This window comes from Oryx dammah, unplaced genomic scaffold (genome assembly GCF_014754425.2).
Source record: "Oryx dammah isolate SB20612 unplaced genomic scaffold, SCBI_Odam_1.1 HiC_scaffold_28, whole genome shotgun sequence".
NCBI lineage: Eukaryota > Metazoa > Chordata > Mammalia > Artiodactyla > Bovidae > Oryx > Oryx dammah.
In genome coordinates, this window is record NW_024070212.1 from 25889218 (window position 1) to 25961306 (window position 72089).

At 43.4% G+C, this 72089-nt stretch overlaps 1 protein-coding gene and 1 non-coding gene across 2 annotated transcripts; one reads left to right on the plus strand and one right to left on the minus strand.

Moving 5' to 3' along the window:
• Positions 1-22969: 22969 nt before the first annotated feature.
• On the minus strand, positions 22970-51880 carry MAB21L3 (mab-21 like 3). The gene is made up of 7 exons (XM_040230959.1): positions 51778-51880; positions 50927-51168; positions 41284-41424; positions 36731-37022; positions 31275-31453; positions 30611-30805; positions 22970-26158 (listed from the first exon to the last, which is right to left on the minus strand). The coding sequence occupies exons 2-7, from the start codon at positions 50960-50962 to the stop codon at positions 25925-25927; spliced, it is 1077 nt and encodes a 358-aa protein (XP_040086893.1). The 5' UTR covers positions 50963-51168; positions 51778-51880; the 3' UTR covers positions 22970-25924.
• On the plus strand, positions 37635-37707 carry TRNAG-CCC. The gene has a single exon. It is a non-coding gene; the product is annotated as a tRNA-Gly (tRNA).
• Positions 51881-72089: the final 20209 nt, after the last annotated feature.

The window sequence follows — 72089 nt, forward strand, 5'->3', positions numbered from 1 at the left end:
GGACTATTTTTCTACTGCAACCCGCTCCCCCCAATTTCTCCTGGCTATTACCTTCCTCTCTTTCCAGATTCATTTTACCTGCTGCTGCCTCCTCTTGCAAGGCTCCCCTATCCATCAGCCCACAGTCCCCAAGGCTGAGCTGGGTGACTCTTGCTTTGTTTCCCTAGCATCAGGTAGATGACTCCATTGCACTTGCTGTGAAGGCACATTTATTTTCTCCCACACAGTTCAACAATGATATCCTACCTATTACTGTATCACCACCGCCTGGCAATATGCTGGGTACTTGGTCATTGCTTGTTGAGTTGTAAACATTACCTATAAAGGATCAGAGAGTAAATTAGACTTTGCAGACTAAGTGCAGACTCTATTGCTGCCTCTCCTCTTCCTCCTCCCAGTTCTTGAAAAATATGAAAACCATTCTTATCTTGAGGGCCACACAAAAACAGGCCATGGGGTCAGTTGTACCAATGGTTCATAGCTGGCCAACTCCCCTATCATTGGGGAAGATATTTCTAAACAAACAAACACAAATTACTTGTCAAACTAATTCAATGATTCTTCACGTGAGGGCCATATGGGTATATCAAAATGGCAGGCAGAGGTTGGATGGATGTCTTTGGTTGTCACGATGACTGGGGAGAGGGGCTAGCCACAGTTGGTGCCCAGGCCCCCAGGATGCTAAGCATCCGGAAATGCTCAGGCAGTCCTGGACAACATGTCAGTGACTCACTGAGGCACACAGGCTGGTTGTTTGATGCTTCGTTCTCACTGCTTTCAGTAACGTGCAATCACGTTGGGAATTCACTGAAATAAAAGGCATTTGAGAGCCACCAGTTTCTTCTCAGATCCAATTATTTAGGTGGTATGAATAGGAGAAATGAGACTGTATGCCTTGAGGCAAGGAAGGGCCCTCTTGGGCTTTTCTTGGGATCCCTGGCACAATCTTAAGACCTGCTGTAGCTTCTTGTGCCTTCTAAGGTCTGCCCCAGAGCAGGGTTGGCCCTAGAAGATCACCTGGGGAGTATGAATGGAAGCAGAGACTCATCAAACTGTGTCATAATCTGTCCTGAGCAGGCCAGATCCATCCTTGAGACCTGTCCCTTGTTGAATTGGGGGAGACACAAAGCTGTGTGTGGATGGCTTCATTGAAAGTGGACAACCAAGCAACAGGAAACATGGAGTAGAGAGGCTTGGTTAGTGGTTGATCCAGGAAGCCCAGAGCAGCCTGCAGAACAGCCGCCTGACCCCTCTTTATCCCCCACTTCATCCCATCATGGCCTCCCTGGTGGCTCAGATGGTAAGGAATCAGCCTGCAACGCAGGAAACCTGAGTTTGATTCCTGGGTCAGGAAGATCTGGAGAAGGGAATGGCAACCCACTCCAGTATTCTTGCCTGGACAATCCCAGGGACAGAGGAGCCTGGCAGACTACAGTCCACGGGGTCAAAAAGAGTTGGACATGACTGAGCGACTAACACTTTCACTTCCATCACATTATGCTTCTGGAGTTTGAGCACATGTTGCGATTTAAGTAACACAGGTAAAACCTCTCATGCTGTCGTCCTGAAAACTAATCAAATATTAGTCTAAACTTGTACTTAGATGCTAGCAGGCACTTTAGAAAAATGTACCAATAAGTGCAAAAGGGTCCAATCTTCTTTTGAAGAGCTTTAACAGTAGTTCTCTAGACCATAGAGACTTATAATTGGGCGTAACGGTCTAGGTGTGGAGACTACACCCATAGCTACTCTCGTCAGCTATGGGTGAGTTCTTTTCTCCTTACTTACTTATTTATTTGTGGCTGCTCTGGGTCTTCCTTGGTGTGCCTGGGCTTTCTCCTGTTGTGGCGAGCGAGGGCTACTCTTCCATGAAGTGCATAGGCTTCTCATTGCAGTGGCTTCTCTTGTGGTGAAGCATGGGCTCTGGTCGTGCAGTCTTCAGTGGGTGCAGCCCACAGGCTCAGTAGCTGTGGTGCACAGGCTTAGATTCATGGGGAATCTTTCCAGACCAGGGATGAACCCATGTCCCCTACAGTGGCAAGCAGATTCTTATCCACTCTACCACCAGGGAAGTCCAGCCATGGGTGAGTTCTCCACTCTCTCTTGGAGTCTTCATTTCCCCATTTGTAAAGCCAAAATGATTGACCCCTTCCCAGCCTGTTCTCCGGGGGTGATTTTGGTAATGCAAAAGAGATGAGGCATGTTAAAGCCTTTTATGAACTATAAAGCATCATAAAAAATAGAAAATCCCTCAGGGCATCTTGTTTTTACATAAATCAAAAACTAATTTTCTATAAAAATTCCTTTTGCCTTAGAATCATCTCTCTTTAGAACAAACTAGTTTGCTCAAGAAAACAGGTCATACTGACCTTTCATTTGGGGGCCAGACACTAAGGTATCAAGATTAGTTCCAATTTTATAGCATTATACGGAAATTCCAAGATAGGAATTCATAAAGCATTGGGGTGATTTACTCCATCACTGATTTATTAATGAAGTTCATATCCATACCTCGTTTCTACACTTGCTCAGCTGTGTAAGATGCTTTTTAGATTGCTGTCTTATTGACCCCGTGTCATGGCAACCCCATGAGGTAGGTTTTATTATTTCTGTTTTGTAGATAAGGAGATTGAGACTAACAGAGTTTAAGTAACTTGCCTACAGAAATTCAGCAAGAAATTAACTGTTTTCTTTAAAAACCATTTTTTATAAAATTAAATCTAGTTGTTGAGGGGGGGGGTGCTGTGCTGTGCAGCATGTGGGATCTTAGTTCCCCTGCTGCTGCTGCTGCTGCTGCTGCTGCTGCTAAGTCGCTTTAGTCGTGTCCAACTCTGTGCGACCCCATAGATGGCCAGGGATCAAATCTGTGCCCCTCTGCACTGGAAGCATGGAGTCTTAATCACTGAACTTCCAGGGAAGTCCATATCTAGTTATTTTAATCTGTGCTAGAAGATAGGAAACAAGTATCCCTTCTTTGTTAAATCATCAACACATGTATAATCATCTTCAGTAAAAAAAAAATATGCAAGTGAAAAATAAATAGATGGAAAATATACAAAGACCAAAATTTCATACATTCTGTTTTGGTTTTGTTTTTATGGGCTGAAAGCAGAAACTTCAAATCAGTTTTTGAAGGAAAAACAGGAAAGGAAGTGAAAATAAGCCTGGAAACTTCAGGAAGAATGAAAAAGACTGGTTTATGAGGACTTTAGGCTGTCAGCTCTCACTTTGGCCAGAAGTCTTTCTTGGTTGACCTGTCAGATGTCTTGAAGGAATAGGAGCTGTTTTCACCTTGCATTTCTCCCTCTGCTCCTTCAGACAATGAAATGAAGCCTTCAGGCCTGAAGCAAATGTTTTCTTCCCCATTCCTTGTCATTTTGCTCTTCTGTGGCTTCTGTGACCCCAGTATTTCCTGGCTTTTGTGGGCCAAGCTAATTTGACTCACAGTTAGAACGTGGCCGCATCGTTTTACTGTCTTCCTTCCCTTACCTCCACGTTCTTAGCTCAATTTCTGACAAAGCTCAAGGACCAGCTCTGCCTGTGAGGTTGCAGGGTGTGAGGGAAGTAGAATACTCTTTTCATCATCAGTTTATTTCTGTAATCCCACCTTCACCTCTGCTGGCCCAGATGCATCAATACTCATTTCTCTAAAAGCATTAGGAGCTGCCTCCAACCTTCAGAAGAGCCTTCGTCTCGTGAATCTGATGAGGCCACTCCCCACACATATGTGAATTGAGCAGGTCAGCTGTGAGAACCGGCAGCAGGCTTGTCTGAGCACAGGGAGGAGAGGTGTCCACAGGGAAGGAGCTACTGCCACTACCAAGCAAAGTTCTGCCCAGCTAGAAACGGCCTTCACTAAGACCATCATTGGAGAAGGAAATGGCAACCTGCTCCAGTACTCTTGCGTCTAAATCCCATGGACAGAGGAGCCTGGTGGGCTGCAGTCCATGGGGTCAAAAGAGTTGGACATGACTAAACCACCACCCACCAAAATCATCACTATAGAAATCCTACCCATTTTTAAAGTCCATCTCACACTCTTTATAGGCATGGCTTCTCTGAGTCTTCATTGCTGTGCACGGGTTTCCTCTAATTGTGAGGAGCAAGCTTCTCATTGAGGTGATGTCTCTTGTTGTGAAACATGGCCTCTAGGGTGCACAGGCTCAGTAGTTGTGGCACACAGGCTAAGCTGTCCCGACGCATGTGGAATCTTCCCAGACTAGGAATCGAACCTGTGTCCTCTGTATTGGCAGATTCTTAACCACTGGACCATCAGGGAAGTCCCTAACTCACAGTCTTGACCTTGACCATCTCAGCTGGAAGAGACGTCCACCGCAGCGCTGCTCTGTAAAACACAGAAGAAGCATGTATCACCGACCACCAGTGGTGTATCACTGGCCACCACTTATTTGTCAGAGTGATTTGGCTTCCCTCCTAGACAGTCAATTCTCTGAAGGCTAGAATTAAATCTCATGCAGCCTTGGACCCAAAACAGCACCCAGCCTAGTGCCTTGCACACAGGAGGTGCTCAGTAAGTTATTGAGTTTTAAAACTAATGGCTTTTTTAGATTTCTGCAGTATTCTAGGTGTAATGGTCATAAAAAGCATATGTGAGAAAATCTCTACACCCTTGGAAATTAAATGAAACACTTAAAAATAATTCATTATTCAGAGAGGATGTTTCTAGGAAAATCAGAAAATATTTTGAACCAAATGAAAATGAAAATCTAACATATCAGAATTTATGGAACTTATAACAGTGCTTAGAGGGAAACTTACAGGATTAAATACTTAGTGTAGAAAAGAAGAAAGGTATGAAATCAATTATCTAAGCTTATACCTTGGGAAACTAAAACAAGAAGAGCAAATCAACCTAAAGCAAGCAGAAGGAAGGAAATAACAAAACAAGAGTAGATATCAGCAAAGTTGAAAAAATAATAGAGAAAAGCAGTGAAACCAAATGATCATTCTTTGAAAAGATCAATAAAATTGATAAACATCTAACTTAAAAAGGAGAAAAGACACATAATTACAAGCATCAGCAATATAAGAGAGATATCACTACAGACCCTGTAGACATTAAGGAGATAATAAAGGAATTATTATGAACAATTCTACACACACAAATCTGACGATTTACATGAAATGGACCAGTTTCTCAGAAACCACAACTATCAATTCAGTCATGATAAAACAGATAATCTGAACAGTCATATAAGGATTAAAGACATTGAATTTATAGTTTTAAAACCATTTGAAAAAGAAATCTTGGGACTTCCCTGTCAGTCCAGTGGTTAGGACTCTGTGCTGCCATTGCAGAGGGCACTGTTCCATCCCTGGTTGGGGAGGAAGATCCCACATGCCGCATGGCAAGGCCAAAAAGAAAAAGAGAAAAGAAATTTCCAGACCCAAATGGCTTCCTGGCAAATTCTAAGGGCAAAAAGAAGAGGAAGAAACACTTCCCTGCTTAAATTTGATGAGGCCACCATTATTCTGATACTGAAACCAGACAAGGACATTACAAGAAAAGAAAACTTGAGATCCATATCCCTCATGAACACATATGTAAAATTCTCAACAAAATATTAGCAACTTGAATCCAGTGATACAATACAATAAGAGCATGACTAAATGTCCTTCAGTGAGTGGATGAGGCAATGAGAGTCTTCCATATTCTCACTGTGGTGATGGATGCACAAATCTATACATGTATTACAAGTCACAGAAATGTATACACACACTTACAAACTAGTCAATTTCACCATATGTTAATTTCTACAATAAAGTTTAAAAACTTGTGTGACATGTGTATGCTTTGTGATGCTAATAACTGGCATTTGTATCATACTTTAATTTTTTTATTGAACATTGTTGAAAATCAACAATGTTGATGGTTCTTTGAAAAGATTGATAAAATTGATAAATGTTGTGCCAATCTCTTCTGTACAGCAAAGTGGCTCAGTTATACACATACAGCCAATCTTTTTTTTTTAATATTCTTTTCCACTATCTTTTGACAAAAAGTGCTTTCAAACATGTTTCACAAAATCCCCTCAACTACAATCATATGAGGCATGAATTACTGATCTCATTTTTAGAGACAGGGAACCTAAGTCTTAGGTGAAATGTCCTCCTGTGTATTCATGAGGAGAGTCAAGCTACAGGTCCAGACCCTCAGTGGAGGGTCCCATCAACCCAGATTCCCACTAGCACCTCCTGGCTCTGTGCTTGTAGCCCTGGATGCGGATGGCGTGAATTCCTTGTCCTCTGGATAGCAAGTGAATCCAGGAGCAATGGCTGCACTCAAGGGCAGTGGCTCCAGGGGTTTCTCTGGAGAAGGAGTCGGGCGCTCACAGTGCAGGGAAGCTCTGGGCGTGCTCCTGGCTTCGGCAGGTAACTCCACACAACTGAGAGTTCAGTTCACTGTCAAGAGAGGCGCTTTCCACTCAATGCCTGCTCTCCGTCTAGTCTCTTTGCATCTCATGATTTTCTTTTCTACAGTGAGGGAAAGGTATTCTACCATGTCCCAAGGAAGTAGTGGGAGGTGCAAGTGGAGGAGTGAGAATGAAGATTGCCAGAGTATTCCATCCTATTTTTTGTAATCCCCTGCAACTTTGTTAAACTTCTCTGAGAGACCCTCTACTCTCCACCCCCACCCTCCTCCAAGAAGCACCTGAGTTAAAGGCAGAGGAGACAGCGGGACCTGGGGAAGCAAACCCACGGGTGTCCTGTTGATGGAGGTGGTCAAAAAGAGTGGGTGATGTGCCGGGAACACACCTATGAGAAATGTGCTAATGAGCAACTTTATATATATATATATATATATATATATATATATATATATATATATATGTATATATGTATATATGTGTATATATATATATCCCCTTGTTCAATTCAATTAGTGTATTAGTATGTATCAAATATGGGCTTCCCAGGTGGCTCAGTGGTAAAGAATCCTCCTGCCAAGTAGGAGACATGGGTTCAATCTCTGGGTCAGGAAGGTTCCTTAGAGAAGGAAATGGTAGCCCACTCCAGTATTCTTGCCTGGAGAATTTCATGGACAGAGGAGTCTAACAGGCTACAGTCCATGGGGTCTCAAAGAGTCAGACACAACTTAGCAAGTAGGCTCCTCCGGAGGATCTTCCCAAACTAGGGATCAAACCCGAATCTCCTGTGTCTCTTGCATTGCAGGCAGATTTTTTACCTGCTGAGCCATCTAGGGAAGCCCAAACAACAATAATTTATCAAATATCTAGAAAGATAGTTGATACCAAGCAATTGCTTATATTCCTTCTGCATCAGAGAAGTAGATCTTACTGGCCATTTTTAAAGGACTTAATTTTAAAATGGAATCACAGCTCAAGGTGCTGCAGGAACTCTTGCTAAAATGCTAGAACCCCTCAGGAAACTTTGGACAAGCAAGGGGCCAGTTTATTTCCCAGCGGTTACCCTATTGGAATTATATTTTGCTGGAGTGATATTGTGCTTCAGGCTTGATTCTGGCTGCAGCATCCCGAGGCTGACTCATTCCCTACCATTCCAACCTCACGGGAATAAGTCTGGCATCGGGGCTGCAGGGATGAGACAATTCTGCAAGGCACAGATGATGTAAAACTGAATCTGAGACCATGTTGGGAGGGAGCAGTGGGCTAAAGGAGAAGTTTGCAGGGTCTCCATATCCTGTGCTCGGTGAGCAGGGAGTATGGGCAAGCCAGCTTTCACATACCAGCACAAGCAAATCATAGCAAAGGGCAAAGGATGACTTCATTTTGTTTATTTCTGGGAGCGTGAGGCACAGGGACATGGTTTTTAGGGAAGCCAGTTTTGTGGCTCCTGTGCTTAAAACACAAATCCTAATGGTTGGAAGAGGCCCAACCCTAGGAGGACATATTTTAAGGACAAGTAAGAAAGAATGTAGGCTTCCCTGCTGGCTCAGTGGTAAAGAACTCACCTGCCAATGCAGGAAACACAGATGTGAGTTCAGTCCTGGGTTGGGAAGATTCCCTGGAGAAGGAAATGACAACACCCTCCAGTATTCTTGTGGGGAAAATTCCATGGACAGAGGAACCATGTAGCAGACTACAGTCCATGGGGGTCACAAGAGTCAGACATGACTCAGCAACTAAACAACAACAAGAACCCTAATTGCTCCCCAGGCAGCCCGAGGTTGTCCTGTGAACCCAGGACCCTTTCTTTCTCAAGAATCAAGAACAGCAGAATTGGAAATACTATTTTAAAAATCCCTATATCCAGAAGCTTTCTTCTTTTGGGGGCAGATAGCCTGCCTTAGTGTTCCCCAAACCAAGCCAGTACAAGGACCTAGAATAATTCTGAATTGATTTCAATATGGAGAGCTTTATTTTAGTTTAGGAAGCGATTTCTCACATACTGTCTTCCGAGTGAGAAGACATTATTTGGTTTTACAATTCTGTGAGGCAGGTTTTATGATCACCTTTTGAGGAAACCAAGACTCAGGGAGATTAAGGAACTTGCTCAAAATCTCTCAATAATCCCGTGGTGAGGCAGGGACAAAATCCTGGGTTTACTCAGCGCCTGGAGGAGGAAATGGCAGCCCGCTCCAGGATTCTTGCCTGGGTAAGTCCATGGACAGGGGAGCCTGGTGGGCTATAGTCCACGGGGTCGCAAAGTCATGTCACAAAGTCGGACATGACTGAGCAGATAAGCAGAGCACAGCATGGGAATCGTTCCTGTCCCAGACATCAGAAAGAGTGTGAGGCCAGAGAACAGCTGGTTGGGTAAGAGACGCTGAGTTCGGCTGAAGCACCGGGGGCATGTGGAGGGGGAAGTAGGTTGGGCCTGCATGAAGGGAGCTCAGATGGTAAAGGCCTGCCTGCAATGTAGGAGAGCCAGGGTCAGGGTCAGGAATCTTCGATCCCTGGGTCAGGAAGATCCCTGGAGAAGGGAAGAGCAGCCCACTCCAGTGTGCTCGCCTGGAGAATTCTATGGACAGAGGAACCTGGTGGACGACAGTCCATGGGGTCGCAAAGAGTCAGACACAACTGACAGACTGACACTCACCCTACGTGAAGGGAACCCCAGGTGGCAGTGTGTTCACCTGGCCACAGGAAGCCACTCAAGTGTCTGTAATGGGGAGAGGCTGTTCAGAGCCAGGGGCTTAGGGCAGTGACCCAATAGTGACACTTCCTATAGGTCGAGTGGAGAGTGACAGCAGAGGGGCTGTTGAGGGTGTGAGGGGAAGGGGTGAGAGCTCCTGTGACAGATGACAAGGGCCTGAACTGGGCAGAAGTCGTGAGACTGTGCAGAAACGGAGCCTGTTCAGGTCTCAGCAACCAAAGGAACACGGCGGCTGAAGGACAGCAAGCCTGCAAAGACGGTTTGAGGCCTCCAACTGCCAGGCCAGGAAGAGAAACGTCAGAGGAGTTGGGCTGTGAAGAAAGGTGGAGGGGAGGGGTGATGTGTCTGCCTGGGGTATCTGAAGGTTGAGAGCCCAATGGGATGTCTAGTGAAAATGTGCAGCTAACTGTCAGAATGTTAGAGATATGGGTGTGGCCGACAAGCCCTCTAATCGCTGAGCCAAAAATAGAGCTGGGACAGAACAGAGCTAGGGGAGCCTTTGACAGCAGCCTGCAGGATTACGGACTACAGAGTGCTGGCCTTGATGGGGATCTTGGAGCCTACTCTTCCTAGGTTCAGAAGGGGGATCTGAAGCCTAGAGGGGTTGGGTGACTTGCCTAAGATCACACCCCGTATTTGCCCGCCCTAATTCTTCCAGGAGGTCAACGAAATTTTAGGTGACTGAAGTGTTCAAATTCAACAGCCCCTAGCCTGCATCTCTTTTAAGTGTGAAGCTGATTAGGATACTGTGTCTCTGTACGTGCTTAGTTGCTCAGTGGTGTCCAACTCTGTGACCCCACGGACTGTGGCCCGCAAGGCTCCTCTGTCATGGAATTTTCCAGGCAAGAATACAGGAACAGATTGCCATTTCCTACTCCTGAGGGATCTTCTGGATCTAGGGATTGAACTGGGGGCTCCTGCACTGCAGGCAGATTCTTTACCATCTGAGCCACCAGGGAGGCCCACTTAGAGAATGGATTCTATTGGTAAACTTAGTTGCCACCCAGGTAAGAGCAAGCTCCTAAAAGAATCAAGTGCAGAATGGGTGGTGGCTTGGATTTTATTGGGCTTTTGTTTGTGGCATGCTTTGTCTCCTAAAGTCTCCTACAGCCAGCACCCCTTCCCCCCAGAGCACAGCTATAGATGATCCACTTAGTATTCTGAGTCCTGGATTCATAACCTCTCACTGAGCAAATGTTTCTGGGAGATGGAGGGCAAAGAAGAAAACCACGATTTGTCCTAGACCCCCAATTCCTTTCTCCTTTACAGAAAGGACATTGCTCCAATTACAAACTCCAGGACTTTCAAGAAAAGCAAACAAAAGCCCAAACCACATGGCAAAGGTCACCTGGCCTGTGGAGAGAGTGAATGATTAACCCCTGTGAAAGCGAGTTTTGAGGATTTTTTTTAAAATAGTGTTCAAAGGTGCCACTTAGAAAAATTTAGCCCAGGGCAAATTCTAAGTAGGCCTCCCTCTCACATCATGCCATGTACTCCACCCCCCACCCCCCCAGGACTTTGACCCTGGCCCGTGTGAGGAGTGTCCTATGTCCAGAGCAGAGGGTGTGGGTCCCTTCCTGCCAGGCTCCTTCCCCTTAGTTCCTGCAGGTTCACTCTGCTGCAGAGCCAGCAGGAGGGGTCAAGGTTTCCAGGAACCCAGGTCCTCGTGTGCTTTTCCCCACGTGTCTCTAGTGTCACCTGCACTGTGAGAATTCCTGTTCATCTCCAGTGGGGCGACCTTGGCGGAGTTCCTTTTTCTCTCCCAGCTCCCAAATGCTCATCAGCAAAGTGAGTTGATGATGCTTTCCCTGGTGGCTCAGACGGTAAAGCGTCTGCCTACAGTGCAGGAGACCCATGTTCGATCCCTGGGTCGGGAAGACCCATGGAGAAAGAAATGGCAACCCACTCCAGTATTCTTGCCTGGAAAATCCCATGGACAAATGAGCCTGGTTGGCTACCGTCCATGGGGTCGCAAAAAGTCGGACACAACTGAGCGACTTCACCTACTTCAAAGGGTTGTTTAGAGGATTAAGTGAGATAAAGCACTGTGTGTTGTGTTGTTGTGCTTGCTGCTAAGTCACTTCAGTCGTGTCCGACTCTGTGTGACCCCATAGATGGCAGCCCACCAGGCTCTCCCATCCCTGGGATTCTCCAGGCAAGAACACTGGAGTGGGTTGCCATTTCCTTCTCCAATGCATGAAAGTGAAAAGTGAAAGGGAAGTCGCTCAGTCGTGTCCGACCCTTAGCATGGACTTGCAGCCTACCAGGCTCCTCCATCCATTGGATTTTCCAGGCAAGAGTGCTGGAGTGGGGTGCCATCGCCTTCTCCTGTTTTTGTGCTTAGTCGTGTCCAACTCTTTGCGACCCCATGGACTTAGCCCGCCAGGCTCCTCTGTCCATGGGGATTCTCCAGGAAAGAATACTGGAGTGGGTTGCCATGCCCTCCTCCAGGGGATCTTCCTAACCCAGAGACTGAACCCAGGTCTCCCGCATTGCAGGCAGATTCTTTACCGTCTGAGTCACCAGGGAAGCCCGATAAAGCACAAAGCACCCCCCAAACACTGCCCCACACGAGGGAGGCTCAGCACATTTTGGCTTCCTTTCCGATCCTGGGACTTTCCCCCACCCTCTTCTCAACCCTCCTACCAGGACGCCTCCGGCTTCTACTTTTGCCCTCTCATTTTCTTTCAGGCATTATCTAAGGAAAAGGGCTCCAGGGAGCGCGGCAGCTGTCTTCCCTCTCCCGGGGCCCCTCCAACCTCGCGGGGAAGGCGGCTAAGCGCCCTGCAGCGGCACCCGATGGGCCTGCAGGAGCTGAGGTCTGTCCTGGGGTGACCATGCATCCTCTTGTGCAGTAAACACTCCCCACCGCAAAGAGCCCAGGGAGGACTGTCCGCCTTGAGGATAGGAAATCAGTGCCTTGCTGGGCACTGAGTGAGCTGTGGGTGCGGGGCCCGGGAGCGGCCGCTGGGAGCGGGTAGGTACTGCGCGCTCCCGACAGCTGGCGAGGGCGGAGCGGCGCCGAGGGCTGCAGTGTCCTGGCCTGGCCCCCGCGGCAGGCTGGCTCCACGCGGGCGGAATTTCCCCAGGGTCGGATCTGCTGCGGCCGCTCTGCGCGAGGAAGCCGCGGGCGCCCCCTGCTGCCCTAAACTGTGCAGCGCCACGGCCTCCGCACCGCAAATCCCTTCCTTTCCATCCCTCCCAGCCCAGCCTGCCTAGGACTCTACCAGGCCCGCCTTGCGCAGAGCCGGCTTCCGCCCTCTTTCTTGCTCTTTCTCACTCCTTCAAGAGACCAAGTCCTGGTTACCAAGGGCACCAGTCACTAACGGTAGCCCCTGGACACAGTCAAGAACAGGGAGAGGTCTTGATGCCCCTCGCATCTCACTCGGTAGGCAAAGAACATCCTGGAAGGAATAAGGAGCAGAGAAGAAAAAGCAAGAGAAGAGGGGCCCGCTGAGCGGCTGTGATGATGGTGAGAAGCATAGAGTTCAGCTCCCTTTGACCACCACCACCCACCCCTCCCCCACGGCCACCACCAGCGTCCCCAGCTGTGCCTTTTGCTCCCAGGCAGCCTGGCTTGCTTGGCTGGCTGGTCTCCCAGGCTTGAGAGGACAGGTTGGGGCACTCTCTAGTGAGGACGCACTGTATTGGGTGCTGGACCCAATACTCTTATATCCCTCTGTGCCCTGAAGAGAGAGGTGAAGTATCACATGACCATGAGGGTTCCGCACGAGGCTGTCCAGGCGTTTTTGTTCACAGGAGCCCTCTCACTGGTCTTTTGTACTCGTGTTCAAGGGTGGGTCCTGACAGGAGAGTCATAGATTACAAGGTCCAAGTGCAGAAGACAGAAGTTCACAAAAGAAAGTCGAACAGCCAAAAATAAGCTGGTTGAATGAGCGGAAATGAATGACCTAGACTCGGAGACTTTCTGCCAAGCCCACTACTGTTCGTCCCCACGCTTGGCAGGAAGGGAGGGTGAGGGCCTTTCTGACATGCTTTGTTTAAACGTAAAGTGTGTGTGTGTGTGTGTGTGTGTGTGTGGCTTACAGTTGACAAAATGCATGTGTTGAATGCCCACTGAGTAGTGGCGTCTGCAATGAATACACACCCAGATCCCCACTGGCGGTGGCGGGAGGCTGAGATGCCCTGAGGTGGGCCTGCCCCTCTGCAGCATGAGTGAGCATCCTGGCTTTGCTACACCACTGCTTTGCTCTGTAGCGAGAGAGGAGCCAGGCCCTTCCTGGGGGAAAAAAAAAAAAAAGGTTTTTGGAGCCAGAGGTAATTTCTCTTTCTCTAAAGCTAACTATGTGATTCTTCAGCCCCTCAAAATGTTACTTTGTGGGGAAAAGAGCCTGACGGGAGAGTGAGAAGACTTGAGTTCAAGTCCAGGCCTTGCCAGGAAGTAGATGCCTGTCATGGAGCAAAATCAATTCATTCCTTCATTCATTTAACCAATATGCATTGAGTACTTGCTATGCACCAGCACTGTTCTGCGTGCAAGAGATATAGCAGTGGGGGGCCACCTCTGCGTTGGTGCGGAGTTTTTACTCTAACAGGGGACCAGGCAACCCACTGTGGGAGAGTGAAGCGGGGCAGGAGCAGAGGGAAAGGGTGTTACCTGTTAGACTGGACAGGGAGGAGTGGGCTGCGACCACAGGTAGAGCAAGGGATTTCTGAGCAGAGGGGCAAACAGGTATAAAGGCCCTGGGGCAGGAATGAACTTGACGAGAGAATGGATGTCTTGTCCCTGTCGCAGAGTGAAGGAGAGCGGTAGTGGGCAAGGGCAGAGACAAGAGAGGCAGATCACGTGAGCTGTGGAAGGGAGTTTCAGGTTTTTTCTAAGAGTGAAGGGGAGCTGTTGGGAGGATTAGAGCAGGGGAAACACATGGTGTGATGGACACATGGAAAAGACCATTCTGGCTCTTGTGTGGAGGAGACTCTGGTGGGATAGGGTGGTGTGGCAAGAGCGGATATAAGGGGCAAATAAGGAAACCCCTGCAGAGTTTAGAAAGGAGAAGAGGATGGACTGGCCCAAGGGTGGGGCAGATTCGGGGGGTGTGGGGGAGTCATACTTGAACCACATTTGGAAAGTAGACTGAAAATGATCTGCTGGTGGATTGATGGTACTGGGTGAGTGAAAGAGGCTCCAAGGGTGACTCCTGGATTTGTGGCTGAAGCAGAGTCAGATAATGATTCTACTTACTGAGGTGAGGGTAGGGTTGAGAGGGGAACTTGAGAATTCCATTTGGGACATAATAAATTTAAGCAAATAACTTTTCCTCCTCTCTTTTGGCCTCTGTCTTCTCAACTGTAAAATGAAGGGGATGCCCCCTCCATCCCCAGGATCTCTCTATGGTCATTCAGTTCAGTTCAGTTCAGTCGCTCAGTCGTGTCCGACTCTTTGCGACCCCATGAATCGCAGCACACCAGGCCTCCCTGTCCATCACCATCTCCCGGAGTTCACTCAGACTCACGTCCATCGAGTCCGTGATGCCATCCAACCATCTCATCCTCTGTCGTCCCCTTCTCCTCCTGCCCCCAATCCCTCCCAGCATCAGAGTCTTTTCCAATGAGTCAACTCTTCGCATGAGGTGGCCAAAGTACTGGAGTTTCAGCTTTAGCATCATTCCTTCCAAAGAAATCCCAGGGCTGATCTCCTTCAGAATGGGCTGGTTGGATCCTTGCAGTCCAAGGGACTCTCAAGAGTCTTCTTCAACACCACAGTTCAAAAGCATCAATCCTTCGGCGCTCAGCCTTCTTCACAGTAGGGTTATTTTTCTTAATTCTTCCACATTCTCATGTTTTTCTCATTGGAAACCCCGTGGTTTCTGTGTTGAAGCCGTTCCAGTTTTGGCAATGGCACCCCACTCCAGTGTTCTTGCCTGGAGAATCCCATGGATGGAGGAGCCTGGTGGGCTGCCGTCTATGGGGTCGCACAGAGTCAGACACGACTGAAGCGACTTAGCAGCAGCAGTAGCAGCAGTTATTTTTAATTCAGAGAAAAGAAGTGATAAGAAGATAGAAGATGCCAAGACTGGGGTGAAGAGGAGATGGAGACCAATGATACTATTTTATGTAAAGAAGTTAGGGATCAGGCAGAGGATAAGATTTTAATTCTTTGGACAGCGAGAAAGAGATAGAGAGAGAGAGAACAAAAGCAAGTCCCAGAAGGGGTCCCACCCATTGCTGATGTTTTGATGACCAGGAAAGGGGAAATGGGGAGGGTGAGGGGAGTGAACCAGAGCAGAGTGCACAGATGAGGAAGAATCACCGAAAACAGTGTGACTGGCCACAGTCTGACTTAGACTTCATTTCCTATATTTCTTTGGTTTGCACTTGAGAAGTCTCAAGGGCTCCTGAAAGGAAAAGCACTTTAGACTTTCAATTACAAACCACCTCAGAGTTTGTGATTTGAGCCAAAACAGTCATTCAACCTGTATGAAACTCAGTTTCTCTCCTGGAAATGTGAAGACCTCTGCTTTCTCTATGAGCTTGAACATTCTGTGATTCTATGCTTTTAAGGCAAGAAAAGCATCCAAATGCCTGTAAAAGTCCAAGGAACTTGAGAACTGAAGGGTTAATTTTGTTTTAAGTTTTGCCTTTTCATTCAACACAGTATTTATCGGGCACTTACTATGTGCCCACGGTTGTAAAGATAACAACCTTAAGAATGCAGATAAAAAGTTCCTTCCTTATGGAGTTTTCAATCTGGTGGGAGATAGATAGATATGGTAGTACCCATAGAAATAAAGCAGAGAAGGAGGGTAGAACATGTCAAGACTCGGGTGAAGGGGAGATGGAGACCAGTGATACTATTTTATGTCAAGAAATTAGGGAAGGTCTTCAGGCAGAGGAAACAGCAAGGACAAAAGTCCTGAGGTGAAGTCATGATTAGAGTGTTCCAGGAAGAACAGGGAAGGCCGCTGTATGACTGGAGATGAATGTTAGAAACAGGAAAAAGAGGAGGAGATAGATTCAGAAAGGCAGGGGCTCCAGACCATCCAGGGCCTTTGGATTTTTGTGTGAGTGAGATGGGAAGTGACTGGAAGATGGAGTGCTGAAGACTGACATAGAAGAACAGAGTATCCACTTGAGGAATTTTCTATAAGAGTGATGTGATTCTGCCTGAGCCTGGTCAAGGTGCTCCCCTTTGGGTGTAAAGGCAACACTTGTTAGGTTGGAACAGCCTGTGAGACATCAGGTGGAGGTGGTCTGTAGGAATTCTCTGGAGTTCACAAGGAAGGCTTGGCTGGAGCTTTGCTCTTGGATACCCTGGGATGCTTCATGGTATTTGGAGCTACAGGAGTGGTCAAGTTGCCTAGGTTGAATGCGGAAAATCTGAAGAAGGCGGCCCAGGACTGAGCCCTTGAGGGAGGGGTGACAATATTTACAGGTGGACAGGGAAGGGGTCAGAAAGGAGACCGGGAAGGAGCGGGGGGAGAGGAGAGACAGGGGTGTCACAGGAACCCCGAGAACAGTGGCACGAGGAGGGGAGCTGGACTGTGCTGAATGCTTCCCAGAGGTTGCACAGGATGGGGACTGAGAGGCGGCGTTTGATCTGTCACATAGGGTCAAGCAGAAGCCACGTTTGGGTTGATGTTTTAACTTTCCGCTCCCTTGGGTTGGGCTAAATGGCCAATAGCATAGCAGATTAGGTGTTCTGGATAACCCCTTAACTGAAGGAGCTCAAATGCTGGGTTAACCTTTATAAATGTCTCCCTGAGATAGAATGAAAGCAATAAATCCATAGACCCCCAAAATGAAGTAGAACTAGGAACCCTGGCAGGTGAGTGAACAAATCTCACTTTTACCCTGAGGGTTTGCTGATCCCTAGAGATCTGGACCTTTCATTGGCAGCTGTGCATGTATAGGGCCTGCCCAAGATGGCAAGTCTAACAGTATTCTCCTGCATGAATCCAGAGCTCAAAAGGCTATATCCTCAGAATAAAGGTGAACAAGAAATAAATCTGCAATGAAGAAGGCAACGAGCTTGCCTTGACCTTGGCTCTGGGTGGAGGGAAATGAATCCTCCCAGGATTTGCAATCATAAGCTAGCCTCAAATATTTCTGTTTGAATTCATCCATCTGTTGGCCTTGAAAAATCTCAAGCATTTAAATTTAATTTAAATGGACTTGGGTTGGTAGTACTCTCAGATAACTGGCAGAATTAAAAAGAAATCCTTTCTGGGTACCCCCAAAGAACTTCAATCCAGACTTCAAACAATTCTCACAGGTAAAGTTTTAAATGCACAGTTTACCTTAAAAATTTATAAAACACACAAAGAAATAAGCTCTATGTCTGACAATCAGTTTAAAAAAAGCAAACAACCAAAGATTTCAGATATTTGAATTTTAGATGTAGAATATAAAACAATTATGTTTAGTACACTTAAATGAATAGAAAAGAAGCTTAAAAATATGAGCAAGAATAAGAGATTTTAAAGAATGAACAGGCAGGCTTGAGAAATAACCAAAAGGCCTAAATGAGAACTGAAAATGAAAACTATAACACTAAAAATTTAAGTGGATGGGTTAAAATTAGATTAGATGCAGCTGAAGAAAGAATTAGTTAACTAGACAACAGATTCAAAGAAATTATTGAGAATGCAGTTTTGAGTGATTAAAAAGGCACAATTTACAAAAGAAGATGAAAGCATAAAGGGTAGAATGATAAACTCTATTATGCATTTAAACCAGATTTCCCTTTCAAATGGAATCTAGAGAGAATGGGAAGGAGGCAACTAGCATTTAGTATTAAATGCTGATAATTTTTCAGAAATACTGTAAATAATTCCTCAGATTCAGGAAGTTTAACAAATCCAAAGAAAAAGCAACATGGGTGGTGGAAGGGAAGGGAAGAAAGAGAGACAGAGAAAAGAAAGAGGAAGAGGAAGAGGTGGAGGGGGTGGGAGAAGGGGTGGGAGAGGAGAAGAAATTCAAAGCAGCCAGAGAGAAAAAGCAAAGTAACACCAAATAGTCTAGTGATTGACTTGTAAACAGCAACACTGAGGCTAGAGAAGAGAGTGGAAAATATCTTCAATGTGCTGAGAAAAACCGTGAGATCCTAAAACATAACACTCAGAAAAACTATCTTTCAAGAATGAAGGCAAAAAAAAAAAAGAATGAAGGCAAATAAGGAGAGTTTCAGACAAATAAAAACAGAAAGCTTACTCTTGTGGACTCTCACTATAGCTCATGCCAGAGCGTATCATTCAGGCAGCACAAAAGTGATCCTGAATACGAAGTTTGAAATTCAAGGAGTAGCAAGTACAGATAGTGATAAATATATCAGTAAAATATAAATGATATTTATTACTTATATTATTTATAAAAGATTAGATTATAAAATTATAATATAATAAGATATGGTACAATATAAATATATGAAGTATATTATATTTATAAATAATAATAAAATATCCATTTTACATGTGTGTATGTGTGTGGAGGGGGGCGCGGTGGCAAACAGGCTAAAACCAAAATCCTGCCTCAGAGCAGCAGGTACTGTGGAAGGGGGATGGCAAGGAGCCAAGTCCTCTAGATTCCTTGTTAAGAGAGGAAAGGAAAGGCGCTGGCCAACATTTGACTACAGAGTTTAGTCTTTACGTATAGATTTGTAACCGTTAAACGAACAGAGCTAGGGTATGAGCCTTTTAAACTGGTAAGGGGGGGAAAGGAACGAAAAAAGCATTAATTTTTTAAAGGCAAGAAGGTGGTGTGGGAGGCAGAGCAAGAAATGGGTCAAATAGAAAAAAAGAAACAAGAGATAATTACATCCACATACATAATTCAACAGAAAAGATGTAAATGGACTACGAATTAGAGTTTCAGATCTCAACTGTCAGATGGAATTTTTTAGAAAATCAGCCATTTACAGGAGATAGTTATTAACCACATCAGTACAGTAACAAAAACATAACTCGGGAACACAATATATTTTTGAAAATATTACTTTTTAAAAATTCTAAGCATGAGTCAAAGCAGAAATTGTGGTAGAAATTGATGAGTAAATATAACTGAAAGAAGATGAAAATACAATATACCAAAAGAGATACAAAAAGTAAAAGTTAAAGGATGGGAAATTATGTACCAGGCAACAGGGAAACAAAATAAAGTGATATCGCTATATTGATATCAGACAGAATCAATGTTTAGGCAAGATATTTACAATAGTTTAAAAAAGATCACTTTCCAATGACAGAATCTTGGATTAACTGGGAAGATGTAAAAATTCTAAATCTGTATGTTCCTAACAATATCATCTCAAAGTAATTAAGTAAAAGTTTGACAGAATGATAAGGAGAAATGCAAAAATCCAGCTCATAATGGGAGATTTTAAAACAACTCTCTCAGTAAATGTTGGAAAATGCAGCCAAAAGGTAGTCTGTGGTATACAGAAAATTTGAGCAGTACGTGATCTAGGTGACATTTCTTGAACATTGCCGGTAAACTTGTACCCCTTCTTTGTATGACACAAAGTCATGAAGCAATGCTAGGCTAAAAAAGCTCAACTTGAAGGGTATCAGAGGATTGAGGCCTTTCAGACTTCCCTCTGACTATAATGCAATATAGTTAGAAATCAGTAACAAAAACATAACTAGGGAACACAATATATTCTTGAAAATATTACTTTTTAAAAAATTCTAAGCACCTCATGAGTCAAAGCAGAAATCATGGTAGAAATTGGTAAGTAAATAGAATTGAAAGAAGATGAAAATAAAATATACCAAAAGATGTAAAATTTCACTGAAATGGTATGGACAGGAAATGTACATAGTTAGAAAAGCAGAAAAGCTGGGGAGCTAAGCATTAATTTAAGAATTTATAGAAATAACATCAGGATAAACCTGAGGAAAGCAGAGGGAAATAAAGACATGAGCAGAAATTAACGAAACAGAAAACAAGTATATAATGGATAAACAGTCACCACTGATTCTTCGATTAGTCTCTAATAGATTGCCAAGAAAGATGTACACAGATGCATCAGAATTCAAATAGGTAATAATAAAATATTATTAACAAGTTTGCCAGTAAATTTGAAAACAAATAAAATGGGTAGGTTTCTAATAAAATACAAATTGATAATACCTGCTTAGGAAGACATAGAAAACCTGATATCCTTTATCCCTTAAGGAAAGAAATTAATAATTTAAAATCTTCTCACCAAAAAAAAAAAACCCCACACAATGCCCAGATGGTATCTTCAGTTGAGTTCAGTTCAGTTGCTCAGTCGTGTCCAACTCTTGGCGACCCCATGAATCGCAGCATGCCAGGCCTCCCTGTCCATCACCAACTCCCAGAGTTCACTCAGACTCACATCCATCGAGTCAGTGATGCCATCCAGCCATCTCATCCTCTGTCGTCCCCTTCTCCTCCTGCCCCCAATCCCTCCCAGCATCAGAGTCTTTTCCAATGAGTCAACTCTTCACATGAGGTGGCCAAAGTACTGGAGTTTCAGCTTTAGCATCATTCCTTCCAAAGAACACGCAGGATCGATCTCCTTTAGAATGGACTCCTTGCAGTCCAAGGGACTCTCAAGAGTATTCTCCAACACCACAGTTCAAAAGCATCAATTCAAAAAAAAAAAAAGCCAAAAGCATCAGTTCTTCAGTGCTCAGCCTTCTTCACAGTCCAACTCTCACATCCATACATGACCACAGGAAAAACCATAGCCTTGACTAGATGGATCTTTGTTGGCAAAGTAATGTCTCCGCTTTTGAATATGCTATCTAGGTTGGTCATAACTTTCCTTCCAAGGAGTAAGTATCTTTTAATTTCATGGCTGCAATCACCATCTGCAGTGATTTTGGAGCCCCCCAAAATAAAGTCTGACACTGTTTACACTGTTTCCCCATCTATTTCCCATGAAGTGATGGGACCAGATGCCATGATCTTAGTTTTCTGAATGTTGAGCTTTAAGCCAACTTTTTCACTTTCCTCTCTCACTTTCATCAAGAGGCTTTTTAGTTCCTCTTCACTTTCTGCCATAAGGGTGGTGTCATCTGCATATCAGGTTATTGATATTTCTCTTGGCAATCTTGTTTCCAGCTTGTGTTTCTTCCAGTCCAGTGTTTCTCATGATGTACTCTGCATAGAAGTTAAATAAGCAGGGTGACAATATACAGCCTTGACGTACTTCTTTTCCTATTTGGAACCAGTCTGTTGTTCCATGTCCAGTTCTAACTGTTGCTTCCTGACCTGCATATAGGTTTCTCAAGAGGCAGGTCAGGTGGTCTGGTATGCCCATCTCTTTCAGAATTTTCCACAGTTTATTGTGATCCACAGTCAAAGGCTTTGGCATAGTCAATAAAGCAGAAATAGATGTTTTTTCTGGAACTCTCTTGCTTTTTCCATGATCCAGTGGATGTTGGCAATTTGATCTCTGGTTCCTCTGCCTTTTCTAAAACCAGCTTGAACATCTGGAAGTTCACGGTTCACATATTGCTGAAACCTGGCTTGGAGAATTTTCTTAGGGGAGTTTTACCAAACTTTCAATAATAATTTATGCTTGAAATAGAAAAGAATAGAAAAAAATAGAGGGCACTTCCTAAATCCAGTAAAAGGTACAACTATAAAATTTTAGAGAACAATATAGGAGCATATGTCTGTGACCCTAAAAAAATGGGAATGATTTCTTAAACAAGACACAAAATGTGCCCCATTATAATGGAGAAAGTTAGTGAAAATTCACATCTGTTAAAATGAAGGATTTAGATCTGTGTTACCACTTCAGAACATATATTGACATTACCTCATAAATTGTAACACAATTTATATTCCTTGAGCCTGAAATTTCACTCTAATGTATGTACGGTTAAAAGACTTAAGAGTATCAGAGGACATGTATAAAACTGTGCACAGAAAGAGTTCTAATCACTGAAACTAGGAACAATCCAAAGGCCCAACTGACATAGATATATAAAATGGCATAATCTCACAGTGGAATATTATACAACAGCTAAAAGGAACAACCATGCCACATGCATCCACATGGGAGTTTCAAAGGCATCCTGTGGACGTAGATGCAAATCACAGAAGACTTCATGCAGGATGGTTCCATTTACATAAAGCTTAAAAACTAAAAAGACAGTTGGGATGTACACAGGTCACATTTTGTTGATTCTAAAATATACTTTTTCTCACTTTAACCTCTCTAAAATTAGGATGCATCTTCCAGTTTATGGTGTTTTGTAATTACCCGTAGGAGTACTTTCTCTTTCTTAGACATGAAATAATGATGCATCTCACAATTGTTGAGGACTTAGGTTCAGTGAAATATGGTAAAACTAAAGAAAAGCAATAGAACGATGGATGTAAAACTTGGGAGCATGATGACCTATGTCAAGGAGGAAGGGACTTGAGGAACAGAAGAGGAACCTAGGAGAATTCTAAAGGAGTGGCAAAATGTTTTTGTTTTTTAACCTAGATATTGAGTATATTGCTATTTGTTTTACTATAATTCTTCAAACAGTTTAGACCCTCATATGTATGATATTTTTCACAATTAAAAAAGTGTGAAGAAGTATGGAAATGGAGACACATGTATAATTGAGGAAGTTGGAGAGAGAAAGGGGAGAAGAGATGCAGGTGATGATTGGGGAGGGTGCAGAGGACGCTACATGGGACGGTGATCCCAAGATGCTAGGAGGCTTCAGCCCATCACACATGGAGATATCAGGAGAGATATCTCTTCCTATACTGTAGCAAGAGTGACGAAGGAAAAGATGGGCTTATGGAACACATGGAGTGTTATGGGTATGCTTTCCTTATGGTGATTTCTACTTTCTTAATGAAGAATTTATCTATGGGGTGGCAGTAGTTATCAGAAATGGCAGAGGTGCACAAATGGACTTGAGGAATAGGCATCTAAAATGCTAAACGTTTATTCAGTGGTTACATGCCAGCTTTAAACAAACAGCTTTTTACATCCATTGTTCTCTTTATCCCCCCATCAAAGTGGTGAGGTATATGTTCTCTTATGATGTATTAGTTTCCCAGGGTCACCATAACAAGATACCACTGACTTCAACAGCATAGCTTAAACAACAGAAAATTGTTTTCTCGCAATCTGGAGGCTACAAGTCCAAGATCAAGGTGCCAGCATTGCTGGTTCTCCTGAGGCTGCGCCTCAATTTTCAGGTGGTCATTTTTGCACCCCTGTCCACTGTGTCTCTTCTGAGAACATCAATCTTATTGGATTAGGACCCCACCCCAACAGCCCCTAGCTTTGAAGCCCCTAGCTCTAAATACAGTTGCATTCTGAGGTATTGGGGGTTAGGGCTTCAACATATGAACTTTGGGCCATAACAATGCCCATAAAGCAATGGAGATTTAGAGAGGTTGAACAGCTTGCCAAGGGCATGCAGTTAGTTTCAGAAGTGGGATATGAATGCAAACAGATCAACTGCAATCTCTGAATGCCAACTATTCCACTAAAAAAATAGTTGGGGGACACCTGAAGAGTGGAGACGAATGAAAAAGGGCTTTGGGAGAATTAAAAAAAAAAAAAAAAAGCTGACCTGAATAAAAGAGTAATATTATGAGACTTCTCAGAGCTGTGTAATCTATCCCAGGAAATGGAATAGATGAACGATCCTCTCATAGACTCCGTTGTTAAGTTTGAGCTTTAATCAGAAAGACGGTAATTTTTTGGCCAAAATGGCAGGAAAAGAACAATTCAGCATTAGCTGAAGTCCTCGCCCCTTGGTTCCCTTTTTGCAGAGGCCAGTTTAAATTATGGGCTGAGAGGGGCGACACCTGCTGGGCTCTGCGCTGTATGGGTGGGAACCTGGCTCTTTTCATATGCAGTCCCCCACTGCCCTCTGCTGGCCAGTAGTAGGAACACCCAGGAATGTGCACATAGCTGTACTTTCTTCAAAAAAAAAATACACACGAAACTGTAGGGAAAGGTGGGAAGAATCTACTGGAATCAGGTTGTGGAGTATGTCAGTCCCATTCCTTTCCATACACATACATACACTTCAGGTCAATGGTACAATCAGCTTTCATTTTTTGGAATTCTGTGACTGTTTTAAAACTTGCATCAGCTGTTTTCATCATTAGAAAAATATATCTGCCACCTTCTCAAAAATGATGTTTCTCAAGAGAATTCAAATGCAGAATAACCAACAAAATATTGGTTTGTTCATAATTTCATGTTTTTTCATAACTATAAACTAATGGTATGCTTGTTCAATATTTTAAAACCATGATTTCCAATGTGACAGTGCAAGGACCCCCCTACTTGCTTACAGCATTTTTGTAAAAATAACTGTATCATTCTCAAACATGACTTTTCTTTTAAAAAAAATCAGCAGTTCATGCTTTTAGAAATTATATATCTGGGGGAAATGTTCTAAGTAATAAGGGATTCCCTTGAATTGAGAAGCATAAATGAGTTTCAGAAGAAACTGAATCCCCCAAGAACTCCTAGAATTCCTTGTCTGTGTGCTTCACAGGATGTGTGGCCTTGATGATCTCAGTGAAATTCAAATTCGTGGGCTCAAGGGTCTTCAGGGTCCCCATCCTAGTGTGGGTCCCCAGACCCCCTTTATACAGTTGCTAGAATGAACATTTAAAATGCAAATCAAGTCATGATACCTTTTGCTTCTGGAGAGGTCAAATGTCACACCTCTGATTTTAGAGTAAAATACAAATTCCTTACCAGCTTTACAAGGCCAAGTGGTCTGACTCCTGCCAGCCCCTGGCCCCCCTTTCTTCCCTTTCAGCTGCTCAAAATTTCACCCTCTATTTCATGGCTCTATTTCAGTATTCCGTTTATTTCCTTTGGGGCATTTGCAATAATATTGTATTTATTTATCAGGTGTTCATTTCCTGTCTCCACCATTAGGTGTCATCTGCATCAGGTGAGTTCTTGCCCGCCTTGCTTTCTCTGTACCCCCAGTACCTAATGAACATATATTTATCAGTGAACAAGTAAGCAAACCAGTGAGCAAAGAAAGAAACTGAGAGGGGGATGACACCAAAGTCATTCCATGCAGATCACAGCATTGAGTGCCTTCCATAAGTAGAAGTCCCACCCCGGACCCACAGCATGGGAAGCCAGCACCGGGGTCACTGCACTTCCACCTTTGACTCCATTACTCATCAAAACCACGCCCCCTTTCTTAGAGAACACCAGGGGCCCAGGTAGACCCACAAGCCCCAGCCAGCATAAGGAGAACTGGAGGGCACAGGGGCCACACAGACATGCTGACCACCTAGCAGATGTAATCATTCAACCAGTTGTGTTACTACTGATCCTGAATGCAAACCCCAGCCACTAAAGCAACAATAAAACGTTGTGTTGATCCAGCGCCTTCCCCTTGAAAGGGCAGCAGCACAGTCCCGTAGGCTCGCAGCCCTGCCCTGGGGGAGGCAAAGGGATAGTCTCATTTAACAAATGGAAAATCATGAGCCTGTGCTCAGTGGGCTGGAAAACCACTCCTGGGAAGCAGGATGATGCCTGGCCTTTCAGGGGTTCTCATCCTACATCCTCCCCGTCAGACAATCAGAGCCTGAGTCAGGGAAAATAAATTCAGAACCATCATCAGTTCAGAATCTACGGCTCAGGGAAGCCCACTGAGAGCCATCCCCAGAAGAGGTAGCTCGTGGGGCAGAAAGGCTTGCTTGGTTGCAGGGAGCGTGGACCAGACATCATGGGGCGGAGGTTTCCCTGCTGAAATGCTGCTGGGTCGATGTAATTTCCACTGCCATCTGTGGCTTCTCTCCCAGACAGGATCCTGGCATTTGACTGAGGAACGATCCACGGAGAGTGAGGTCAAGCTTGAATGAAATGTCCAAGAATGTCCCAGGCCAGGCAGCATCAGGGCAGGCTGATCTGGGGGTCCTTCAGGAAGAAGGCCAATGTCTGGGCCAGGGCGTCCAGCTCGCAGGAACTGGCATACTGCAGGAGGTTGCTCTTCCGCACGAAGTAATGCTTGAGGAAGTGCTGACTCACACACTTGTGCAGCTTCCTCACCAGGCGCAGGAACCCCCTGGTGAAGACCTGCCAGTCCTTGGGATAGGGGTACTTCTCACAAGTCCAGAAGAGCACGGTCTGCGGAAGCAAGAGGTGGTGTCTGACATCGTCCTGGGCCACTGAGGAGGGTGTCTTCAGGAGCATTCCTGAGCTCATGTGGCCTTGGGAGGAGGAGACAGGAGCCCCAGGGTTCTGACCACAGTTTCAGGATCCCCAGCCTCCTCTGCCTGGTTTCCCTGCCTCTTTGGTACTTTCTCCTCTGACTTTGTTACCTGGTATCATTTGGCCATCTGAAAGTTATCTCAGTCCATATGAGGATGAGATGGTTAAATGGTATCACCAACTCAATGGACATGAATTTGAGCAAACTCTGGGAGATAGTAGAAGACAGAAGAGCCTGGCATGCTACAGTTCATAGGGTCACAAAAAGTTGGATATGACTTAGCAACTGAACAAACACAATAACAGGTCCAAACTGAACTCCTGGCCCTCCCTCATGTACCTGGTGTGCTTCCAGGGTTGTTTATTCAGTCTGTTATGCAAGTTAGAAACCTAGGAGTCAACCCCCTCCCTTACCACCTCCTATCAAGTCCTGCCAATCCTCCTGCCTATGCATTTTCAATCCACCCACTTACCTTCATCACTGATATTATCATCCTCTGACACAGCCTGCACCTCTTCTAGTCACCAGCCTATCTATTGCCATCTATCCATTGTAGCCATTGTGATCTTTTTGAAATATCAATCTATGTTTCTTCTTGTCTAAACTACTTCAAAGTCTTCCCGTTGCTTGTTAATGAAAAAACACAATTGTTTGCATGGTTTGGTTGACAAAGCTTGGTCCCTCCTTTCTTTTCAGGTCTCACCCTGTGCTCTCCCTCTCACTCTCCTTCCATCCACGCTGGCCTCACTTCATGCTCTCATCTATCACAGGGCCTTGCACAACCCACTTCTTCTGTATGGAGCATTCTTCCTTCCCAGCTTGTCCAGGAAACTCATCCTTCAGCTTAGACTTCCCTGTGACGCTCTCTCCATCACATTCTTTCCATTTATTCATCACATTCTCATCATCTCAGCAGCAATGATGACAGTGGTGGTCGTTTTCCTGTGTATTTACTAGATGGCAAGGGCTTCCCAGGTGGCGCAGTGGTAAAGAACCCACCTGCCAATGCAGGAGATGGAGGATACTGTGCGCTCGATCCCTGGGTCGGGAAGAGCCCCTGGAGAAGGAATGGCAACCCACTCCAGCATTCTGGCCTGGAAAATCCCATGGACAGAGGAGCCTGGTGGGCTACAGGCCATGGGGTCACAAAGTGTAGGACATGACTAGTGACTAAACAACAGCTAGATGGCAAACTCCATGTGAGCAGAGAACAAGCCTAATTGTATTCACACTCATGTTACTAGCATTCAGCAGAGGGACTGGCCCATGACAGGTTAGTTAGTAAACATTTTTTGACTGAGTGAAATAATGAATTAATGTTTGGGTTTAGATACTGAGTATTTTAAACATATAATCTTTACTAAAAAGTAAAAGAGCAGTTTTAGGTTCACAGCAAGATCCTGAGTGTGTTTTGATTTAGAGGACACTGTTTTGAGTAAATGAGTTGGAGATAATTTCATGCTAGTCAAGATAACCTAGATACAAAAAACATGTTTTAATTCCTCTTGTAGTTAAGCTTTTATCTCCCTAAACAAACAGGAGCACTTAAGCCTATTATAAGCTAGCCTCTGTGCCGTTGAGCAGGTTTAAGCATAAATAAGCCAATGAAAGATAAGTTATTCCTTCAATTGAAATCGCTATGGGGGAGGGACTTCTCTGGCAGTCCATTGGTTAAGGTTCCATGCTTCTAATGCAGGGGGCACGTGTTTGATCCCCGGTCAGGGAATTAACATTCTACATGATGTGAGGCAAGACCAAAAAAACAAAAAAGTTAAAGAACCCAATTAAAAAAATACTGTTGGTGGGGGAAGCCTCTTTGGGAAGGATGTAACAATCTTCTATGAGGTGACCGTGATTGGCACATCCTTCCTGATGCTGTTTTGCAACCCAGTCTCTTCCACTTTCCCTGGACTAAAGCCTTGGCAAGGATCCTACACACTCAAGCCATCACCCAGGGTGGTGTTTAATAGCACATTGCCATCAGCCAAGTCCATCCCAGTGTCTGCACGTGAGAGAATTCTGCCCTTGGAGCAGGAGTGGAAGACGAGAGGAAAAGGCAGTCAGTACTGTTTTGATTTCTCAACAAACAACCCCGCCCCCTTTTAAATGCCCACTCTTAAGAATGTTCAATTTTATTATACCATGCAGGTGGGCTAGGGAAGACTAAAACAGAAGACATTTAAGGAGTTGCTCTGAAATCCCCTAGATGAGCTAGAAGTCACTGGAATACAAGTAAATCCTGGCTGGAATACAGCCTTGAGAGCAGTCAAGGGCAGGAAGACCCATGGTGGCCCTATTCAATCTTCCTAAAACACTCATGCTACTTAAAGCATTTCTATTCAGCCTGATTGTGGAGCAATGAAGTCAGTGGTTAGTTAAGAGTATGAGATTTGATATGAGATAGCCAAGGGTTTCCTTCTCAGCTCTGACTCTTCCTAGCATGGTCCGTGGAAAAGTATGTAAGAAAGAAGCTAAACCCCCCAAATGAATTAGACTACCTTCAGAAAATATGTATCTTCAATCCAGGAGAATAATTGTATGTTTTTAGGGGGACATGCTTGGGGACACTTTAAGAATGCTGAAACAGAAGAGGAAGGCCTCGCTATGTGCAAATGAGATGTTAACAAATTCTCAGGCAGAACAGGGAGAACAGGTTATCAGAAAAGACAGAAAGCAAAGTAAAAACTAGTGATTCTGCAGCGGGGAAAGAGGGGTGAAATGTAAGGTCATTCACGACCATGATCAGCAAGTATTTACTGAGCAACTACTATGTACGAAGCACTGGGAGAGATACAAAGGGTTTGGTACTAGCTGCCCTTCAATAGCTTGTGTTAGGAATGAAAAAGTAACACAGGGCTAGAAAACAGCCATCCACTGGATGAGATGGGGCACAGACAGGAGTGTGCAGAAGGGCACAGCACACCCTGGGGACTCGCGCTATCCCGTGCAGAAGGTCAGGGAGATGGGTAACAGCGGGGTGGGGCTGTGCTGTCTGTAAGAGTCCGATACCTCCACCCTCAGTGTGATGCACATAGTATTATAGGAGTGTCTAGTTCACCACGTGTGGTTGGAACTTTGAGAAAGAGGAGTTGAGAGTGTGATCAAAAGCCCTCTCCCCGGGGTGAGCCCCTGATCCCTGAGTCCAGGTCAGGTTCTGCTGCCCTGCATCCTCCTAGGGCAATGCTCCTCTCCTTCCCAGTATCTCCCACGTGGCACGATTCCACGTGCACCTGTAGACTGTTGACCAACATCTGTCTCCCTTGCTGGACCACAAGCTACACAAGAGCAAGACCACGTCGTGTTTGCTCAGCTTGCACCTCCATGTTTAGAGCACACAGCAGGTGCAGGGGGGCAGGTGACTGGCCCACAGACTTCTCAAGAAACATTTGCTGGGTGAATGAATGAGTGAGTGAGTGAGGGAATGCATTCATAGCGGTCTAATGCTAAATCCTTGCCGGGGACCTCCCTGGTGGTCCAGTGGTAAAGAATCTGCCTGCCAATGCAGGGGACATGGGTTTGATCCCTGATCTGGGAAGATTCCCTATGCCTCAGAGTAACTAAGCCCAAGCACCACAACTACTGAGCCTGTGCCCTAGAGCCTCTGCTCCTCAATAAGAGAAGCCACTGCAGTGAGAAGAATAGCCCCGGCTCACCAGAACTAGAGAAAGCCCATGTGCAGCAACAAAACCCCACGGCCATCAAAAATAAAGAAACAATTAAATAAAATTAAAAAAAAATAAAAAATCCTTGCCAGGTGGTTTGCTGCCATGTTTGTGGGGTAACCCCAACATTTCCTGGTCTCCTCCTCTGCACAAAGTGTGTGTGTGCTTGCACACCTGGGCTAGAGTGTAGACTGAATGCAGGATAACATGAGGGAAAATGAGAATCCACCTGAGGTCTGAGCAGCTCACAAGATCTCACCAGACTGTAGGCTTCTCCAGGGCAGAGAATGCATGCTGTAATTCATTTCTGAACCTCAGCAGGGCTGCTGGCATGCAGTGGGCACTTGGGTTGGTTTGTTGAGTGAAATAGGGGGAGAGAGGGAGACAGCGAAGGCAAGACAGAAAGGGAGTAAGAGAAGAGGGAAAGCGGAAGAGGGAAGGGAGGAGGCGGAAAGAGGAGGCAGAAGACGGGAACCCTGGGCAGAGCTGCTGCGGGCACGCAGCGGGGCTGTGTTTCTACACACACACACACGCGCACGCGCGCGCACGCACACACACACACACACACGCGCACGCGCGCGCACGCACACACACGCACACACGCACACACACACACACGCACACACGCACACACACGCACACACACACACACTCTGCAGAGACCCACCCCGCCCCAGCCCCTCTGCGCTGGGGCCACCCCCTCACCTGCAGGTGGTAGGACGTGATCACAGGCCGTGTCCCCGGACACCAGACGTCCTCCTTCATCTGCCTCAGGGCCTGAAAGCACTTCCGGCGGCAGCCCCCGTCCTCATCCAGCTGCTCCAGCAGCACCTGCTCCGCCCGCAAGAAGCTCAGCTGCCAGTGATAGCTTGAACAGGCCAGCAAGCTGAACCCGAATGACTGGGAGGGAGAGAAACACCGCGGCAAGTGAGAAGGGTGGGGCTGGTCTGGGAGAAAGCCACCTCTGAAGCAGCCTGCTAGGGTGGGGGCCCTGCCAGTGGGCAGGCAGCACGGCCCACGTGGGGACACTGAGGGAGCCTCCGGGCCAGCCCCTTGCACATGGGCAGTTCACAGGGAAGGCTGTGCCCCCTTTCTCTCGTGCAGTGGTTCTCAGACTTGAGCCTGCCCCAGAATCACCTGGAGGCCTCATGAGAACACAGGCTTCTGGGCCCTGCCTCCCACGTCTCTTCAGCAGGGCCAGAGTGGGGCCCAGGAATCTGCATTTGTAACAGGTTCCCAGGTGGCCCTGCAGGTTCTGGGGATCTAGTGAAATCTCAGCTATCCTTCTGAAGCTGGATGGCGGCCAGTGTTGCCCTGGGTGGTTAAGCTGAGAGCGCCTCTGGTGAGCCGGGTCCCTTCAGGATGATACCTTGATGCATTGCACTGTCTCTGGAGAAGGCCAGCGCTTCAGACACGAAGGCCACTGGGCTTTCTTGGACCAGGCGGTGGGAATGTCCACTGAGGGGGTCAGCTGTAGTTCCACCTGACCTGCAGAGGTTTCCACGACAACTTGAACTACAAGGTGGTCCATTAGCATGCGGACCCTGCCTGGTGGTAAATGACAGACAGACAATGAGAAGACAAATAATGGTTCAATACCAGCGTTTGAAGAAAGAATTTGTGAGCTGTGGCTTGTACCAGCCCCTTGTAACTGGTGGAGCAACTTTCAGAATGTCATTAGCACCCCCAAGGTGGCATGTTTAGGTCAAAGTGAAAGTGTTCGTCATTTAGTCGTGTCTGACTCTGCACAACCCCATGGACTGTAGCCCACCAGGCTCCTCTGTCCATGGAATTCTCCAGCCAAGAATATTGCACTGGATTGCTGTTTCCTTCTCCCGGCAATCTTCCTGATCCAGGGGTCGAACCCGCATCTCTTGCATTGCAGGCAGATTCTTCCCCATCTGGGCCACCAGGGAAGCCCACGTTTATGTCAACATGAGACAGTTAGCTAAGTGAATACTGATAGAAGCATCACTAGAAAATCTCACTGTTGGCGGGGCTTTCTTTTCTCCTTCATCCTCTCCCCCCAAGGTTTTACTGTACCTTTTCTAAAAAAGCAGTTGACTCTTTCCAGAAGGCTCAACTGAGCCATCGTATACAAGGAAAAGAAATAGTTTTTGCTACTGTAAGATGAAACCCAAGCATTTTTCTATAACCCAGGTGTCCAACCACATTTAGGATAGCCTCAGACCCCTGACTTATTCATTTGCCTTTGGTGGAGTTCAGCTTAACCTGTCTCTTAACCAAGTTCCAGTCTCAGGGATGGTATTTGTTCCCACCACCCATTAACTAGCCCAGCTTTGGAGGGATTTATCACCGTAAGCCTTGTGATCATAAAATACTTCCAAGTGTGTCATGGCCACTGGCTGAAAGGGTCAAATAGGGCAGAAAGAAGCCTTCATTGTCTTTTCCAACCAAGCAAAGAGAGGGAGACAAAAGGAATGGGTCTGGGGACACTTTCCAGTTACCGGGTGAGAATTCATTTCTGATCTGTTTCCCCTTCCTTTCAAAAGATAAACAGTAGTTTTTTTTTGTTTTTGTTTGCTTGCTTTCATTATAGATAAGGATGAGCCATCCTGAATCGAAATCTGTTATTTTGTTTTTCCTTGCTCAAAGAAGGAAATGAAAACTCATTCATTAATTGTGTTAGGGTATTCAAAAGGAAAACACTGCTCTCCTTGACTGGGGTGTGATAAACTGCTTATTGTCTGTATCCCATCAGAGCCGCCCAGACAGGAACATGACAACATCTGGCACTTCAGCCTTATTTACTGAAAGCACCTCATCAACTTGGCCCAGTTTGAATCTCTTATTTGCTCTTTCACTATTAACAGTGTTGAGTGAAGAATGAGGAGGTAAGCAAATGTATCGGCTCCAGCCTGTCTAGTCCACACCTGGCTTCTGCAGCTCTGCTTATTTGGTGTGTGAAATTCGGCTATTACTTGATCTCTCTAAACCTCAGTTTCTTGTTTGTAGAACAGTTAGAAAAATGATCCTAACTCTAACAGGATTGCCAACGGTATTAAATTAAATAATCCATGAAAGCATCCTCTACATAGTAAGAAACCATTCAACATGAACAATCTCCATTACAGAATCTTTCAGAACTATTCTGTCTAGACAAGCAAAAGTACATGCAAATCCTTTGCTTTCTACACGAATGGAGTTTCATATTGTTCAGCAGTTTGGTTTTTCACTTAACCATGTTGCACAGATGGAAATCAGTCCTGAATATTCATTGGAAGGACTGTTGTTGAAGCTGAAACTCCAATACTTTGGCCACCTGATGCGAAGAGCTGACTCATTTGAAAAGACTCTGATGCTAGGAAAGATTGAAGGTGGGAGGAGAAGGGGACAACAGAGGATGGGATGGTTGGATGGCATCACCAACTCAATGGACATGAGTTTGGGTAAACTCCAGGAGTTGGTGAAGGACAGGGAGGCCTGGTGTGCTGCAGGCCATGGGGTCGCAAAGAGTCGGACGTGACTGAGCGACTGAACTGATGTTGCACGGGAATTTTTCGTAACTCTGTGTATACACACACACTCCTTTCTTTTTTTAATCCTAATTTCTCTCCATTAGTGTGAAATACATGCAAAATGTCAAAGTCAACAGTATTTTAAAAGGGAAATTAAATGAGGGTTTCCATTAAAGTCATATATTGAATTGGAGATTTCCAAACCCATGGCCTCTAAGACATATAAAAGTTTAAAAACATTATTTGCAAGTAAGGAAAGAGACTGCTAGAAAGTAGGAGACTCATATGAAACTAGAAATGAAGCAAGAACATCTATCTAGGAAAGAACTAAGTGGGAGACTTGCTAAAATACCCTGATGGCATTAACCCTTGGTACTTACAGCTTCTGTGTATAGAAACAGCACAGAGAGGCAGAGAGGGGGTCTAATGGGCCAAGGCTAGGTAGTGAGCCTCACAAGCCTGGAGTTAGGAAAAGCTGTATCTTGAGGAAAATTAGGAACTAAGAGAAATAGACAGATTTTTCTTGTGGGCTCTGGGTTGTTGATTCAATATAAAATGCAACAGCAACAAAAAGTAAGATTTTCCCTCTTCCCTAGAATTTCAAAGGCATTAGTCACCCTCCTGTGTTTAGGGCCTGAATGTTTCCATCCCCAAATCATCCAGGTAAGGTGAAACTTCTGGGAGTACCAGGAAAAATCAAACATAAGTCTTCTTGGAGAAACATACCCCAGGACACTCATAGAGCATGAATAATGTTGCCTAGACAGATTATGTGAGTCCCTGGTCCCATATTGACAAACTTTATTATTTTTAAAAGCTGCTTAAAAGTCCACTAGGCAGATGTAGCATAATTTATGCAGTCAGTGTTCCTTTGTTAGCCATCAGATGATTTCTGATTACTTACTATTACCGAGCCTATTTCACTGGATATCCTTGTGCCTACTTCTTCGTGTATCTGTAGGAATGTATTTTCGGAGAAGGCAATGGCACCCCTACTCCAGTACTTTTGCCTGGAAAATCCCATGGGCGGAGGAGCCTGGTAGGCTGCAGTCCATGGGGTTGCAAAGTCAGACATGACTGAGCGACTTCACTTTCGCTTTTCACTTTCATGCATTGGAGAAGGAAATGGCAACCCACTCCAGTGTTCTTGCCTGGAGAATCCCAAGGATGGGGGAGCCTGATGGGCTGCCATCTATGGGGTCGCAGAGAGTCGGACACGACTGAAGCGACTTAGCAGCAACAGGAATGTATTTTAGAACTGGAATTGTTGAATTGCCAAGTAAGCACATTACAAATATAAAAACCCTTTTTTAAAAAGGGGGGATACCAATTTACACTTTCTAGAATAATGCATGAAAATTGCCAATTTAACCATACTCACCCCTGCACTGAACAAAATTGTAGGTTTTCATCTCTGTCAACGTACCAGGTGTTTTAAATGTACATTTCTTAAAATATATGTTAAATGGGACAATTTTAAATTTTTACTAGCCTTTTTTTTTTTTTTCTGTGAATCATGTTTTCTGGTCAGTATTTCTATTGGTCTGCTCACAGATTTTTTTAAATTGGTTTATAAATACACTTTTATAACTAAGGAAATTAGCCATTTCCACGGTTTGAAATTCACCATTTTACTCTGTGTGAACAAAACGTGAAGGTGGGACTTCTCTGGTGGTCCAGTGGTAAACAATCTGCCTGCCAAGGCAGAGAACACAAGATTTGATCCCTGGTCCAGGATGATCCTGCATGCTGTGGAACATCTACGCCCATGTGTCACAACTACTGAGTCGAGTGCTGCAGCTACTGAATTCCTCACACTCTAGGGTTGGTGTTCCGCAACAAGAGAAGCCACCACCATATGAAACCTGTGCACAGCCACTAGAGAGTAGCCCCCCCCTTGCCACAACTAGAGAAAACTCGTGTGCAGCAACAAAGCCCCAGCACAGCCAGAAATAAATTAATTTCAAAAAAGTATGTGTGTAGGAAGGTGTGCACATATGGTACACTGAACTATAGCTTAGGATTTGGGGGTTGTGAGAAAACTGTAATTCAAACAGATCCTTGGGCACCAAAGTTCATTGCAGCATTATTTACCATAGTCAAGACATGGAAGCAACCTAAATGTCCATCAACAGATGAACGGATAATGAAGATGGATACATATGTCTATGTGTCTATATATACAATGAAATATTAGTCATCCATAAAAAAGAGGTTATCATACTAAAGTCAGAAAGGGAAAGATATGATATCACTTGTATGTGAAATCTAAAAAAAGAAAAAGTATACAAATCAACTTATTTACAAAACAAAAATAAAACTATAGACATAGAAAAGAAAACTTATAGTTACCAAAGATGAAAGGGGCAGACAGAGTGATAAATTAGGAGTTTGGGATTAGCATATACACACTGCTGCTGCTGCTGCTGCTGCTAAGTCGCTTCAGTCATGTCCGACTCTGTGCGACCCCATGGACGGCAGTCCACCAGGCTCCACTGTCCCTGGGATTCTCCAGGCAAGAAACTACTATATAAAAAATAGATAACCGGAGGTGGGGGGGCACTCTCTGTCCCCCTTCTGTTGTCTATGTCAGAAGCTTTCTATGTCCCTTTTCATACTTTAATAAAACTCTGCTACACACACTAAAAAATAAAATAGATAACCAACAAAGACCTACTGTATAGTACAGGGAACTATACTCAATGTTTTGTAGTACCGTATAAGGGAAAAGAATCTGAAAGAGAAAAGACACATATATATCTATAACTGAATCATATTGCTGTACACCTGAAACTAACACAACATTGTAAATCAACTATACTTCAATAAAAAAAGGGGGGGGAAAAGCTTTTGTGGTTGTCAAACATAATCGTTTCCTTATAGCTCCTGGCTTTCGTGTTCTGGTGTTAGTGTTTCCCCAGTGAGCTGCCGCAGAACACACTGGAGGAATACTCCAGTCAGTTGGAGGGTGTTGTGGTGAAAATGTGCTAATAACAAAGATCTGAGCTTTATGAGAATTTGCTTGTTCATGAAAATACCCAGGTTTTGCAGCTAACATCTTGGAAAGGGTGCATAACCCAAAGACTGCCTTATCTGTGCCAGGGCAGTAATCCACTTAAGGCCACTAACGTGTGTTGTGAGTTTGAATTCCATTCTGTGTGTCACACCAGAAAAAAAAAAAAAGAGCAAATTCACGTAGTGAGGATTAGGCAGATGTAAAAAGCACATGATTTTATCCTCAATTTAGGGGCGTGAGCGTCAGGAAACACCCAAGCAGGACACTTCTGATTTTAGAGCAAAACAGAAATGCCAGGCACTTTCCTTGTGCGCTCCTCCACTGGCTCACCTGACAGGTGACAGGTCTCAATCGCGTTTTCAACCAGTTTCCGGAACACCTGGAGGACCTTGGCGGGCACAATGTCTCCCTCGATGCTGACGTCTGCCTCGTGCCACTGCCCGGGGCTCTTCAGAAACTGCTCCACCTCCAGCCACTGCTGCAGGCCCTCTGGGTCCTGCAGGGGGCGGGGCAGGCGGGCGCCCTTCAGGCTGTAGTAGCGCCAGCGCTGCTGCCGGGCCTCCCTGTACCCGGCCAGGCCTCTCATCGGGACTGTGATGAGGAACTGGGTGGGAGCCAAGACCTGGGGTCAGGAAAGCGGAGAGTGGGGGTGTCAGTCCATAGACTCAGGAGGTGACGCAAGCCCTGGGGGAGCCGCCCTGCTGACCCAGGCCACTCAGTGAACCACTCAACCCTCAGCAATGTGACAAGGAGGACAGAACCGCGCCCACCTGCCCGCCTGTCGGCAGAGGATTCCATCTCTGTTGTGCCACTAGCCCATTGTAACACTTCGGGCAAAGAAATTAACTCAGTGAGGCCTGGGTTTCATGGATCTGCAAGAAAAAGAGTGAAGTGGACCCAGAACTCTAGAGGCACCTGACCTTTGGGGTGGGGTTGGGGTAGGGGAGAAAAAGCAGGGGAGGGAGCCAGTAGTCACTGCATTCTGCGCTTACCAAGCACTCCAATGCTTGTGCATTCGCTTATCTCGTGTTCACAGTCACACACGAGTTGGGCTTTGCTAACATTGACCAAATGAGGAGCCTGAGGCTCGGAGGGGTTCAAAGTCTCCCCAGGGACACACAGCCAGTCAGTGGTAGAGCTGGAACCTGACCTTGGATGTTCTGATTGTTCATTCAGTGGTTAATTTTCTCTCCTGAGCTGGTTCTTGGTCAAGAATGAATGACCTGGGGAGACTTCCCTGGTGGTCCAGTGGCTAAGACTCTGTGCTCCCAATGCAGGGGGCCCAGGTTCAATCCCTGGCCAGGGAACTAGATCCCTCATGTTGTAACTGAGAGCTTGCATGCTGCAACTAAAGAACCCACGTGCCACAACTAAGACCTGATGCAGTCAAATAAGTAAATAATAATAATAAAAAAGAATGAATGACCTGGGATGGATGAAAGATCTGATAATCAATTAAGGGCGGGAAGGGGTGGAGAGGAGGTGAAACCATTTTGCCAAATGCAGAATTTTTTTTACTTGGACTGATGATCCACAGACAGTTTTAATGACTAACCCTTACAGAGTCACAGAAATGAAAACCTTTTTGTTGAGGCAATGTGAGTTACCAAGATGATTCTAAGTTAAATGGGAAAAAGGTGAACACGAAGAATCTACATAACTCTATTTTTTTACAAGAACCAGGTAAGCAGCTGTCACGCCAATAGTCCAAGAGGTAGAACACGATGGTAGATGGTGCGGTACCACCAAAGGGAAATGATACTTAACCACATCACACAACAGCCCACTCCACCCTGTATGTTTCCCCATCACTCAGGTATACACTGGAGGAGCTACTGCCTTTCCATGGAAAGTTCTGACAATGGAATTGGATAACTTTTGCCCAGGGACCTGTTGGTGCGAATTCAGAGGTGAACACTGAAATCAGCAGCAACTGAATCTTCCTCATTCTCAGGGAACAGTAGTTTGATTCTTGAGATGACGGGTCTGAAACGGAGGAGGAACCTATGGTCCCCCCCCCGACCCCATGTCCTTTTGTCTGTGGAAAACTTTAGTCAAAAAAGTTTAATCACAGAAGCGAGAACACATGGAAACAAAGGAAAACAGTCAAAGGAGATGAAATAATAATAATGTAGTCAAGAAGCATGGGCAAGGGCCTTTAGTTCCTCCTCAGGGGCTGTCATTAATGTTTTGAGCCATATCCTTGAGAAGTCTTACAGATACTGAAAGCCCCACCAGCTGGAGAAGTTAACTACACAATGAGCAGACTGTAGCCATGACATAAGTTGCCTCAATTCCAAGAATTGGTCTCAAAGAAACGGAAACAAACTGACCCTGCAACTGAAGATTAACTGTACCTAAAACACCCAACATGATGCTGGTCAGACCACTGATGACCAATCTGAAGACGGCTGTCAGAGGTGACTGTGCTGGTTTTTCAAGTAGCCCCCTCTCTGTCTATAAAAGCTCTTGCTGCCAAGTGTCAGGTGGGGAGTCAGCCTCTGGACAGACGCCCTCCCTCCCCCACCAGTCACCGAATCTGAAATAAACCTTTCTTTCCACCAATATGGCCTGTTTATTGGCTTTTGACTGGTGAGCAGCCAGACCCCACAATTCAGTAACAGGTCCACATGACTTCTGGTATCCATTGACATGTGGTAGGATTAAAATAAGAGGGGGACCTAAACTATGACATTCAAAATCTGTACATTTTTTTGAACCCACTTGCATGTGAATCCAAAAACCCAAGTATCATGTCATTAGTCACATAAATGGTGCTTAATACATCCTTATTGAATTTGGTCCAAGAGAAAATAAAAGCATATTTATATGCCCCACTGTAACTATTTTTTTCAAAACTTAATGTATTATATAGGACATGATGTATATAAATGCAAGATGTATTTTAAGTTATGACTTCTAAGTGAGACAACAGCAGGAAATTTCCCCAGATATAGTTCTAGAAAAAGTGATGTTATATTTCTATTCATAGTCATTGGTCTATATTTGTCCTGTTTAGGTTGGCAGTGTGGTAGAGGTGGGCAGATGATGTTCTGATGTCCCAAGATCCAATCTATCTTTATAATTATCATCCTGGGGTAAATTTCCTAAAATCTGATACTGTCCCCAAACCCACAAGTCCCAGAATCTTGTGGGTGGTCCTTGAACCCACCAAACTTGAAATGTACTGGACTGACTTCCCAGGTGGCGGCTAGTGGTAAAGAACCCACCTGCCAATGCAGGAGACATAAGAGACTTGGGTTCGATCTATGGGCCAGGAAGATCCCCTGGAGGAAGACATGGCAACCCACTCCAGTATTCTTGCCTGGAGAATCCCACGGACAGAGGGTCCTGTTTGGCTACAGTCCGTGGGGTCACAGAGTCGGACACGACTGAAGCAACTTAGCAGAGCAATGGTTTTTCATTCAGGTAGTAATTCTTTTGCTTACTTACTCATTCAGCAGAAGCTGAGTGTCTACCATGGGCCCCCACCATGCTGGGTACTATGAGGGGACAAGCAAGAGATGTGATCCTTATAAGCAAGGAGCTCACAGTCTGATGTGAGAGCTGGGCATGTGTACATATAAGTTTACTACTTATTTTAAGGCTTCCCTTGTGGCTCAGCTGGTAGAGTCCACCTGCAAGGTGGGACCTGGGTTTGATCCCTGGGTTGGGAAGTTCCCTGGAGAAGGGAATGGCTACCCAGTCCAGTATTTTGGCCTGGAGAATTCTATACAGTCCATGGGGTCACAGAGAGTCAGACATGACTGAATGACTTTCACTTTCACTTATATTAAAGTATAATATAATTCTTTAATTCTTATGTGTCATAAGAAAAATCAAAATATAGGAGCATGGGGGGCTTCCCTGGTGGCTCAGTGGTAAGAATCCATCTGTCAATGCAAGAGACCCGGGTTTGATTCCTGATCCGGGAAGATCCAAATGCTGTGGAACAACTAAGCTCATTGGCCACAACTACTGAGCTTGTGCTCTAGAGCCCACATGCTGCAACTACGGAAGCCCTTGCTCCCTGGAGCCTGCACTGCACAAGAGAAGCCATTACAATGAGAAGCCCTTGCACTGCACCTAGAGAGCAGCCCCTGCCCGCCACAAGTAGAGAAGAGCCTCAGCAACAACAAAGACCCAGCATAGCCAGAAATACATAAAATTTTTAAAAACGGTGCGGGGGGAGTGGGAAGCACAGCGATTCAGAATGATTCAGAGCCTCGTTTCTCTCATCTCTAAAAGGGAGCCAACCATAATGTCTCTTCTACTAGGCTGTGTGCAGGCTTGGGTGCGATCTCTGTGAGCCTAGCTCTGCCCACGCTGCAATGCCTCATGAGTGCTGGTTGTCACACAAGGGTCCTGGGGCTCACAGTTCTGTGGGACTCCTCAGCAGGGACCAGGTTTCCAGGCGGCTCCTGCAATCTCTAAGGGCCACCTCTTCTACTTTCTTTTTCTCCGACTTGTAGCTCATCGACTATCACTTTCAACTATTTTTCTCATCAATGCCCTGAGTCCCCTCTCTACGCAGTGCCTAGTCTATTGCGAGGGTGCTTAATAAATGAATGTGTGCTTCACTGAACTTTAATCAGTACACTAGGACTTGCTTTGGAATCAGAAGCCCTGGGTGGAATTCTGGCTTTAGTGTCTAAAAGGCTTGATCAAGTCCCTTGACTTCTCCAAGCTTCCATTTTCATCATCTGTTAAGTAAGAATGTGGGACGGCAACTGCAGTAACATCTATGCAATGAGTGGGCAGATGGTAAATACTAGGAAGCTTTATTGCTACTCTTGGTGGTGTGAGTGCCTGACACATACTGAGACTACCCACCCATTTCCTGGCTCACTGGGTGGGCACTTAGAGCCAAGTGACCTGCTTACCTTAATGTTCTCATTGTACGTGTCACAGTAAGGGACGGCTTGAAATCGAAAGTCTTGGTAGCTTATTTCTGTGGTCAGGTGATGGACAACTTTCTGCACCTCTTCCACCATCTGGGAAATCAACTGGCGCCTCAAGTCCACCTGTATGCGAAGGGATCAGCAAAGATGGTTATACCTGGATCAGGCCCTGGGGAAGGGAGGAGACAGGGCTTGGTGGTGGGGACCAAAGCAATCAGCCCAGAAAAGCCTGCTTTCCCAAGAACTCCAGGAGAGATGAACTCACATCTGATGATACTCACTGGTGCCTCAGTGTTCTCTTCTGAAATAGAAGAATTTCTCAATATTGATCTAGAACCTGCCACGTGGTAGATGCCTGTCTAGGTCCTTCGCTTGACAGTAAACAAAACAACAGCAAACAAGATAGAGATGCTTGCCCTCTAGTTGAAAACACAGGATATATGTATATATGTCTAAAATACATATATACATGTATATATGTCTCTCTCTCTATATATATATATCAGTTCAGTTCAGTCGCTATAGACACACACAAATACACACATGTATAATGTAAGATCAGATATGATAAGTCCCAAAAAGAACAATAAAATAGGGGAAAGGACTAGAGAATAAAGGGCTACCATTTTAGGACCCCCTGGAGAAGGAAAGGGCAACTTACTCCAGTATTCTTGCCTGGGAAATCCCATGGACAGAGGAGCCTGATGGGCTATAGTCCCATAAGGTCACAAAAGACTCAGACAGGACTCAGTGACTGAACAACAACAACTTTTTTTTTTTTCTTTTTTGGCCATGCTGTCTGGCATGTTGGATCTTATTCCTTGATCAGAGGTCAAATCCGTGCCCCTTGCAATGGAAGTGTACAGTCTTAACCACTAAACCACAAGGGAAGTCCTGGGGCTGCTATTTTAGACTGAGTGGGCAGAGAAGGCCTCTGGAAGGAGGTGATATTGGAGTGAGCCCTGATGACAGCTTGGGAAAGCAAATTCCAAGACCTCTAAAGCAGGAGTCAGCTTAGCAAGGCTCAAGGGCCAGCAAGGAAGCTGCTGTCATTACAGGAGGGTAAAGAAGGAGAATAAAGAAGATGAACTTGAAAGGGATGGTGGGGGACAGGCTATCCCACAGGGTTTTGTGAACTTGGTGAGACTCGAAAATGGGATAATAATACCTGCTCTCCAGGTTGGTGAATAGGAAACAGTCTAACGTATGTGAACAGGGCACAGCTTGCTTCCTGTATGTCATCAATAAATGATGGTTCCCTTCTCCCCTGTGTTCACTCCCTCCTTTGGCTCCTAGACTCATAAGAAAAGGTGTGCAATGATGTTTCTTCTGACTCTGCACAGAAAGTCTGGAAGAACTGGAAGGGGCTCTTTGTTACTTTACGTGGGAGGCACCTACTGGCGTATGATAAGCACCTCCCTCACAGATGCTGGGGAGCACGGTTCTTGTCTGACCTTAACTATGAGGATCAGGTCTGTGTGCACGTGTGCTCAGTTGTGTCTGACTCTTTGCAATCCCATGGACTGTAGCCCGCCAGGCTCCTCCAGCCATGGAATTTCCTAGGCAAGAATACGGACAGGGTTGCCATTTCCTCCTCCAGGAGATCTTCCCGACTCAGGATCGAACTGGCATCTCTTGCATCTCCTGCATTGGCAGCGTGTTCCTTTACCACTGTGCCACCTAAGAAGCCCTAATCAGGCCTATCCTAGCTTCTGATTTCATCTTCTTGCCACAAGCAAGAAGCTGTGTCCAACTGTTTTGCAACCCCATGGTCTGCCAGGCTCTGCACATTCCACAGCTCTCTGTATGTTCATCTCACGACATTCATCCATAGAAGGGACCAAGGGTAGCTTTCTTGAGCATCTGTAAACTACCAAGATTCTGCATCTTCCAGAGTGTGTAAGTGAAAGAGAGAAGGTAGAGAGGGGAAGGTCATTTGCCATGCCAAAAATAAAGGCAAATGTTTGTAGAAGCATAATCAAGGGTCCTTTCCAGTATAGGACTTCCCTCACATGTTAGGATTCAATTCTATTAGAGCAGTTTTTGCTGAACATCCACTTTATGCCAAGTTTTGTGCATATCATGTGGTCAAGAGGTTGACAGCAGACCAATAAGAAGGAAATGGCAACCTACTCCAGTACTCTTGCCTGGAAAATTCCATGGACAGAGGAGCCTGATAGGCTACAGTCCATGGGGTCGCAAAGAGTCGGATACGACTGAGTGACTTCACTTTCACTTTCAGTGCTAAATACAGGCTTCCCAGGTGGTACAGTGGTAAAAAATCCACCTGCCAATGCAGGAGGTCCAAGAGACATTGGTTCAATCCCTGGGTCGGGAAGATCCCAGGAGTAGGAAATGGCAACCCACTCCAGGATTCTTGCCTGGAAATTCCATGGATAGAGGAACCTGGCAGACTATAGTCCACGGGGTTTCAAAAGAGTTGGGCGCAACAGAGTGACTGAGCGCACGCATGCACAGTGCTAACTATAGGTTTGCACAGGATGGTGTGGGTGCAAAGGAAATGGAAGCTGCCTCTAGTTTGGAGGCCTTCCTGGAAGCCTGGTGTGTCAGAGTTGTAACTTAAAAGGCTGGCAGCAGTTAGCTGGAAAGAGAAGGGCATGAAGATTGTTCTAGAAAGAGAAAACTTAACCTGAAGAGCACAAGCAGAGAGACACAATTGTTTTCACTTTGTTGGAGCAGATGTTACCTTGGAGGAGGATGGTGAGGTGGGAGAACAAACAGTGAGAGGTCTGGAAAGAAAAGGAAGAAGAATATTAAAAACAAGGTCAAAAGTTAGTGGCTGAATGAGATAAGGTCCCTAGATGGCCATAGTTTGGTAACTAGAACCAGCGTGACATGTTTGGGGAAAACAGTGGGCGTTAAGTCAGGCAGCAGTGGGTTTAAAGAGAATGGGAGATGAGCGAGTAAACTTAGAAGCAAGAGACTGCTCTGGGAAGCTTGGCCGGAGAAGGAAAAAACAAGACCAAGGACAGCAACACGTTTATTTCAAAAGGACACACAGATTCAATGCTGAGAGGAAAAAAGCCAGTGGAAAAGGAGGAAGGCAGAGAGCAAAACCCCCCAAGAAGGGTTTCCCAGCCAGGAGGAGTCATGGAAATCCAGAAACCTGGTGAGGAGCTAGCCTTGGTGTTTCAGAAGGGACGAAAGATGGGTGCAGATGTGGATAAAGGCACAGAGTTCCTGCCTGACGCCTGTCTTCTTTCTAGAGCAAGGCAGCGTGCTGACAGTGAGGTGAGACGAGGAAGGCAGGGGGACTTGGGTAACAGACGTTGGCAGAGGCCTCTCTAACAGACGAGGGGCTGTTAGGGTCTCCAGAGGCTGGTGTAAAGGTTCCGGGCTTCCCGGGTGGTGCCAGTGCTAAAGACTCTGCCTGCCAATGCAGACGATGCAAGCGATGTGGGTTTGTTCTCTGGGTTGGGAAGATCCTCTGGAAAAGGAAATGGCAACCCACTCCAGTATTCTTGAAAATTCCATGACAGAGGAGCCTGGTGGGCTACAGTCCTTGGGGTCACAAAGAGTTGGACATGCCTGAGCACTCATGCATGTATGGTAGATAGGCAAAGTTTCCAGGCAGTACCAACACTCCATTGTGTGTCCATGAGGCTGTGAATTAACAGTGGGCTGAGTTGTAAGAGGTTGTCCAATACCCCTCAACTCTCCAGGGCTAACAGTAGAGAGGTTAAGATTAGAGTTTGCTGGGCTTCCCTGGTGGCTCAGTGGTAAAGAATTTGCCTGCCAACACAGGAGACTCTAGTTCAATCAATCCCTGATCCAGGAAGATCCTACATGCCACAGGGCAAATAAGTCCATGCGCCACAGCTATTGAGCCTACAGTCTAGAGCCTGGAAACCACAACTATTGACCCCACGTGCCTCAAATACTGAAGTCCACGCACCTAGAGCCTGTGCTCCACAACAAGAGAAGCCTCTGCAATGGGAAGCCCACACACCACAGTGAAGAGTAACCCCCTGCAACTAGATAAAAGCCTGCACAGCAGCAAAGACCCAGCACAGTCAAAATAAATAAATAAATCAAAAGAAAGATTAGAGTTTGCTGGCACCATCTGGAGAAGAGAGAGGAAGCAGGTCAGTGGTGGGCCATGTTTTCAAGCCTGGGCAGAGAAAGGATGAAGTCAGTTTGGGAGATTAAGGGATATTGGACAAGTTCACCGGCCAGATGTCTGATCAGGAATAGTGGAAGAAAGTAATACAAGGGCTAACTAGATAGAAAACTGCAGTCAGAATGGTTGGGAAATAGTCATTTCAAATAGTTAAGGTCTCCGAATGTGTGAAGGACTAAGGCTAACTTCCCAGATCTTCCAACTCCATTGATGTGAATTCACAGAACTTGAATGTTAGCAACATAATGGTGATTCAATAGGAAGGCTTCTGCAGGTGGCTCAGAGGGGAAAGAATTTGCCTGCTGTGCAGGAGACACAGGAGACGAGGGTTCAATCTGTGGGTCAGGAAGATCCTCTAGAGGAGGAAATAGCAGTCTACTCCAGCATATATCTGCATACATATTTTGTTTCTCATGTTAATAAGCTAATGGAAGATTTATGACCATATTCACACTACTATATAATTTTTAATTGATAAAAACTTGAGAGAAAGTGTGTGTGTGTGTGTGTGCGCATGCACCTCTTGGAAACAGTTCTCCATTGGGAATCTCTTCTACAAATTATGCCACCATTTGGTGGTAGAATTTTCTCACTGGCGAGGACAAGTTCAGACACTCCTTAGAAGACACCTATAATTTCTCACTCATTATTCCTCTAAACCAGCAGTCCCCAGCCTTTTTGACATGAGGCACCCGTTTCGTGGAAGACAATTTTTCCACACACTTGGGGTGGAGAAGGGGTGATTTCAGGATAATTCAAGCACACTGCATTTATTGTGCATTTTATTTCCATTATTAGTACATCAGCTCCACCTCAGCTCATTAGGCATTCGGTCCCACAGGTCGCAGACCCCTGGTCTAAACCACAACCTAGAAACCCCAGTTGTTTCCCTTCGCTCGTCCTGACCATGGCTTAGCGAGGTATAACAAGAAGATTCTAATTCAGGGTGCAGAAAGCAGGGAATGGGGCTGGAAGCAGCTTTACAGGGAGCAATCTTGGTGAAAGAAGGAGGCTCCATCCCACGTAGAGACCAGTCGCTAGCCCAACCTCAGAATCCCTTGGATGGCTCTCAGACTTCAGGAAGCAAGCTAAGACATCAGTTGCAACCTAGAAGCAGCATTGTCATTCCATTTATTTCATGGCAAAGCTTTGAAGCAAACTGAAGATGGATCAAAGCTCATTCAGTTCAAGCTTTTTTTACCCCTTTGTGCACCACGCAGCTTTCGGGATTTCCTTGACCAGGGATTGACGCCCCCTAGCAGTGAAAGCGCCGAGTCCAAAATACTGAACTGCCAGGGAATTCCCCCATTCAGTCGAAATTTGACTTCGGGTGCCTGTTTAAGTTTCATTCACTTTCTCTGCTGATTAGTTCAATGCACTAAGGTGTGTTTCTCTTTCTAAAGAGAAACATTTTTGTTTCTAAAGAGAGCATTGGTGGATGCCACAGAGCAAAAACAAAAATGAATTATAATAATTTAACCAGGCCCAAGATGCTAGGTGTATGTGGTTGAACTAGATTATCTTGTTCAACCCCTGCATTGTACTGACTGGAAAAGTTATGCCACACTCATTAGTGTGCAGATTCAATCACTCTAAGCAGAGTTTCCACAGAAGCAGTCATCAGAGGCTGTTGGCACTTTCAAGGTTTGGCCATCCATTTTCTGTGGGTCTCCTGCCCTCCAGGGAATGTCTACACGCCCATGAGTGTCCACCTCCGCAGGCGCAACATCAGGCGTGCTGTTGGCCCACGTCATTTGCTACTATTAACAGCTCGTCTGGGAACAATTTACTGTTTCAAGTATAAATTATTGCCAATTCAAGTTTATTCCTTAAAATAACATCAATCTGACTCACTTGTATTCCTGCATACTTTCCCGAAAGAGGTAGGGGGTGTAAGAAAGAGCATGACAGGAATGCCACACAGGGCTGGCCACACCCATGAGCAAGCAGCCAGTGCAAATGCCATCCACAAGGAGTGCCGTTGGGAAAAAAGGCTGAGAACTTCTTTCTAAACAACAGGAAGTCAGACTAAATTCTGGAATTGCCTTAACTCCAATAATCAGTTTTAAAAAGTAGTGGTGTGGGACTCCCCTGGGGTCCAGTGATTAAGAATCTGCTTTCCGATGCAGTGCATGTGGGTTCAATCCCTGGTCAGGAAACTAAGATTCCATAAGTTTCAGGGCAACGAAACTCATGTGCCACAACTGGAGAAGCCTGTGCACCACAACGAACTCTCAGAATAACCAAAAAAAAAAGTCGTGGTTGTGGGACAGACACTGTTTCTGTCTTTCAGCGGTTAATAATTTAAAGGACTGGAAACTTAAATTCAGTGATCCATACAGATAAGACATCACAGTCCCTATCTTTTTAGACTAATTCTTCCATGACCCAAATGCTTGGACCCCCACAGGATATCTGCAATTCATATATAGCAGAAGCTATAGTAACAACAGCCCTGCAGAGGCGAGGCTGGTGAGGCATTGCAGTGTAAAAGATACTTTATAAGGCTTTTTGAGGCTTCCCTGGTGGCTCAGATGTAAAGAATCCGCCTGCAATGCAAGAGACCCAGGTTCGATCCCTGGGTCAGGAAGATCCCCTGGAGGAGGAATTGGCCACCTACTCCAGTATTCTTGCCTGGGAAGTCCCATAGACAAAGGAGTCTGGTGGGCCTCAGTCCATGGAGTCACAGAGTAGGACACAACTGAGTGACTAACACACATACGGATCCTTAGAGCCTCTGGATAATCCTTTAAGGTGGGTGTTCTGGTAATCCTCATTTTACAGAGGAGAAAACAAGTTCAGAAAGTGTAAGTAATTTACCCAAGGTCTGGGAGTTGGCAAGCCACAGGAATCCACACCCAGGCAGTGTCCTTGTTCACAATCACTGCACCACTCTGCGTGCCCAAGGACAAGGTTACTGGGAATGAAACCCATGCTAACTGCTTGAATGGGGTTCCCTGCGCTGGAAGTCCTCTCCGCATGTTAAAACTCGACTAATTTAGTATGAGCTGCTAAGGCTTTGTCTTCACTCTGTGGAAGACCTCTCCCATCAGAGCTCACAGTGCTCTCTTTCCCTCAAGCACCCTGTTCAAATCTCTGTGTAGCACTTGTGATGTTAAACATTTGCCTGTCTGCATGGGGAACTTCCTCCTTTTAGCTTTGGGCTTATGTGCAAAATCTGCAGGTGAGACAGGGCCACCCTTAAAGACACCCAAACACAAAACGTCTCTCTCACTGAGCAGGCCACATCCAGATCTGTGTTTTGGGTGCTGTGTTTTGTGCTGTGTGTGTTTATGGTGATATAGAGGGTTTAGCAGAGGAAACGTAGTTTGGTGCATAACAGAGTAGGTTGAAACCTCAGCACCTTCATTAACTCTGTGACTTTGGACACATTTAATTCACATGAGCCTCTGCTCCTTTCTATAAAAATGGTCATATGCATGGATCATGTGGTTGTTGCTTACATGACACACTGCAGGGCCTCAACCTGCCAGCACCTTTAACACTCATCTCACATTATCTTCAATGAGGCCTGAAGATACTTCTAACCACATACATGCAATGATCCTATGTGAATTTCAAGAGGGAATAAAGATATCCAAGGCACTGTTCTTCCTTCTGGAAACTTCTACAGAATACAATGATATAGTTAAGTCACCACCAAGATAACAATAGGAAAGGTGTCAGGAGCTAAGATACAATTGATGGCCAAATAAATATTATCAGTGATGATTATGATGGGAAGTCATAGAAAGGCACAAATGTTTTGTGTTGGGGCGTCAGGTTAATCTTTCATGAGAAGGTGGACTCAGAGCTGAGTTTGAAGGATGAGTATGAACCAGAAAAATGAAGAAGAGGGGGATGTCTCCCTGAGTGGTGGAGGGAGAGCTTCAGCCTGAGACCTTTTCGGGGCACAGTTCTTCTAGGACAGGACTGTCAGACCCAACCACCCATAGGGGCAGAATAATGGACACACGCAGGAGAGGGAGGGCTGGGGAGGGGGACTGTCAGACTCAGCAGCGCCACAGCCTCCAGCGGGACAGATGCTCAACTCCAGTCCGTGGCTGCCAGGCAAGAAACTAGGACCTAGTTTCAACACCTGCATTGCACTGACTGGAAAAGTGATGCCGCAGATAGTTTGATTTTTTTTTTATTATTATTATTCCAGAGAGGAAGGAAATCTGAATTTCTATGCAAAATTTCACTATTTGGAAATGCTTGTAACAAAATTGAAAAATCTGAAAAATTCTCTGTGGGCCAAAGAAAACACATGCATAGGCTGGAGTCAACATAGAGAGCTTTTGTTTAGAATTTCTGTGATTGAAGATGCAGGGAAGCAGAGAGTAGAAAGATAAAATATTATTTGAATGCCAGGCTAAAATATTTGAACTTTTTTCTTTCAGAAAACGCAGGACCATGGGGAAATGCCAGGTTACACAGTTTCTCCAAAGGGAGAAATCACTTTGTTTGCTATAATTTTTATTATCATACGTTTTTCCCCTATTTATCTCTCTTAATGGATTTGGCTAAGAAATCAACTTGATTTTATCACTATAATAATGAATTCTACTTTGTTAACTTATAAAGGCATGAAAACACTAAACTAATCTCTAACTCTTAATATTTTAGTTTAAAGGGTGGTGCTGTCTTAGCAGCTTCATCTGTAAACAGAAAGGCTTAAATTAGATAATATTTACGGTTCCTTCAAGTTCTAATATCCTAAGAGCCTATGACTCTACAGAGAATAAATTAATTGGTTCTTAATCCATGTGTACTAAAAATACAGTGAATTAGTTCAGTCACTCAGTTGTGTTTGACTTTGCAACCCCATGGGCTGTAGCACGCCAGGCTTTCCTCCCCATCACCTTTACATTTTAATTTAGCAGTTTTACAGTTTTCAAAAAGTTGTCTTATTCACTCTTTTTCAAAGACCCCCACTAAGATCCTGTTATCACTCCCATTTTACAGGGAAAAAAACTGAGGCTTAGACAGGTTAAGTGCTTTGCTCATGTCCACCCAGACATCAGGCTTCCCAGGTGGCGCTAGTGGTGAAGAACCTGCCTGCCAATACAGGAGACTAAGAGACAAGGGTTCCATTCCTGGTTTGGGAAGATCCCCTGGAGGAGGGCACGGCAACCCACTCCAGTATTCTTGCCTGGAGAATCCCAGGGACAGAGGAGCCTGGAGTCGCAGAGACCCCACTGAAGTGATTTAGCATACCTATATGCACCCAGGCATCAGTGGGGAGCCGAGCTGCAGCCAAGCTGTGACTCTCTGTTCCACATTATATACCCAAAGTACCTCTTGCACTGAAATCTCAAAGGCAGGACTTAAATATGGTAAATTCCTGAACACTCTTATGGGTGATGGTCTTGGGGCATTTTCTATGTCTTTGGAATCAGCCTGAAATCCTTTCTGCATCAAGGTTGGTGGGGTAGGAGGAGTGGGAAAGAGCATGTGGAAGAGACTGGTATCTGTCCTTACCTTATTCAGCAGGCAATCTTCTAAGTCTCCTTCCATCCGGGATTTCACGGCTTCCTGGTCAATTCTGAGCAGAACAGCAGCGTCTCTGTCTGCCAGTGGAGACAGTGCTTGTTGTGTGGCTTTCCCAGTGATGTTAATCTCTGGAGGCTGAATTTCTCTGGGAATGTGTGGGGACCGGAGACTTACCTTCTCAATGCTTCATTCAAGTTCTTATTTCCAAATTGTGAGCATCCGTCTTTTATCTTTGGGAAATAAAAATCAGAAAAGAATTGAAGAAGGAGAGTTGATGAAATTGAACTTGAGTCCAACCTAATTTTACTCTATTCAGCTCTGTTGACATACGCTTTCACCGAAGGGCAATTTTCCAAGTTGTATTTTCCACTCAAATACTCAAAGGTTCCATTCAAGAGAGAAATGACTGTAGGTGGCTTCTTCCCACCTGTTTATGCTCTTATCCTGACACTAGATGCCTCTTTGAGCTCGGTATCTTATATCTCCTTGTTCTAATCCTGTTGACAGTAAATAGTTTCCCTTGCTCTCCCATCCAGAAAATCCTGCAAATGAATCTACCTCCCTTACAATAAACAAATGGGAAACTGCCAAACAGCCAGCAGCACCATCATTATATCTACAAACAAGTGATCAGGACACAACAATTTGCATGTGGAAACACACACACACACAGATATGGACACACACAGGCACAAGCACAGAGATACACACACACAAGCACACCCAGGGACGGCAGGACAAGAATCCTTCTGCTCACCTGCTGGCCTTCCCCCCAGAAAGCTAGCAGTAAAAATAAAGTCAGTGTATACAGCCCCCTCAGGAGTTGAGGAAACACTCACATCTGGTTTTGCCAGCAAAACAGTGTTGGAAAACAGCTCAGGCAGCAAATTCCCAATCTGGCTGGCTGAGGCTAGTTTTATTACAGAAAAAAAAAAAAATCGAAATGGCTTGATCTCTGAACTTGGTAAACATCAGAGTCAGCTATTGGATAATCTAAAGAAATTGCAGTGCTTCTGGGAGCTCAGCTCTATTCGGAGCAATGTTCCAAAGGCGAGTGTCTTTCCAAACCCACCTCTGAGCGCTCCCTCTCAGTGCTCAGCAGCAGTGCTGGGCGCCTGGGCCACTCTGTGTTCCGTAACCACAGCATTTGCATATATTTCCTGAACTTGGCATCATTTGAAAGCCACATCAGAGCTCAGGCTGCTCGGCAGGTGCTCCACCCACCTCGGTAATCCCAGTGTTCTGTCCAGCTTCTACAGCTCACCTCTGGGAATCTGTGTGTGCGTGCATGCATGCTAAGTCAATTCAGTCGGGTCCAACTCTTTGCGACCCCGTGGACGGTAGCCCACCAGATTCCTCTGTCCATGGGATTCTCCAGGCATGAATACTGGAGTGGGTTGCCATGCCTTCCTCCAAGGGATCTTCCCAACCCAGGGATAGAACGGTTGTCTCTTAGTCTCCTTTATTGGCAGGCAGGTTCTTTACAACTAGAGCCAATTGGGAAGCCCTAGGAGGGAACCTGTACACTGATATATTAATATTAATACATCTGGTAAAGCCAGCACTCCTCAATACTGCCTCAATTTTTCATTTTCTTCTATTTGTAATTTTAAATCTCCTGCTTTTGATAGCAAATGCTCCCAAATATTTCTGAATCTTCTTCCTTTGCCTTCTCTTACTGCTGGCTAGTTGTTCCAAACTATCGGTTTTTCACAGGAGGAACAAGAGCCTCTCCCTCTGAGCTGCTTGCAATTCTGAGTTCTCTTTCCAATTCATTTTCAACTTCACCAAAGTTGTCCTGCTTTTCCCAGGTGTTTTTGCTTTTTTCCTTTCTGCTGCTTCACGGTAATCATTAACATGGGAGTCTCTTTCCTCTGGTGGGGCCTTTCCTACTAGCCTAAGGTTACTCCAGATGCCTGTCATCAGATGCACAAACTTTCATTCTTTTGTGCTTGAGGTGGTCCTACAGACTGCGATTGCTCCAGTCCTACAGCTGATCAAACGGCTGAAAGTAGCATTCTTCTCTCATGCTAGGGTCCAGGGACACTGGCCTGAAGTAACAGTGAAAGCAATGAACAGGGCCAAGTGAGAAACTTGGAAGGAGAAGGAGCACGTACAGGGTGGCTTATTAGACTCTAATTTTACCTGGATGCTGTACCCAGGAAATAGAGTGCTATATAAACACAGCCAGTTCCCTGCTTTGTGATATGGTTCCTTACGGGCAAAGGTTCTGAAATACAGGGCAGATCCGCAAACACAGATGCTGAGAGGTTGGCAAAGACAAGCTTTTTTTGTTGATAGAGATCTCTGGCTAATTGGACATGGGATCAGCAAATATTTATTGAACAACAGACTGCCTGAGGCATTGTGCTGTGTCACTGAGAGGGATTCACTGCGGACTCATATTCTCCTCCTCCTTCAGGAAACAAATATCCTCATTTCCCATGACTCACATCAAATGCAAGAATGAACATGTAGACCAGTGTTGGCTCAATTTGGGGCAAGAATTCATCCTTTACAGGCAGTTTAACAAGGTATTCAAGCCCTAAACCATCAATATGAGAAGCCCTAGGAGGATCATGTCACCTGGTTCACCAGCAAAGCTGTTTGCTTACAGATTTGGCCTTAGTGGCCAGGATTTTCATACCCAAAAGTGAAAGGGTTGGCTTGATCCAAATCAATCTTAAATATACAAATTTGGTAAAGTTCACAAAGGTTACAAATTCTGACTTATTCTTTCGAAGAGTTCTTTTAATCCTGGGGTGACTCAAACATGACGGTTCAGAGGACCAAATAGAGATAACTGTTTAAGCTGTTCGGAAGCTCCCAACAATGAACAGCAAGGCAGGGACTCTGTTCTGTGTCACCTGGGTAGCCTGGTACCTAACACATAACTGACCCTTAATACCTAGTGGTGAACATTTTGTTGCATTAAATGCTAAAGTGACCATTCTAATAGATAAAATAACTTTGAGATGCATAAAACAGCAATGATGATCTGTTACAAAATAGTATATATTCAGTGATATACTATATATATACTATATACCTGTTACAAAATAGTATATACTCAGTGATCCCAGATTGGGCTAGAGGAAAGACAAGGAAAATGTCTAGGCCTGTGTCCATCTGTCTGTGTGTCCATTCATTTATATTTCTGTGCCCTAGGGTGTCATTCTGAATCTTTCTCATTCAAAAGGCCCAGTGTTGAAAGGCAATCCAGAAACTTATTTTGAACAGAGATCAGCTGTCGATATAATAAAACTCTCACTATGACTTGGATGATATTTTATTTTCAAGTTAAATAGTAAGGTATTTCCATGTTCATATCTTTCTACCTGGTAAACAGAGTTATATTTTCATCTGAAACTTTTTCTTAAGTCAGGGAAAGTAGTAGTACTTAAGTACTACTCCCTTGCCTCTGCTCAAAGTCATACGAAGCTGGCATATTTTTCAGTTGACATCACCAGAAAAATGCTGGGAGTGAAGAAAACCTTTAAGGAAGAAGACGTTTGGTTTCATTAATTTGCTATCCCATGAAACTAACTGGTTCACCTCAGTTTCCATGATACCTAAGTGAGGAAGTGGCAGGAAATAGATGACGGGAGAAATTAATTATTCATAGTTCTTGGGTACACAGGGAACTGCTTTTCCTCCCACCCTCTTTGCTCATGACACGTGACAAATTTGTCTGTTTTTAGTTAAAGGAAACCCAAACAGAAGATAAAGACATAGAGATCAATAGAACAAAATAGAAAGTCCAGAAACTGACTCACACAAACATAGTCATTTGATCTTTGATAAAAGTGTAAACACAGTTCAGTGGAGGGAAGATATTTCTTTCCACTAACGTGTGTTGGACAAGTTGGTCATCGATAGGAAAAGAAATAAACCTTGATATAAAGTTCATACCTTACATAAAGATTAACTCAAAATGGATCATAGGTCTAAATGAAAAGCATAAGCTAAATCCTTGTGTTCTGGGGTTAGGCCAAGAGTTCTTAGGAATGACACCAAATAGCTTATCTATGTAAAAAAACTGATAAATTAGACTTCATAAATTTAAAAGCTTTTGTTCTTCCAAAGATATTGTCATGAGAATGAAGAGACAAGATATGGACTAGGAGGATATATTTGAAAACTACATACCCAAAAAGGACTTGTATCCAGAATATGTAAAAGCACACTCAAATTCAATGATAAGAGAACAAGACAACTTAAAAAAAAAAAAAAAGTAAAGGACTTGAATAGACATTTCACAAAGAGAGTATACGGATGGCAAATAAAAATGTGAAAAGACAGTATCACAAAACATTAGAGAAATGCAAATTAAAAACACGAATAGATACAATTATTTACATACTTATTTGAACAACTAAAATGAAAAAGTGCTGTCAATACCTAGTGCTGACAAGTATTTGAAGCAACTGAAACTCTCATACATTTCTGATGGGAATGGAAAATGGTTTGGTAATTGCTTACGAAGTTACAAATACATATTTGACCCCCAGCAATTCCACTCCTAGGTATATAGCCTAAAGAAATAAAAACTTGGTTTACACAAGAACATATACATGAATGTTCACAGCACTGTTACTTGTGATAGTCAAAATTTGGACCCCACCCCAAAGCTTTGCAAGGGGTGAATTGATCAGCTGTGGTACATCCATACCATAGAATAATATACAACAATAAAAAGGAACAAACTATTGATACCCACAACTTGGATCAATCTTAAAGACACTGTGCTGAGTGAGAAAATCCAATTTCAAAATGTTACATATTGTGTAATTCCAGTAATTTAGCTTCTTGCAATGCAGGAGACCTGGGTTCAATCCCTAGGAAGATTCCTTGGAAGATCCCCTGGAGAAGGGCATGGTTACCCACTCCAGTGTTGTTGCCTGGAGAATCCCCACGGACAGAGGAGGCTGGCAGGCTACAGTCCATGGGGTTGCAAAGAACCAGACACGACTGAGCTACTAACACTTTCACTTTTCATTAATTTGGAAAAAATTCTTAAAAAAATTCTTCTAAAAAATTCTTGAAAAAGATCAGGTTATACTGGTAGAAAACAAATTAGTGTTTGCCAGGGGTTTGAGGTGAGGTGAGGGCATGACTATCAATGGATGGTATGAGGGAGCTTTTAGGGATGGTCTGCTTTGTGTTCTGATTTTGGTGGCGTTTTCATGAATCTGTATATACGTTAAAATCCTAGAACTTTTCAGTAGAAAAAAAGTGTTACTATAGATTATTTTTAAAGTAAAGAAACCCAAGGATATTGATTATAATAAAACATAATCAAGTTACTAGGTCCTCATAGATAATATTTTCTGTTATTGTATTGGAAAATATAAGTATTGTGAAATCAAATAGTGTCCTTAAAAAAATCTTTTTAGAGCAATTTTCGGTTCACAGAAAAACTGGGAGAAAGGTAAAGATTTCCCATATATTCCCTCCCCCGACATATACAGAGCCTCGCCCATTATCAACATCTGCCGCCAGAGTAGGACATTGGTCGCAGCTAATGAACAGACGCTGTCATGCAATTGTCACCCAAGTCCTAGTTTACTTTATGGTTGACGTTGTTGTACATTTATGTGTTTGGACGAATGTATACCTCATTGCAATATTGTACAAAGTATTTTCACTATCTTAAAAATAGTCTGTGTTCTGTCTCTTCATCCCTCCTCCATCACCCTTCCCCTAACTCCCGGCAACTACTCTTCTTTTTTTGCTGTCTCCATAGTTTTGCCCTTTCCAGAATGTCATATCAGTTCAGTTCAGTCGCTCAGTCTTGTCTTGGCTCTTTGCAACCCCATGGACTGTAGCACGCCAGGCCTCCCTGTTCATCACCAACTCCCGGAGCTTACTCAAACTCATGTCCATCGAGTCAGTGAAGCCATCCAACAATCTCATTCTCTGTTGTCCCCTGCTCCTCCTGCCTTCAATCTAGCCCAGCATCAGGGTTTTTTCTAGCAAGTCAGTTCTCCACATCAGGTAGCCAAAGTACTGGAGCTTCAGCTTCAGCATCAGTCCTTCCAATGAATATTCAGGACTATTCCTTTAGGATAGACTGGTTGGATCTCCTTGCAGTACAAGGGACTCTCAAGAGTCTTCTCCAACACCACAGTTCAAAAGCATCAATTCTTCAGTGCTCAGCTTTCTTTATAGTCCAACTCTCACATCCACACATGACTACTGGAAAAACCATATCTTTGACCAGATGGACCTTTGTTGGCAAAGTAGTGTCTGCTGTCTAGGTTGATCATAGCTTTTCTTCCAAGGAGCAAACATCTTTTAATTTCATGGCTGCAGTTACCATCTGCAGTGATTTTGGAGCCCCCCCACCAAATAAAGTCTCTCACTGTTTTCATTGTTTCCCCATCTATTTGCCATGAAGTGATGGGACTGGATACCATGATCTTGGTTTTCTGAATGTTGAGTTTTAAGCCAACTTTTTCACTCTCCTCTTTCACTTTCATCAAGAGGCTCTTTAGTACTTCTTCGTTTTCTGCCATAAGGGTGGTGTCATCTGCATATCTGAGGTTATTGATATTTCTCCCAGCAATCTTGATTCCAGCTTGTGCTTCTTCCATCCCGGCATTTTGCATGATGCACAGTGCATATAAGTTAAATAAGCAAGGTGACAATATGCAGCCTTGACAATATGCAAATCTCCTTTCCCGATTTGGAACCCGTCTGTTGTTCCATGTCCAGTTCTAACTGTTGCTTCTTGACCTGCATATAGATTTCTCAGGAGGCAGGTCAGGTGGTCTGGTATTCCCATCTCTTGAAGAATTTTCCACAGTTTGTTGTGATCCACAAAGTCAAAGGCTTTGGCATAGTCAATAAAGCAGAAGTAAATGTTTTTTCTGGAACTCTCTTGCTTTTTCAATGATCCAACAGATATTGGCAATTTGATCTATGGTTCCTCTGCCTTTTCTAAATCCAGCTTGAACATCTTGAAATTCATGGTTCACGTACTGCTGAAGCCTGGCTTGGAGAATTTTGAGCATTACTTTGCTAGCGTGTGAGGTGAGTGCAATTATGCGTAGTTTGAACATTCTGAAGACTAGAGATCTCTTCCAAAATGTCATGTAGTTGGAATCACACAGCCTTTTTAGATTGGCTTCTTCACTTAGTAATATCCATTTAAGTTTGTTTTCTTGGCTTGATAGCTCATTTCTTTTTGCTGCTAAATAATATTCTAGTGTCTATATATGCCACAGTTTATTTATCTGTCACATACTGAAAGATATCTTGGTTGCTTTCGAACTTTGGAAATTATGAATAGAGCTGCTACAAGCATCCAGTTACAGATTTTTATGTATGTGACTTTTCAACCCCTTTGGGTAAATACCAAGGAGGACAATTGCTAGAGCTGACTCATTGGAAAAGACACTGATGCTGGGAAAGGTTGAAGGCAGGAGAAGGGGACGACAGGATGAGATGGTTGGATGGCATCACCGACTCAGTGGACATGAGTTTGAGCAAGCTCTGGGAGACCATGAAGGACAAGGAAGCCTGGCATACTGCAGTCCATGGGGTCGCAAAGAGTCGGACACCACTGGGCGACTGAACAAAACCAACAAATGACAAGGATATATTTAGTTTTGTAAGAGCCCATCAAATTGGCTTCCAAAGTCATTGTACCATTTTGTATTTCCACCAGCAATGACTGTGAATTCCTGCTGGCCAATCCTCTCTAGCATTCTGGGCTGTCAGTGTTTCAGATTTTACCCATTCTCATAGGTGTGTAGTGGCATTTCACTGTTTGCTTTTCTCTTCTGCAAATCACATATTTCACTTAATATATTGTGTATGGACAATACTCCATAGGAGCATACATAGAATTTCATCTTTTTTCTACTAACTGGACAATATTGTATTGAATAATCACAATTTCATCAATCTGTGTCATAATTAAAACAACTTTGCAAAACACATTATTTATACTTATATATTGATTCAAGTGGGATGAAACTCCTAGATCTAGAATTACTGTTTCCAAAGGAACACACATTTATAGAGTGGACAGGTCACGCCACATTGTCACCTCAAATCAGAGGAGACGCATCTATACAGGTAATGATGAACAGCCCCCTGTTTTCCTCCTGTTTTCCACAGGTATGGCATATTAACCAGGTTAGATTTTAATCCATCTGAAAGTCAAGACTTGTTATATATTTGTAAATTTTCTGACTAATGGGGTTAAGAACTTAACATGTTTTCCTTATCCAAGTTCTTTGAGCATGACACAGCTGTTGGTATGCACTGCCTATTCCCCCCACTGCTTTGTACACGTTATAGCACTCTGTTCTTAAATGATATATTTATTCATAGGCATTGTGATTTTCTGCCAGTTGTCTATTACATCTTTTTGGCCCCTTCTGCCATGCCAAAGATGATTTAAATCTTTGTATGTGCTGGCTTACTGTCTTCATGTCTTCCAGGGCTCCATGTCCTACTCAGTAAAGCCTTTCTCCTTTCTGTGTTTGCCTCAGATATATATTTCATAATTAGAGCTGCTAAATTGGAAGGAATGATGCTGAAGCTGAAACTCCAGTATTTTGGCCACCTCATGCGAAGAGTTGACTCATTGGAAAAGACTCTGATGCTGGGAGGGATTGGGGGCAGGAGGAAAAGGGGACGACAGAGGATGAGATGGGTGGATGGCATCACGGACTCGATGGACGTGTGTTTGAGTGAACTCCGGGAGTTGGTGACGGACAGGGAGGCCTGGTGTGTTGCGATTCATGGGGTCGCAAAGAGTCGGACACGACTGAGCGACTGAACTGAACTAAACTGTAATACCATTGTCTCATATTTCTTTGTAACATCTAGGTATGCTTTCTTTTTTTTTTTTTGGAGAGAAGATAACTGATTGTTAAAACATCATTTCTCCAGTGATGAAAAACTCATTATTTGTCGTTTAGTCACTAAGGCTTGCCTGACTCTTTGGGACCCCGTGGACTGTAGCAGTTAGGCTCCTCTGTCCATGTGATTCTCCAGGCAAGGATACTGGAGTAGGCTGCCATTTCCTTTTCCAGGCATCCGTGTTTTCATTTGCATTTCCCTGATGACTTATAAGGTGGAGCATCTTCTCATACGCTTGTTTGCCGTGTGTATGGCAGTGGTGAGGTTAATTGTTAAGGTCTTTGGTACATTTTCTAATTGTGGGTTTTGTTTTCTTTTTCTTAAGTTTTAAGAGTTCTTTGTATATATTTTGGGTAATAGTCTTTTATCAGATATGTCTTTGGCAAATATTTTCTCCCAGTCTGTGGACTGTTTTCTTATTCACTTGACATTGTTTATAATAGTACAGAAGTTTTTACTTTTACATAAAGTCCAACTTATTCTTTAATTCTTACATAAATGATGCCTTTGGTATTGTACGTAAAAAGTCATCACCACACCCAAAGTCATCCAGGTTTTCTCTTGTTATGTTTTAGGATTTTATAGTGTGTTTATATGTAGGTCTATTATCCATTTTGAGGTAGTTTTTGTGAAGAGTGTATGTTCTAGATTTTTTTTCTCATGTGCATGCCAGTTGTCCCAGCATTATTTGTTGAAGAGATTGTATTTCATTGTATTGCCTTTGCTCTGTTGTTAAAGATCAATGATTATATTTATAGGGGTCTATTTCTGGATTCTCCATCATGTTCCACCCAGCTGTGTGTCTATTCTTTCGCCAGTACTACACTGTCTTGATTACTGTCACTCTACAGTAAGTTATGAAGTCAAGTTTTGTCAGTCCTCCAACTTTGCTCTCCTTCAACATTATTAATATGTTCTGTTCACATAGGTGATTAAATTTGTGGTCATAGAGTTGTTCATAATATTTCTTTATTATCCTTTTAATGTTCATAGGAACTAGAGTGATATACCCTCTTTCATGCTTTTCTTCTCTTTCATTCTGATATTATTAATTTCTATCCTCTCTCTTTTTTTCATAGTCTGGCAAGGGGTTTATCAATTTGTCTTTCCAAAGAATCAGTTTTATTTTTGCCAATTTTCACTACTGATTTCCAGTTTTCAATTTCATTTATTTCTGCTCTAATTCTTTTTTTTTCATTTATTTTTTTATTGAAGGATAATTGCTTTACAGAATTTTGCTGTTTTCTGTCAAACTTCAACATGAATCAGTCATAGGTATACATATATCACCTCCCTTTTGAACCTCTGTTCCATCTCCCTCCCCATCCCACCCCTCTAGGTTGATACAGAGCCCGTTTGAGTTTCCTGAAAGTGAAAGTGAAGTCATGTCCCACTCTTTGAGACCCCATGAACTTTAGACCACCAGGCTCCTCCATCCATGGGATTCTCCAGGCAAGAGTACTGGAGTGGGTTGCCATTTTTTTCTCCAGGGGATCTTCCCAACCCAGGGATCGAACCCAGGTCCCCCACATTGTAGGCAGACGCTTTTACCATCTGAGCCACCAGGGAAGTCCATACAGCAAATTCCCATTGGCTATCTGTTTTACATATGGTAATGTAAGATTCCATGTTACTTTCTCCATACATCTCACCCTCTCCTCCCCTCTCCCCATGTCCATGAGTCTATTCTCTGTCTATTTCTCCACTGCTGCCCCATAAATAAGTTCTTCAGTACCATTCTTCTAGATTCCATATATATGTGTTAGAATATGATATTTATCTTTCTCTTTCTGATTCATTTCACTCTGCATTATAGGGTCTAGGTTCATCCACCTCATCAGAACTGACTCAAATGTGTTCCTTTTTATGGCTGAGTAATATTCTATTGTGTATATGTACCACAACTTCTTTATCCATTTGTCTGTTGATGGACATCTAGGTTGCTTCCATGCTCTAGCTATTGTAAATAGTGCTGCAACGAACAATGGGATACTTGTGTCTATTTTGGTTCCCTCAGGATATATGTTTTGGAGTGGGATTGCTGGGTCATATGGTGGTTTTATTCCTAGTTTTTAAAGGAATCTCCATACCCTTTTCCATAGTGGCTGTATCAGTTCACATTCCCACCAACAGTGCAACAGTGTTCCCTTTTCTCCACACCCTCTCCAGCATTTACTGTTTATAGACTTTTTGATGACGGCCATTCTGACTGGTGTGAGGTGATCTCTCATTGTAGTTTTGATTTACATTTCTCTAATAATGAGCGATGCTGAGCATCTTTTCATATGTTTGTTAGCCAACTATATGTCTTATTTGAAGAAATGTCTATTTCAGTCTTTTTCCCACTTTTTGATTGGGTTGTTTGTTTTTCTGGCATTGAGTTGTACGAGCTGCTTGTATATGTTGGAAATTAATCCTTTGTCAGTTGTTTCGTTTACTACTATTCTCTCTCATTCTGAGGATTGTCTTTTCACCTTGCTTATAGTTTCCTTTGCTGTGCAAAAGCTTTTAAGCTTAATCAGATCCCATTGTTTACTTTTGTTTTTATTTCCATTACTCTAGGAGGTGGATCATAAAGGATCTTACTTTGATTTATGTCATCGAGTGTTCTGCCTATGTTTTCCTCTAAGTTTTATAGTTTCTGGTCTTAAATTTAGGTCTTTAATCCATTTTGAGTTTTTCTTTGTGTATGGTGTTAGGAAGTGTTCTAATTTCATTCTTTTACATGTAGCTCTTCAGTTTTCCCAGCACCATTTATTGAAGAGGCTGTCTTTGACCCCATTGTATATTCTTGTCTCCTTTGTCAAAAATAAGGTACCCATAAGTGCATGGATTTATTTCTGGGCTTTCTCTCTTGTTCCATCAGTCTATATTTCTGTTTTTGTGCCAGTACCATACTGTCTTGATGACCGTAGCTTTGTAGTATAACCTGAAGTCCGGAAGGGTGATTCCTCCAGCTCCATCTTTTTTTCTCAAGACTGCTTTGGCTATTTTGGGTGTTTTCTGTTTCCATATGAATTGTGAAATTTTTTCTTCTATTTCTGTGGAAAATGCCATTGGTAATTTGATAGGGATCACATTGAATTTGTAGATTGTATTTGGTAGTATAGTGATTTTCACAGTATTGATTCTTCCTACCCAGGAACATGGAAAATCTCTCCATCTGTTTAGGTCATCTTTGATTTCTTTCATTAGTTTCTTATAATTTTCTGTGTACAGTTCTTTTGTCTCCTTAGGTAAGTTTATTCCTAGATATTTAATTCTTTTTGTTGCAGTGGTGAATGGGATTGATTCCTTAATTTCTCTGATTTTTCATTGTTAGTATATAGAAATGCAAGTGATTTCTGTGTATTGATTTTGTATCTTGCAACTTTGCTAAATTCACTGATTAGTTCTAGTAATTTTCTGATACTATATTTAGGGTTTTCTATGTACAGTATCATGTCATCTGCAAACAGTGAGAGCTTTACTTCTTCTTTTCTGATCTGGATTCCTTTTACTTCCTTTTCTTCTCTGATTGCTGTAGCTAGGACTTCCAAAACTACGTTGAATAATAGTGGTGAAAGTGGACACCCTTGTCTTGTTCCTGATCTTAGGGGGAATGCTTTCAGTTTTTCACCACTGAGAATAATGTTTTCTGTAGGCTTATGATATATGGCCTTTACTGTGTTGAGGTAGGTTCCTTCTATGCCCATATTTTGAAGAGTTTTAATCAGAAATGGAGGCTGGATTTTGTCAAAGGCTTTTTCTGCATCTATTGAGATTATCATATAACTTTTATCTTTCAGTTTGTTAATATGGTGTATCACATCGATTGATTTGTATAGACTGAAGAATCATTACATTCCTGGAATAAACCCAAGTAGATCATGGCGTATGAGCTTTTTGACATGTTGCTGAATTCTATTTGCTAAAATTTTGTTGAGGATTTTGGATCTATGTTCATCAGTGATATTGGCCTATAGTTTTCTTTTTTTGTGTTGTCTTTGTCTGGTTTTGGTATCAGGGCAATAGTGGCCTCATAGAATGAGTTTGGAAGTGTTCCTTCCTCTGCAATTTTTTTGAAAGAATTTTAGAAGGATAGGCATTAGCTCTTCTCTAAATGTTTGCTCGAATTCTCCTGTGAAGCCACCTGGTCCTGGGCTTTTGTTTTTGGGAGATTTTTGATCACAGCTTCAATTTCAGTGCTTGTAACTGGGTTGTTCATAAGTTCTATTTCTTCTTGGTTCAGTCTTGGAAGACTGAACTTTTCAAAGAATCTGTCCATTTCTTCCAGGTTATCCATTTTATTGCCATATAGTGGTTCATAATAGTCTCTCACAATCCTTTGTATTTCTGCATTGTCTGTTGTAACCTCTCCTTTTTCATTTCTAATTTTGTTGATTTGATTCTTCTCTTTTTTTCTTGATGAGTCAGGTTAAAGGCTTGTCAATTTTGTTTATCTTCTCAAAGAAACAGCTTTTAGTTTCATTAATCTTTACTATTGTTTCCTTCATTTCTTTTTCATTTATTTCTGCTTGGATCTTTATGATTTCTTTCCTTCTGCTAATTTGGGGTGGGGGTGGTTTGTTCTTCTTTTTCCAGTTGTTTTAGGTATAAAGTTAGGTTGTCTACTCAGTGTTTTTCTTGTTTCTAGAGGTAGGATTGTGTTGCTATAAACTTCCCTCTTCAGTTCAGTTCAGTTCAGTCACTCAGTCATGTCCGACTCTTTGCGACCCCATGAATTGCAGCACGCCAGGCCTCCCTGTCCATCACCAGCTCCTGGAGTTCACTCAGACTCATGTCCATCAAGTCAGTGATGCCCTCTTAGAACTGCTCAAATCCCATAGATTTTGAGTTGTCATGTTTTGTCATTTGTTTCTAGAATTTTTTTTATTTCCCTTTTGACTTCTTCAGTAACCTGTTGATTATTTAGAAACATGTTTGCTTAATCTCCATATATTTAATCTCTTACAGTTTTTTTCTTGTAATTGATGTCTAGTCTAATAGGGTAGTGGTCAGTGGTCATATCAACATCCTTGATATGATTTCAATTTTCTTAAATTTACTGAGGTTTGATTTGTGACTCAAGATGTGGTCTATCCTGGAGAATATTCCGTTTGCACTTGAGAAGGAGGTGTATTCTTCTGCATTTGGATGGAATGTCCTGAAGATATCAATGAGATCCATCTCATCTAATGTATTGTCTAAGACTTGTATTTTCTTATTAATTTTCTGTTTTGATGATCTATCCATTGGTGTGAGTGGGGGTGTTAAAGTCTCTTACTAATATTGTGTTACTGTCAATTTCTCCTTTTATGTCTGTTAGTGTTTGTCTTATGTTCTGAGGTGCTCCTGTGTTGGGTGCATAGATATTTACAATTGTTATACCTTTCTTATATGCAGAGTACATCATGAGAAACGCTGGGCTGGAAGAAACACAAGCTGGAATCAAGATTGCCGGGAGAAATATCAATAACCTCAGATATGCAGATGACACCACCCTTATGGCAGAAAGTGAAGAGGAACTAAAAAGCCTCTTGATGAACGTGAAAGAGGAAAGTGAAAAAGTTGGCTTAAAACTCAACATTCAGAAAATGAAGATCATAGCATCTGGTCCCATCACTTCATGGGAAATAGATGGGGAAACAGTGGAAACAGTGTCAGACTTTATTTTTGGGGGCTCCAAAATCACTGCAGATGGTGACTGCAGCCATGAAATTAAAAGATGCTTACTCCTTGGAAGAAAAGTTATGACCAACCTAGTAAGCATATTCAAAAGCAGAGACATTACTTTGCCAACAAAGGTCCATCTAGTCAAGGCTATGGTTTTTCCTGTGGTCATGTATGGATGTGAGAGTTGGACTGTGAAGAAAGCTGAGTGCCGAAGAATTGATGCTTTTGAACTGTGGTGTTGGAGAAGACTCTTGAGAGTCCCTTGGACTGCAAGGAGATCCAACCAGTCCATTCTGAAGGAGATCAGCCCTGGGATTTCTTTGGAGGGAATGATGCTGAAGCTGAAACTCCAGTACTTTGGCCACCTCATGCCAAGAGTTGACTCATTGGAAAAGACTCTGATGCTGGGAGGGATTGGGGGCAGGAGGAGAAGGGGATGACAGAGGATGAGATGGCTGGATGGTATCACTGACTCGGGACGTGAGTCTGAGTGAACTCCGGGAGATGGTGATGGACAGGGAGGCCTGGCGTGCTGCGATTCATGGGGTCACAAAGAGTCAGACACGACTGAGTGACTGAACTGTACTGAACTGATACCTTCCTCTTGGATTGATCCCTTGATCATTACATAGTGTCTTTCCTTATCTCTTGTAATATTCTTTATTTTATGATCTATTTTGTCTGATATAAGGATTTCTACTCCAGCTTTCTTTTGCTTCCCATTTTCATGGAATATATTTTTTCCATCCTCTCACTTTCAGTCTATATGTGTCTTTAGGTCTGAAGTGGGTTTCTTGTAGAGAGCATGTATATGAATCTTGTTTTTGTATCCATTCAGCCAGTCTGTGTCTTTTGGTTGGAGCATTTAATCCATTTACATTTAAAGCAGTTATTCATATATATGTTCCTATTGCCATTTTCTTAATTGTTTGGGGGTTGATTTTGTAGATCTTTTTCCTTCTCTTGTATTTCTTGACTATATAAGCCCCTGTAGTATTTGTTGTAAGGCTGGTTTGATGGTACTGAATTCTCTTAACTTTTGCTTTTTTGAAAACCTTTTTATTTCTCCATCAATTTTGAATGAGATCCTTGCTGGGTACAGTGATCTTGGTTGTAGATTTTTCCCTTTCAGTACTTTAAATATATCCTGCCATTCCCTTCTGGCCTGCAGAGTTTCTGCTGAAAGATCAGCTGTTATGCATATGGGGTTTCCCTGGTATGTTGCTTGTTGCTTCTCCCTTGCTGCTTTTAATACTCTTTCTTTGTTTTTAGTCTTTGTTAGTTTGATTAGTATGTGTCTTCTTGGTGTTTCTCCTTGGGTTTTTCCTGTATGGGACTCTTTGTGCCTTTTGGACTTGATTGACTATTTTCTTTTCCATGTTGGGGAAATTTTCAACTATAATCTCTTCAAAAATTCTCTCATACTTTTTATTTTTCTCTTCTTCTTCTGGGACCCCTATAATTTGAATTTTGGTGCATTTGATATTGTCCCCGAGGTCTCTGAGACTATCCTCAGTTTATTTCCTTCTTTTTACTTTATTCTGCTTTTCAGAAGTTATTTCCGCCATTTTATCTTCCAGCTCACTGATTTGTTCCTCTGCTTCAGATATTCTGCTATTGATTCCTTCCAGAGTATTTTTAATTTCAGTAATTGTGTTGTTTGTCTCTGTATGTTTATTCTTTAATTCTTCTAGGTCTTTGTGAACTGATTCTTGCATTTTCTCCATTTTGTTTTCAAGGTTTTTGATCAACTTTACTATCATTATTCTGAATTCATTTTCGGGTACTTTGCCTATTTCCTCTTCATTTATTTGGACTTCTGTGTTCCTAGTTTGCTCCTTCATTTGTGTAGTATTTCTCTGCCTTTTCATTATTTTTTAAATTTATTGTGTTTGAGGTCTGCTTTTCCCAGGCATCAAGGTTGAATTCTTTCTTCCTTTTGGTTTCTGTCCTCCTAAGGTTGGTCCAGTGGTTTGTGTAAGCTTCATATAGGGTGAGAGTTGTGCTGAGTTTTTATTTGTTTCTTTGTTTGTTTTTCCTCTGATGGGCAAGGCTGACTGAGGTGGTAATCCTGTCTGCTGATGCTTGGGTTTGTATTTTGGTTTTATTTGTTGTTTAGATGAGGCATCGGGCACAGGGTAATACTGGTGTTTGGATGATGCCAGGTCTTGTATTTGAGCAATTTCCTTTGTGTGAGTTCTCACTATTTGATGCTCTTTAGGGTTAGTTCTCTGGTAGTCTAGGGTCTTGGAATCAGTGCTCCCAGTCCAAAGGCTCAGGGCTTGATCTAGAGTTTTGCGTGGTTCTATATATTCTATTCTACTTGTCAGGTGCTCCTGTCCACTCTCAGCTGGTGTTTTGCATGCACTTCTGTGTCTGAAGGTGTATTCCAGATGTATCTGTGGAGAGAGATGTACTCTACACCCACCTACTCCTCCGCCATCTTGTTCTATTTCTGCTCTAATTCTTTTTGCTTTCTTCAGTGGACTTTGGATTTTTTCCCCTAGCTTCTTAAGATGAAAACTTAGATTACTGATTTTAGATCTTTCTTATTTTTTAATATATCCATTCAAAGCCATAAAATTCCCTCTAAATATTGCTTTCACTGCATCTCACAAATTTTGATAGATTGTGTTTTATTTTCATTTAGTTCAAAATATTTCAAAATTTCTCCTGACATTTCTTTGACCAGTGTATTATTCAGAAGTGTGCTATTTAATCTCCATGCATTTGGGGATTTTCCAGTTCCATTACGGTTTGACAGCAGATATTGTAGTTTATGTTCTTTTTAAATTTGCTTTATGATGCAGAATGTGGTCTAGGTGAATGCTCCATCTGAGTTTAAAAATAATGTGTATTCTGCTGTTGTTGTCTATAGATATCAATTATATTTAGTATTTTTATTAGATAGTTGTTTTTATTGAAATAGTTGATATATAATATTGTTAGTTTCAGGTTTACTATATAATGATTGAACATTTGCACACTTTGTGAAATGATCCTCATGAAAAGTCTAGCAACCATCTATCCCCAAATAATATAATGTTGACCATATTCTTGATGTTGAATAGTACATCCCTGTTCAGCTCAGTTTGGTTCAATTGCTCAGCCATGTCCAACTCTTTGTGACCCCAGGGATTGCAGCACGCCAGGCTTCCCTGTCCATCACCAACTCCTGGAGCCTACTCAAACTCATGTCCATCGTGTTGGTGATGCCATCCAACCATCTCATCCTCTGTTGCTCCCTTCTCCTCCCACCTTCAATCTTTCCCAGCATCAGGGTCTTTTCTAAGTGAGTCAGTTCTCTGCATCAGGTGGCCAAAGTACTGGAGTTTCAGTTTCAGCATCAGTCCTTCCAAAGAATATTCAGGACTGATTTCCTTTAGGATAGACTGGTTGGATCTCCTTGCAGTCCAAGGGACTCTCAAGAGTATTCTCCAACACCACAGTTCAAAAGCATCAATTCTTCGGTGCTCAGCTTTCTTTATAGTTCAACTCTCACATCCACACACGACTACTAGAAAAACCACAGCCTTGACTAGATGGACCTTTGTTGGCAAAGTAATGTCTCTGCTTTTTAATATGCTGTCTAGGTTGGTCATAGCTTTTCTTCCAAGGAGCAAGCATCCTTTAATTTCATGGCTGAAGTCACCATCTGCAGTGATTCGGGAGCCCCCAAAAATAAAGTCTCTCACTGTTTCCATCGTCTCCTCATCTATTTGCCATGAAGTTTTGGGACCGGATGCCGTGATCTTAGTTTTCTGAATGTTGAGTTTTAAACCAGCTTTATCACTCTCCTCTTTCACTGTCATCAGGATGCTCTTTAGTTCTTTGCTTTCTGCTGTAAGGCTGGTGTCATCTGCGTATCTGAGGTTATTGATATTTCCCTGTAACTTATTATATAACTGGAGGTTTGTAACTCTTAATTCCCTTCATCTATTTTACCCCCTTCACTTCCCTCTTTTCTGGTGATTATATCTCGTATTGATGGTGCCGTTGAATTTAACTATGTCTTTACCGATTATCGGTTTGCTGGGTCTGTTCATTTCTGATAGAGGGTTATTGATGTCTTCAACTATGATAATGGTGTCATCTATTTCTCCTTGCAGTTCTATTGGTTTTTGCCTCATGTAATTTGATACTATGTTGTTAGGTGCATACATGTTAAAAATTGCTCTGTTTTCTTGGAGTATTGATTCCTTTATCATGATGCAATGTTCTTCTTTATCCTTGGTAACTTTCCTTGCTTTGAAGTCTGCCCTGTCTGAAATTTATATAATTACCTGTGCTTTCTTTCTATAAGTTAGCATGGCTTCCCAGTTGACAAAGAATCTGCCTGCAATGCGGGAGACCTAGGTTCCATCTCTGTGTTGGGAAGATCCCCTGGAGAAGGGAAAGGCTACCCACTCCAGTATTCTGGCCTGGAGAATTCCATGGACTCTATAGTCCATGGGGTCACAAAGAGTCGGACGTGACTGAGCGACTTTCACTTTTGCTTTTCATGGAGTATTTTCTCCACTTATTTACCTTTTATCTTTATACTGAAAGTGTGTTTCTTATAGATAACATATAGTTGGGCCTTGGGCCTTAGTTTTTGATCCACTCTGACAATCTGTGGCTTTTAATTGGTGAACTTAGACAATTGACATTCAAAGTGATTATTGATATAGTTGGATTATATCTACCATGTTTGTGACAGTTTTCTCTTTGTTGCTCTCATTCTTTGTGGCTGTTTTGTCTTCCACTCTTTTTTCTGGCTTTGGGGGTTTTAACTGAGCATTTTATATGATATCATTTTCTATCCTGTCTTAGAGTGTCAGTTAATTAATTAACTTATTTTTTTTTTTAATTTTAGTGGATGATCTAGAGTTTGCAATATATAACTAACTCAAGTCTATTCTCAAAGAACACTATACCACTTCACAGATGGTGTGAGTACCTTATAATAACAAAATAATCCTAATTCCTTCCTCTTACTCCTTCTGTCCCTTGTATCATTGTCATCATTAATTTTATTATATATAAGCAAACATAAATGGGTGTATATATACATTTATTATAATTAGATGCACATATATAATACACAGAAATATACATAATCAAATTCATTCTTGCCATTATTATTTTGAACAAACTGTTTTGTTTGATCAATTAATTAAAAAATAATTTTTAATTTTACTTCATATATTCCTTCTACAATGCTCTTCTTTATAAAGGTGCAATTTTCTGACTTATTTTCCTACTCTAGAGAACTTCAACATTTCTTACAAGGCAAATCTAATGGCAACATATTCTCTTAATTTTTATCTGCCCAAGAAAGTCTTTCTTTCTCTTTCATTTCTGAAGAATAATTTCATAGGGTACAGAGTACTATGTTGGTGGTTTTTATTCTCGCAACACTTTAAATATTTCGCACCACCCTTTTATTACTTGCATCATTTCTAAGAAATCAGCCATAATTCTTTTCTCTTGTTTCCTTGTGCACACTTAGTTGCTCAGTTGTGTCTGACTCTTTGTGACCCCATAAACTGTAGCCCGCCAGGCTCCTCTGTCCATTGGGGATTCTCCAGGTAAGAATCCTGGAGTGGGTTGCCATGTCCTCCTCCATGTTTCCTTATAGATAGGTGTATTTTCTTTAGATATTTTTTCCTTTTCCTTGATTTTCCATAATTTGAATATGATATGCCTCAGTGTGGTTTTTATGGCACTTATTATGCTTGGTATTCTCTGAGCTTCCTGATCTGTGGTGTGGTATCTACAATTGACTGAGGGGGAATTCCCAGTCATTATTGTTTCAAATATTTATTGTTTATCTCTTTTCCTTCTGATCTATTCGTGTACTTGTAGCTTTCCCACAGTCCTTAAGTGTTTGTTTTTTACAGTCCTTGTTGTCTTTATTTTTCAGTTTTGGAGGTTTCTATTGAAATAGCCTCTAGCTCAGAGTTTTTTTTCCCTTAGTCATGTCCAGTCTACTAATAAGTCCATTAAAGGCATTTTCATTCCTGTTTCTGTGTTTTTTTTTTTTTAATCTCTCTCTCTCTTTTTTTTAAGGCTTTCCATCTTTCTGCTTACATTACCTATCTGTTATTAAATGCTATTTAATCCAATAGAACCTTAGCATATTTTTAAAATATTTGTTTATATATTTGGCTGTGTCAGTCTTAGTCGCAGCAAATGGGATCTAGTTCCCTGACCAGCAATCGAGTCCAGGTCCCCTGCACTGGGAGCCTGGTGTCTTAGCCACTAGACCACCAGGGAACTCCCTTAGAATATTAATCATTGTTTTAAATTCCTTATCTGAAAATTCCAACATCTCTGCCATGTCTGATTCAAACTGTTTCTTGTCTTTTCTTATGCTTTTTCCTATGTCATTTTTCCTTGTCAGTCATAATGTACTGGGTGTAAGGAACTAATGTAAATTGAACCCCCGTCTCTTGCATCTCCTGCGTTGGCAGGTGCATTCTTCACCACTGCAGCACGTAATGTGGTCGGCAGGCGGGGAGGGGGCAATTCCATAGTTCTATGATTGTGCTGTGCTATGCTAAGTCACGCCAGTCATGTCTGATTCTTTGCAACACTATGGACTGCCAGGTAGTCCGCCAGGCTCCTCTACCCATGG

Coding starts and splice junctions, on each gene's coding strand:
- MAB21L3 (XM_040230959.1), bottom strand. CDS start 50,962: ATGGAAGGAGACTTAGAAGATTGCCTGCTGAATAAG. Junction 37,023..41,283: donor CGTACAATGAGAACATTAAG/GTAAGCAGGTCA, acceptor TCCTGACCCCAG/GTCTTGGCTCCCACCCAGTT. Junction 30,806..31,274: donor AGACAGTGCAATGCATCAAG/GTATCATCCTGA, acceptor TCTCCCTCCCAG/TCATTCGGGTTCAGCTTGCT.